The 72089-nt window shown below is 36.1% G+C and overlaps 2 protein-coding genes and 1 pseudogene across 4 annotated transcripts; all 3 read left to right on the top strand.

The window, feature by feature from the left end:
• Positions 1-21823: 21823 nt before the first annotated feature.
• On the top strand, positions 21824-27952 carry LOC143622309 (uncharacterized). 2 transcript variants are annotated; one of them, XM_077093507.1, is made up of 10 exons: positions 21824-22037; positions 22635-22678; positions 23313-23430; positions 23517-23637; positions 23720-24297; positions 24376-24664; positions 24840-25122; positions 25224-25385; positions 25906-26364; positions 27356-27952. In XM_077093507.1, exons 1-10 carry the CDS (start codon positions 21860-21862, stop codon positions 27677-27679), a joined length of 2556 nt encoding a protein of 851 aa, XP_076949622.1. In that variant the 5' UTR covers positions 21824-21859; the 3' UTR covers positions 27680-27952. The 2 variants fall into 2 exon arrangements, with proteins under 2 accessions (XP_076949622.1, XP_076949614.1); XM_077093499.1 differs by having other exon boundaries at positions 25221-25385; positions 27356-27951.
• A 5307-nt stretch (positions 27953-33259) lies between these two features.
• LOC143622299 (large ribosomal subunit protein eL20z-like) lies at positions 33260-35223 on the top strand (annotated as a pseudogene). Its single transcript, XR_013151676.1, has 4 exons — positions 33260-33551; positions 33791-33872; positions 33947-34062; positions 35047-35223. The product of XR_013151676.1 is annotated as a large ribosomal subunit protein eL20z-like (transcript).
• Positions 35224-37334: 2111 nt separating this feature from the next.
• LOC143622288 (large ribosomal subunit protein eL20y-like) lies at positions 37335-39414 on the top strand. Its single transcript, XM_077093480.1, has 4 exons — positions 37335-37374; positions 37464-37579; positions 37990-38053; positions 38964-39414. Exons 1-4 carry the CDS (start codon positions 37363-37365, stop codon positions 39303-39305), a joined length of 534 nt encoding a protein of 177 aa, XP_076949595.1. The 5' UTR covers positions 37335-37362; the 3' UTR covers positions 39306-39414.
• Positions 39415-72089: the final 32675 nt, after the last annotated feature.

Genomic DNA, 72089 nt, shown 5'->3' with positions numbered 1-72089 from the left:
CCATTCATTACAAATATTCATAACTTGTCTTTTTAAAACATAAATAAAACATAGTATTTCAAATATCATGACCTAGATGTCAGCCTCTATAATCTTGCCATGTGTCCTGCTCAAACCAGTTGTCTCAATCTGTTAACATGCATGCATACTAAAAGTCAGCTACGCTGAGTGAGTTCTAGTTAATCATACAACATACAATACATTCATAACTACGTACTTCCATACGTAATTCATACTTTCATAATTCGTTCATAATATACATACTTACCCTCATACTTTATTCTAAACTCTACTTTACATTATTCTATTCTGCCTCAGATATTATTAGGGTCTCGTCCCTTTTTCTGCCTCAGATATTATTAGGGTTCGGTCCCTTTTCTGCCTTGAGTATTATTAGGGCTCAGTCTCTTTATGCCTCGAGATTTATAAAGGGCTCGGTCCCTTTTCTACCTCGGATATTATTAGGGTCTGGTCCCTTTCTACCTTGAGTATTATTAGGGCTTAGTCCTTTTCTTCTGTACCTGTTATCTCTTACATTCATTCATAACATACATACATATCATTTGTACATTATACATAACATTATAACTTGATAGTACGTGCAATATCCGAAGATCTTTCACGTACCGACAAGCAATCATTCGTACTCTATATACATATCATTCATATCTTCAATCTATCACCAGAAGATACATGCAATATCTGACGATCGTTCACGCATCTTCAACATTCATTTATACATAATCATGCAAGGCATACACTTACCACTTAAGGTAAGTGTATTAACTAATCACATCAAGTATGCACACATCCCCGAACACATAACAAGGAATGGGGCTAGAAACTCACCTGAACTCGATTACGTTCACCTTTTATGGTTATTCCTTTCTTGAGCTGTGCACGACTAACTACATAACAATTACACGTATCAATTTAACTATCACTACCCATATCGTGTTTATAGTTTAATTATTACCCTCAACGAATGGGGGTCCGGGGGCAGCGCCCCTGGCAGCAGGGTTCTAGGGGCGGCAGAGCCCCTAGCTGGGGTTAAGCTGCCATGTCAGCTTGGAAAAATTTTATTTTTATTAACTGTCTTGACATATTTTCCATTAGGATTTCTTAATAATATTTTATTGTTAACCTCTCAATCCTTTAATGTATCTTCTATAAATTAATAAATTTCAAGGGCTATTTTCTAATTAGTTCATTCTTCCCTAAGTCCAGGGACCATTCTGTCATTTTATTAAACTTCTAGTTCGTTACCCAGTTCTTAACGAATTGGGTTCATAACGAACTGATTATTATAACGAATTTGTCTTCGTGACGAATTGGCTACAGTAATGAATTGGACCTTATAACGAATTTGAACTTATTCGTTTGGTCTGGTTAACGAATTGAACTTAATAGCGAATTGAACCCTTATAACGAACCATTCCTCATAACGAATTAGACCTTATAACGAACTGGTTATCATACGAATTGGACTTAACGAACTGTGGCTAGTTCGTCATTCTTTCTTTAACGAACTAACTCACGAATTAAAGCTAGTTCGTTGTCCTTCCCTAACGAATCAACATGACGAATTACCGCTAGTTCGTTAACTCTCCGCTAACGAATTAGAGATAGGTCAGAGAATGTTAGAAACATTCTCCGAACCTCGTACCCACTTTCCGGTGCTGCCTTCGCCGGAAAACCGGGATCTCTCTGGAAAAGCGAGATCTCGCTTGTTTTCCACTGTTTTTCGTCCCGTTCATTCCAGATCTGAGCTAGGGTGACCCCTAAGCTCATATTTTGATCGGTTTATACCTGATTCCATCCGGATCTCATGATTTTAACGGTTTAGGGTATCGGCTCGTCGTTTCACGACTAGATCTAGCGGGTTTGGATCTATACAATATCATACTATCATTACCTCGGGTTGATGATCGGTTTCTTTTGGTGATTTCGGCTAGAGAGAGAAAGCAAGATGAAAGAGAGCTAAGTGTGTGTTTTTGATGGTGTATGGGGTTAGTGGAAATGAATGGATTAATGCATAAATATGGTTTATATACTATGGGTCATAGGCTCAAGCCCATGGTCTTTACTTCCTTTCTTTTTAATCCAAGTACATAACCCATATCTATTTAACCCAACACTAGTCCGACTCATAATAATTCATATTTTTATTTTATTAACCGAAACGAGAAAACGGGATGTTACAACTGTTTTTATCAATAAAACCATAACAATGAAAAATGAAGTTTTCTGACGACTGTTTAGATTTTCCGACGACTGTAGCGATGGTTTCCGGGACAGAGAGCTGATGGGTTCATAGATCGTGGTGAGACGGTTCTGTCGCCGCTTGAATCACTCAATTCCAAGTTCGTTTGATATAGTTTTGGGCTATTCGAGTTATTTCGAACATAAACCTTAGAGGTCTGTTTTATTTATAAGGCTTACTCTTCGTGTAAGGAATTTCATGAAACTTGGTAGGATGATAGATTGGGTCACGATTATTCATAAAGTAATGAACTTGTTAGTAAATGGTTTAGTTGGTTCGGTTCGGGTAAATCGACTATGTTCGGTTTATGAAAAGGTTGAGTGTTTGAGGTCGGTTTACCATGAAACTGAGTAGGATAGTAAATTGGACCATAAGATGCAAGGAAAATATAAAATTTATGGTATACCAGTTAGTTGGTGCGAACAGGGACGAACATGTGGCAATCGGACCGAGTAAAGCAAGAAAATGAAGTTGTTAAGACCTATAACTCGTTGTATTGGTAAAACGAGTCGTAAGGGGATGAAAAAAATGATTAAAACATAAAGTGCATGAAAAAGAAATTTCTAGGAATTTGATTCGTTTGGAAGAAAGTCGATTCGATTCGTTTGAATAGTCGATTCGATTCGTTTGGCATATTTGATTCGATTCGATTTGTTTTGCCTATTATTTCAATTTGTTTGGCCTTAGGCTAGAGTAGCTTGATGACCTGAGTAATAAGACTTGGATAGAAAGTAGTTAATTAGCACCTATATGTGTTAAATCGTTAGTCATGCCCAGCTGAAGAGAGGATTTACGGTCAATTATGAAAGAAACAGGACCCATGTGAGTTTCTAGCCCCTTTCTCTGTTATGTTTTTCGGGGCTGTGTTCATACTCCTATGTGTTAGTTAATACACTTACCTTAAGTGGTAAGTGTATGTTATATGAATCTCTTATGAAAGATATATGAATGATATTGAATGATGAAAGAATGTAAAAAATGTCACGCCCCAACCTATGGCGGAAATGCCGGGGCGTGAACTGATTGTCCACAACTCTCAAGATACTATTATACAATATTATAAGTTTCAATATCTATTAAATAAATTTCAAATGAAACAAATATTCATACAATATCCAAACAAAACAAAAATTCATCACCAATCAAAATTCATAAATAATATTTCTCGTTAATTTTTCTTCTAGCATAAATCCTTAAGTGATCTTGTACTTCAGTTACTTCACATCAAACGATAACCTGCATATGCGTTGAAAATAAAGTAGTTTTGTCAACACAGGGTTGAGTGAGCAACACACCAGTTTAAGTGTACATATAGTTTATAAAAAATAAGTAATTGCAACAAGTCATATGAGAATAACAAATTAACCAAATGAGCAATTATAACTGAGATGTCGAGAAGCACAAAGCTATAACGACTGGCGTATGATCATATTATTCTGAGATAATGTTGGACCTCTCCGAATGCGGTTTACGTAAATCAAATAAGCACATAACAAATATGGTATAAAATTCGTTAGCACATAAGACAATAGTTGCAATTTTGTGTATAAGTATATATGAAAAATATAATTTACGCATATGTCCCCCAAACGTGGAAAAACGAGTAAAAAGAAGGGAATGTGGTACTCACCTGATCGGATGAACAAAATATACGTGATGAGAAAAGTAAACCCTTCGGGATATACCGTCAAGGATTCCTAGTTAAATAATGTAACAATATAAATTAATTATAAATGACATAACACGATTTAAAGAGTTAAGATTTCAATGAGACTTGAGTTATGATTTGGGATTATAATGGTTATTGATTGATTGAACTCTACGGTTATTGTTGTTGCGAAAACAATATTATTGTTTTATCATTTAATTATAATAGTCATTACTTTTATACTTTATAAATCACCTTTATACTAAACATAACATATAATCGAATTTATAAATAATCAGTTTAAATAAATAAATATGAGTTAAGCTATACTATATTAATAATCGTTTAAATATATAAAAATATATTTTGTAATATTTAACGAAAATCTAATTATTTAAATATAGCTAATACGTTTAACATGATTATTATATCTTTCGTTTAAAAAAGTAAGATATTAAAAAAATAATGCATTCTACATATATATATATATATATAAGAGATATTTGTAAAGACGATTAACGACGAGAAACGTCTATAGTGATGTTCGGGTTTTAATAAGGTTTATATAAAACAATATCTACTTATAATGCATATAAGATATATGAAAAGGGTTAAAATAAAAATACATACTTTTTTAGGAAGAGTAAGAATGACACAAAATTTAGAGTTAGGAAACTATATAGCATAAATCCTTAATCCTAGGAAACTATTTGGTATTTTTAAAACTACTAATCTCAACTACTACATCATAGATCCAATGGTCTAGATTTATTCTTACTCTTCCTAGAAACTATTTCTTTTTATTATAACTCACCCCTAAGATATATATATATATATATATATATATATATCAAAAAAATCTATAATGAGATTATTTGTCAAAAAAGTAAAACTTAATGGTGTCAGTTAAATAAAATATTGTTTATTTATTAATAATATTAGTTATTTATTTAAACTAATAAAAACAACTAAAAAAATATATATTCAAGAATAAATGGAGCCGCCCAGGACTCGAACCTGCGTGGTCGGCTGGTTCATAAGGTTTAAACACAAACACGCAACCAACTGTGCTACCAAGCCAGTTGTTCTAAAATTGGAAACAATATATTAAATGTTAAACCAATTTACCTCAATATTCAAGAACAAACCCTAGATGTTCAAATCGATCCACCTGTGAAGTGTTTGATAAATTAAACTTAGGGTTAAGTTAAAACAGATTATGGTGATTATGTTGCATGCTTTAATTACCAGATATGGTTGCGAATTGATGGTGAACGAGATCCACACAACCGTCACAGAAACAAGGATGAACGAGTTATTTTCAGGTTGAGATAATCAAATTAAGCTTAAGGGTTGTGACGGTGCTGCTCTACAGAGAATGTGGCCGCTTTTAGTTGAAATATGATCATCGATATAGTGTATAACCAAAAACGGGTTGGAAAGGTTTATACGAATCATAAATTCGTATCACGTTTGATTGCATTTTCCCAATTAGGTTGACGGTTAAGCCGCATTAGGTAATATTAACACAAATATAGATTCAATTTTGATGTTTACTACGAAAATTGTGGCTCACGACAACACAGTGGGTCATCGGGTACGGGTAAAATGGTCGGATACGGGTTAACGGGTCCAGGGGATAAAAGTTATAATAATATATTAGCATATTTGCATTTAGGGTTAAAATTGAATATATTTCAAAGTTATATTTATATATAATATAATTCTGTCTGTTATATATATTGCTTCTGAATTATTAAGAGAATAAAATAATATTTAATAGTATTTACCCGATAAACGCGATAATTTTAATGATAAAAATTCCCGGACATGAAACGGGTCGGGTATATGATGTTAGTAAAGTAAATGAAAACCCGAGTGGTTACAGAAAAGGTTAGGAGTATATAAGTAGATTTTTATGAATATATGAATATATATATATATATATCTAATGTATTTATGGCAAAGAATGTATGGTTGTATGGAAAGAATGACACCGGACCCTAATACTATCCGAGGTATGCGATAGTATGGTACGAGAAGAAGGGTACCGAACCCTAATAATACCCGAGGATGAAGGCACCGGATCCTAATAATATACGAGATATGTAGGGCGAAATGCTATTTAAAACATAGAGATAATTATGTATGTATTAATAGACCACAACAAGAAAGTATGAAAGTATGAAGGAATGTAAGTATGAATATATAATGCATGAATATATGTATGAATGAAGTATATGCATGTTAAGTAATTAATATGTGTATTCATATACATATACGTATGTATATGAACTAGAAGGTTTACACGTGCGTTCCTGCGTCGTCTGGTTAATGTATTTAGCGAAACGTTTAACAAATGTCTAAAAATCGCACTTTAAAATTTCAAGAGAAAAATTCTTAAATAGTTATAGAAATAACTTAATAATTAGATTAAATAATGACGAGTTTTGTTATTTTATAGATATTTGTACTATGATATGGTGTGATTTAAATTTTATACAAAAGTTATCTTGAAGTAATCGTAATTTAGTCACTTTTTTCAACTTCCTACCATCATTTGATACATCTTTAACTATAGAATTAAAAATGTGACCAACATTGTAATAATGTTTAATAATATGTAATGGTTATAATTCTTTTAATTGAAATATAATTTAAAAGGGGATAGGATGTGAACTTGTGGGGACAAAGTGGATAAGTTTATGGTAAGGCCAAGGAAAAATAAATAAATATGAATATATAAAAGGATTAGGAAATCGGCAATTAGAAATTAATTTGGTGACGTCACCATAAATCCACCCCTCTTCTTCGTTACGCCACAACCGTTGTCACACCCCGACCAAAGGCGGAGGAACATGCCGAGGTGCGACAATATTTACTTAACTTGTTTATTTCATTCAATAATCACAAATACAACTTGTTCACAATAAAATACAATAATTACGTCCACACAACATTCGTTGTCACACCCCGACTTTGGGCCTAGGCGTGTGACCTATAGCTCGTACCTGTTTTGTAAATATAATAAAATATTCATTTATAAAATGTTGGATTAAAATATCCATTTAATTTTTACAAAGCATATTTGAGAACATAAGTTCTTTTCAGTGGAAGTCTTAAGTATAATGTTATTATTATAATTGAAAGCTCGGGTTTAAATACTCGCTCGATATTTCAAATACCTTTCATTAGAAAACATGATTTTTTATAATATTTTAATATAAAACATCTGAGCCATCAAATAACATATAATGACTAATTCTCCAATCTTCTATGTTGTCTTGCTTGTCTGACCTAACCTTTCTGTTTTCCTGTAAAATGGTTAGAAAATACGTCAGCACACAGCTGGTGAATGACGCTTACTCTTTGTAAAAGTATTTTCAATACCTTTGTAAAATCAACAATAATACCTTTGTGACTACTCATTAGGCACCCAACTACATTGGGATCAAATTACCCTAAGTACCTTGTACAATTAATTATATACACAATATCATTTCTCTGAACAGCCCCGTAGACTTTCAGAGGCATGTTGATGATATGCATGGCCTCGGGGAACTCCGAGTCACCCTGTATGAATGGATCCAGACACATGTATACTCTAATCGGAGTGTCTGTTTCTTATTATTGTAACACAAAGTTTTAAGGATTCGTAAATACTATGTAAACATTCTGACTCTAAAAGAGTTTATAAAAGTTTAGGGTGTATTCACCTTTTCTGTTTATAATCAATTTCTGATACATAATCCTGTTTTCTGATTTCTGCTTCTTGTTTTGATACCTCAAACCTATAGTACGAGAATAACCTTTGTATAAATAACTAGATCATCGATCTAGTTTTAGACCTTTAGTCTATTTTGTATAGCTTTAAGCTTGATAAAATCATTTGTTTATATAAAACATTTAGACCTTTAGTCCCTTTCTTTATTTACCAATTATATGTTCATTTATTCTTCAGAAAGAAACATTTATATTGAGTTTTTTCTTCAAGAAGAAACATTAATTTCTCAACTATAATCTCTTGTATAAATATTATATTTCTTAGTCATAAAGAAATACTATTTTGACTATAACCTTGGTTAAGAAACGTTATATTATGCTTAATTGTAATCAAGGTTTGGGCTATACCCCCGACTATGGTCTAAGCCATTTATAATAATAAAATTGTAACTTAGACAAAACTCCTACCTCACACGGGTATTTGGAGTTAGATATTTATCACCTATCGGGCAGCATTTCTACTCTATATCGTGCATCGGGACTTAAACCGTCAGAACCTCGGAGTATGGCACGTAATACGAGATTGGCACGCAAAACGATATGCGCCGTCTTCGTGACTTGTCTGCATGTACTTTGAGAGAACGTCGGGTATTGGCGCGGATTACGAGGTGACGATTGTCTGGTCGATGGCACACAAAACGGTGTAGAGAGAGAAAGTATTCTAGAGAGAGAGTGGGAGGTGTGAGGGAGAATGGCCGTGAGCCTCCCCTTTTATAGCCAATTTTACATTCCATCGCGATACGCGATGGCGTTCTTCATGTGGTCGTCACGTATCGCGACGCCGCAATTCTACATGTTTACCACGTGTTAGACACATGGTCTACCACGTGGTGGACACGCGTCCTCTATTTTCAGACCACGTCATCGCGTATCGCGATGACGTTGTGGCTTGGGGAATCGCGTATCGCGACACCGCCCAAACTATGGGTTATGTGAGGCTCCATCGCGTTACGTGATGGTTCTTTGGTCTTGCCCGTCGCGTATCGCGATGGGTTAAGTTACCAGATTTTTCAGTTTTAGTCCTTTGTCTTTAATAGCTTGTCACATCTGGGTCTAACTCTCGTTGTCCAAAAATACAAAGGTGGCTCTCAAGCGGCTCGCGACGATGCGAGCGTGGAAGTGCGCCATTAAAGCGCAACATTGCGCCCAACGCCCTTCGACGTCGCCTTCGCCATCGTCCTCGCCCGAGCCCATGCGCGTGTGCGTCGGGTGCTCCGCACCCTCTGCTAGGACCACTAGGTGCATGCTTAGCATAACAGAATATAACTATGGAAACTCTACTCTTTTTAAAGAGTTTCCATTTCTTTACCACTTTCCATGTGGGATGGGTTCCATTTTCCTTGTTTATACCTAAGTGGAATGCTTTCACTTTCTTACAACCTTCCATGTGGGATGGAGTTTTGTAACATCCCAAAATTTCTAAAATAATGTTTAATATATTATTCTCGTCGGGTGAAATAAACGAGTTAGTGGAACGATAATAATAATAATAATAATAATAATAATAATATGAAAGAGTAAGTAGGAAAATTAGAAGAGATTAGTTATGGACTAATTAAGATGGATTAAGGGAAATGGGCCTTAGGTCTATGGGCTTTAAGGGATATAAATATCCCCTAAACCATCCTAAAACCCTAAATCCTCACACTTTCCATCTTATTCTCTTCACATTCAAAACATACACATACACCTACACATAAACATTCGGCCGAGAGTGGAAGGTGAGATCCAAGCCAAACAAGCATCGATTCTTGATATATTCTCGTGATACAAGATAGATTCGAGATCTAGAGCCCTTAAGCAAGCTAACTGAGACCGAAGAACGTATCGAGGTAAGCCGTTTGCCTTTAAAGTTTACGTTTTTATAAACGATTAGTCTTGAAACTTGAGTCTAGAATAGATCGGATATAAGCGAAATGTAAAGTTGTAACTTGATGCTGAAACAAACCTAATGAACCCGCAAACATAAACGGTTCGTTTAAGATAAACCGTAGATCTTGTATTGAACGTTTCGAACTTAAAGGTCCAAACTTTGTACGTTTTTCGGGCCTAATAATATCCAAAGCGACCATGAGAATGATCGCGGGTATGGTTAGATGGCATACCCAAGGATTTCACGTTGAGCGATGATGATTATGGGGTTTGGGGACGAACAGTAGGCTGCAGCTGGATAACTTCGCCTAAGGCTAAGTTCGCTGCCAAGGTTAACCTCGCCTAAGGCCAAGTTCGCCAAAGCTTAACTTCGCCAAGCCTAACTTCGCCTGGCTTAAGTTCGCCACCAGCTAAGTTCGCCCTATATGTTCACTTCCTAGTTAACTTCGCTGGATACATAAGTTCGCTAGTTATATAAGTACGCTGCTATATAACTTCGCCGTATCTAAGTTTGCTTAGCCAGTAAGTTCGCTTAACACTAAGTTAGGATAATCTGATACAATTAGACGAGTATTGATACGTGTAACCTATATACAGTTAGCAGAGCACAGTTAAAGAAAGGAATCACGATAAACGGAGAAAGGAATCACATTCAGGTGAGTTTCTAGCCCCATTTCCTTGTTATGTTTTCGGGGCTGTGTGCATACTCGATGTGAAGTGTGAATACACTTACCTTAAGTGGTAAGTGTATGCTATAGATGATATACCAAGTAGCTAGTATATAATGCTTGCCGGTGCGTGAACGATCTTCGGATATTGCACATATCGCCAAGGATAGTGACTGTCAAGTGGTTATTAGTGTGTATGATTGTTGATGTGACTTGCTTATTATGTAAATGATGAAATGATAGGAAGTGTGTTGTAGACAAGTAGATGATAGTGTGATAGAAGTGGTAAGGGGTCTATTAAGAGTGTTAGTGGCATGACGATAGTACGTGGTAGGGTAAGCCTATACGTGCCTTCGTTATTTAAGTGGCATAACGTGAGTGCGTGGTAGGGTAAGCCTATACGTGTCCTCGTTATTAAGTGGCATAACGTGTGCGTGGTAGGGTAAGCCTATACGCTTCCTCGTTATTAAGTGGCATAACGGGAGTGCGTGGGAGGGCAAGCCTCAATGTGCTTCCGTAAACAAGTGGCTAAGTGGTTAGGGGCAGATAAGTGGTTAAGTGGTAAGGTGAACAGGTTAGACAGTGGATTATGTGTCTTCGGATACATATATGATGTATGAAGTGGTTGTATGATGAGTTGCTTGATTAACTAGAACTCACTCAGCGTAGCTGACTTTTAGTATGCACGCAGGTGATTTGATTAAATAGTTGGCATGAGGTTGGCACATGGAATGGATTGAACGGCTGACATCTGAAGATATAAAGAAAAGAGGTTTAAATATAATGTTTTGGGTTATGGTATCAAAGAAAAGGATTGAATGTTTTGTAACGAATGGATGATGTTTTATATTCCGCGAAAAGTTTTAATGAACTCTGATTTGTAAGAACTGTGTTTATGAGTAAATCCGACGTTAAAGTGAGGCACCGGGAATGGGGCCTTACAAATTGGTATCAGAGCAGTTCCAGAGATTTAAGCATCCTACATGCTTAGACTCGAACAGAAAATGTAATTTAAATAAGAAGAGAAAGAAGATGCCAGTTCAAGATAGCCATGTGTCACTCAAGCAAGCTCAGTAACGGTAAAGTATGTTAATTAATGTATAAAGATTTTCGCTTAATTGTTAAAGGAAGGATATATGCAGGTTAGGGATATGATTTCTTGATTGTTTGATTGATTAACTGTTTAAAAGTAGAAATTAGCACAAGTGAAATCACGAAGGGAAGAATGTAGAACATGAGGAGTAATGCAAATAGTTAATTACACTTGATCAATGTCATTAGCTACTTACCTTACGAATCACGTGCTAAATAATTCCTTGAGTGATGACGTTTGTGCTTTCCCTTTTAGAATACGAATGGCTGGAGCTAGAGAAATTGCTGGAGCTGGAGGTCGCACTGGACGTCGTGGCAGGCCTCGTCTTGTCCGACAACCTTCGGTAGAAGCCGCTACCAACACCGGAGACGAAGGAAGCGCAGCTGGAGGAAACCCGAGCAACAACGAAGGGGTTCAACTTGACCCTACGGTTCAAGCAGCCATTGTTCAAACTGTAGCCGCTGCTATGAAGAACCAGAATCCCGAAAGATCTACTGGAAGTCATGGGAGAACTGCTGAAGGATCAGGAGAGAATGGTAAGAAAGATGGTGAGGGAGTGAAGGGTGACTCAAGTGAAGCTGGGTCTGTGAAAGCTGACGATGGAAAGAAAGGCCGAGGTGGGTGTAACTACAAGTCCTTCAAGGGCTGTGACCCACTGAAGCTGACTGGACTAGGAGACATAAATCTTCACAAGCAATCAAATAGTAAACTTGTAGCATGCATAAAATAGATTTGATCAACACGAATGTTGGTGAGCAATAAACTAGTTTTGATGTATGTATATACTGAGGAAAAAATCACAATACATACGTGTAAATAGAATAATGCAACAACCATTGTAAATGTAAAGCAAATAACTCTGGATCCTTTCTACTTGGTAATAACCAAAATACTCGGAGAATGAGGATCCTTTCTAATGGGTAGCAACCGACATACTCGGATAATGAGGTCCTATTTTATCCGCACTTAAGGTAGGATAGTTAGCATATTGATCATAGTTATTGCGTTCCAACAACAACATAAAAATAAACACTCATACACATAATCAAATTGAGGCATAAACAAAGATCGAGCAAGTATTTGTACAAACACATAATGTTGAATTTTGGATTTGATAATGAGATCATAAAACAAGTAAGTTTGAATATGGTATGCATGCCACCCCCAAAAGTATAAAAGCGTAAAAAGGGGGAGTGTGATTACTCACATGAAACAAATAACTCGAAGGGTTGTTTGTGATACACCAGGATAATAAGTTCAACGAGTGAGGTCTAGGTTAAAAGGGTTTCGGTTTATAAGATGGTCTTAAAAGACTTTAGAGTAAAATAAAATTACAAGTTAAATAATTAATCAAAGTTTGAGGTTTAAAAGTAAATACTTGAGAAACTAAAGTAACGGTTTTTGAAAAGTAAGTTTACTCAAAATCGAGTCTCGGTATTCAATTCATTAGATTTACTTAACCTATGTTAAGTAACTATGTGGGTATAAATGCAATATTGCAAGACCCTTTGTTATATAGATACCAAAACGGGATTTACGAGCGTTCGGATTAGTCGGTTCGGGTCTTGAATAATAAGTCAAGTCCGAAGCCGACACTCCAAAGTGATAAATGTTATGAGATAACTCAATAAAATCAAAAGTAAACTTAACCAAGTTTGTAGTTCTATTAAGAAGAACCTTAACGTCCGTTAAGCGAGTGTTCGGTTTTATCGATCCAAACTTGTTATAAAATCAAGTTGGAGCCGACATGCCAAGTATTTTGAGAAAACAATTAACATTAGTTTTATAATATAGTTTTAAAGAAAAATGAGATTCAGTGGCCCAAAACACATCTAGTGTGTCTTAAGCGGATGAACCCGGTTTAGTTTGGTCTTGGTTCGGTCCTTGACTCGGTATAAGACTGAGGATGGTTGCCACATACCCAAATACCATTGAACTATTTAAAATGATTTGGAAACTAAAATGGTTAGGAACTAAACAATAATAATAAGCTTAAACATAATTTAAAGTGTTAACAAAGACATAATAAAGTGTTTAAACAAGAGTTCGGTTTTGGTTCGGTCCTTGACTCGGAATGAAACCCAGGATGGTTGCCACATACCCAATACCATAGAACTCATTAAATAAGCTAAGAAATGATAATGTTCAAGTTTTGCAAATAATAAGTCAATAATAAAGCATTTAAACGAAAGTTCGGTTTTTGTTCGGTTATCAACTCGGGACGAAACCGAGGCAAGCCACCATATACCCAATACCATGGAACTTACAAAAATGAGTTTACAAACTTAAATAAACATAAACTAAATAAGATTAGTAAACATTCAACAAGTTAGAAAGTTAGTCAATGATTGCAATCATCCTCTATGTAGTCCTGCCTTATAAGCATTTCACCTCAACCGACCATGACCAGAGAAGTGAAAGCCGAAGGAAACAAGGGGTAAATATTATATATATGTTGTAATAACAAATTTTAATTATATGGAGTTAGTTAGAATCAAAAAAATATTCTTGTTTAACCCTTAGAAATCAAACAAGAAGAACTTGAAAGATGGAATTTGGAGCTTAGATAGAGAGAGTGTGTTGGAGGTGAAAGAGCAACCAAAGAAGGGTGTAGTGATCTTGATTATATAGGGAAAAAGTAAGGGTTTGTGTATAATGTTGCTTTTAAGGTTTACATGCCAATGGATAGGTTTAAAAGGGTCAAACAAGATATAAACAACCAAAAACGAGTTGGAAAAGCTGCAGATGCACCACTAGGCGCTGCGCGACCCCCTGTTCCTTGGTGTAGCGTGGCACGACGCCCCTAGGGGTGGGGTTGGTCTCCAAATTTGATTGTTTGGCAGATTTGGTCCATGCAGTTCGTTTCGAGGTGTTTGAGCGTTATAGGGGCATTTTTAAGAGCTGTAAAAGGTGTTTTCGCGATCCGACAAGCATGAGATGATTGTGAAACATAAAATCTATCATTTTAATAATATCAAAGTGTTCGGGATACGAATCAGATCGGTTTACAATACGAAGGCAAAAACGAATCACAATCGAAAAATGACGAATGTCACAACCGCCTCTTTGATTTTCCTGTCATTGTTTAATTAAAAGATCTTCAGCTGAATGTTGAAGAATTAGAACATACGGCAAATCAACTGATTGATTAGTGTTTCAAATTGCAACACAGCCATTTCGAAGAAGAACAGGTTTGAAACATTGATGGCAAAGGCGACAACGGTTATGCCGGTTAATGAACATAAATATCTAGGATTCCATGTACGATTTTTCATTCCGTTTCGGTGACGGCGGTGGCGGTTCTACAAATGTATATTCGGTTGTTGCACAATGTGTTAATGCTTCGCGTCTACCCGTGGTGGTTCGATTTATCGATCGTTCTTCAAATTTTTCGTTGGCGGGCGGTGGTTTTCAACATAATCGTGAAAGATAATGTGTTCACACACACACACACATATATATAGGGATATAGGGACTGTTTGTAAAGGACGCAACGGTTGTATGAGGCGGCTATTTTTTTATTTTACGCCGGTTTAATTCAATGGTGTTAATATAAGTGGGGAGGATAAAAATATAACACGTGTTTTGTAACCATGTTTTGCAACCAATTCTAAATATAGTTATTAGAATGTAATGTATGTTGCCTGATGTAACACCCCTGGTAAAGCGGAAACGCCTGAGTGTGACGTACAGATTGCTCAAAACACATGTGATACTATTAAGTGACAATATTATCATTAATTCATTCCAAAGCATCAAGTACACAAGTTATTTCAAATGAACAAACACAAAGAAGAAGGAACAAAACAAATGTCTTCTTGTTTATTATTTAAATAACCTAACTTCTAGTATCTTCACCAATTCATCCTTTAACTAAAGTACCTGTAGCATATATATAAAATAAAGTCAACTAAATGAATAGTTGGTGAGTTCACACAGTTGAAAATAATATATAAAAACCATACAATTCCATGAAAACTTGTGAATATCACATAAGGGTTCTTTACACTAGAAACAATGGTCCATGAGTGTAAAGAATAAATGAAGGTCTTTTCCAGTTGGGATTGTGCACCAACGTACTCAGATCGGAGTCCCTTTTCCACTATAAACAAATGGTCCATGGGTGCAAAGGGGGGCGTATGATCATACTTATCGAAGAAATCCATGCACGTAATAATTGAGCAAGTAACAAGTAAACACACAAGTCCATGACGCAAATTGTAGTTTGTAGATAATAAATAAATAAATTGATTTTTGATAGGATATATATGCTACCCCCAAAATAGTTAAAAAGAGTAAAAATGGGGTGTGAGAAACTCGCCTTTGATATTGGAGACAACTTGAAATAATAACCAAAAGCGAGTTAACAAACGAAGCAATTGAATCTCACGAAACTATAAATAATAACGAAGATACAAAAATCAAGGACTAGCTACCGGAATTATAAAGTTAATTAACTTATGGTAAATTGTGACTTGGGGATTTTTAATGAGTTTAACAAAAATGAATAACATTAATATAAATCATTTTGTGCTTATTAGTTGAAGAATGATTTGTAAATAAATAATTATAACTTATTAATATAAGATTAAATAACAATGTTTATAACAATTTATGATTAAACAATTTATGTTTCTTGTAGTAACATAATTAATTAATTAACTTAATTATTTTGCATGAAATTCTTTTAAAGAAGTTATAAATATTAGTTTATGTTGAAATAAAATAAACAATAATTAATTTACTAGATTATTAATTTAAAGATATGAAGTATGCTATATCTATTGTAAAATAAAAGAAATTTTTATAAATCATTATATTTAAAAGAAAGTATATAAGTTTATGATGATCAACATATCAAAAGATTTAGATAAATATATATTCATGCTTGTTCTTGCACAATAACTAGGTTTGATCCAAGATTTAGAAAAATCAAAGTGTTTATTTTGGATATCCATGATCATAATGATTCTTAAGACCAAAATATAAAATTTTTATGATAAAAGTAACATGATCATGAAGAACAAATTATGAACATTCAACATTAAATCAAAACAAAACTATAAAATTTATGGAATCATAAAACTTACTTGTTAGTGCTTTCAATCTTAAGAAAATAGTGGATTGAGGTGTGAAAATAATGGAGGATTTGTCCTCCTTTTATAGTGAAGATATGAAGTAGTTATGTCTTATGGGATTTATGAAAATTAATCATATTTAATATAATTAAAAACAAAAATTAAAATGGTTTAAAAGGTTTTCAAAGTGTTTTAACTCTTTTAGTAAATTTTATTTAATTAAAACATTAATTGCTTTATTTTTATTAGTTAATAAAAAAATAACATATGAAAAAATATGGTAATAATAATAATTCAAGATTTATTCTAATGATTTGCATAGGAAAAGTTCATGAATAAATAATCTTTAAATGAGTATGCAATACTACAAGGATGGTAAAAAGTATATTTGCATAGAAATGATCACATAAAATACATATAACGAAAATTGAGATTAATTAATAATATTATTAAAGTATATGAATTTAAATAGAAACAAAACCGAAAATTTAAAATGGGTTAGGTTTTCGGGTTTGAAAAGTAACGAATGTTACAAGACTTACAACTTTTAGAAATTTTGTCTGTAAATTAAAATAAAAAAATAATTAAAAGAAAACAACTAATAAACGGAGTTGTTGGAAATTTTAGCAATTTTATAAATGCATAATTAAAATAAAATAGTGTAGATCTTTGAATGACCCAAAAGAATGCCACAAATAGAAAATATGACAATGACACTTATATATAGGAAGTACCAGCGGCGTATCCAACATGCCCTTATCATATTGTATTTGCCCCGTTCTCCAAAAATCATTCCAAGTTCCGAGTTATTTCACACAACCGGACTTATTATATTTTCCATGCGAGGACTTTGTTAATTACGTGTCGACCCATAATTACCTTTATCGTCGGATGGTCCATATAACTTGCTATATTGTGTGGTTTTAAGACATGGACTTTATAATTACATAAAATTCTCATATAGAACGTTGAAAATAAAAAAAAATAATGAATTTAAAAGGTAAGCATTACTAAAACATATTGATAGACCATTCAGATCAAGGACGACGCGAACCACTAAGTCAAGTAAATAAAATCATCGAGTCTAAACCAAGTAAACGATTTGAAAAACGAAATAAACGAGGTAATGAAGTTAAAGAATGAAGGATTTAGAATTATGAACATCGTAACATGTGATTGAAATAATGGGGTCGAGAATAACGTGGTAAGTAAACGTGGCATTTAACCAACGAAATATAAATATGTAACTTGTAACGCATTAGGTTCGAGAATAGCTTAAATAAACGAAACTTTTAAGTATCAAAATATCATGATGTTTAACAAATGAAAATCTCCAATAAAACATAGACATGACCAATGGCAACGTCGAGATGAATAAACAATTATATCTTATAAACATGTAAATTGGAAATAACTCGAAATGAAATGGATAAACGAAATTTTAATATTAAAATATTGAAATCGAATAAGTTTGTGAAAAGAAAAATTTTCCATTAGTAACTTTGTGCTTATCAAGTATATAATTAGAACTTCAAAATTAAAATAAAGTATTTGTCTTAGATTGATGAAATCAAGAACAATGTATTGGTTCAAATAAAACATTGAGATGAAATAAAGTGAACATTACAATATATAAATTAATAATTTGAAATAAAATAGATAAACAATATTCTATTATCACAATATGGAAATCCATTAAGTTTGTAAAAGAAAAGTTCCAATAGTAACCTTGAGTTTATCAAAGTAAACAATTGAAATTTCGAAATCAGAATAAAGCATTTGTTCCAAATTGATGAAATCAAGAACCACAAAATGGTTTAAATAAAACATCGAGTGAAAGAGAAGTACACGAATATACAAAACAATTTGTGTAAAAATATAACGTAACATAAACTCGGCATGTACATGGGACACAGTTCGGGGTTCTAAGTAACGAATTCATTTGGGGAGAACCGGTCACCGATAGTAAAATGTAGAAATAAAAATGAAAATACGGTTTCTACTAGGTAACCATGTACACATACATGTTCATAGTCCCAATTTCCACTTAACGATTACATTGGTGGGAAATTGGTCATAGATTCCGAGGTAACAAACGTAAACCGATTCACAAAATGCGACTAAGGATGATGTACGAATTTGCGTTTCGTAAAATACAAACGAATATGGATTAAAGATCAACGAACAATCGAAATAACTTCGTAAACAATATTCTAAAGAAGTGGATATAAAAATCACTTTGGGTAAGTTCGAAACATACGTGAAGAAGAAAATAAATAAAAGTAAATGTAGCTTTCGACGTTTGTCTTCTCAAGTGTCGGTTTGTTTTGGGGTATGAAAGTTGACGTGAGAGATGGTGCCATGATTTCTTAGTTGACTTTAGTTGGGGTATGAAAGTTTTCGGGTTTGAAAAGTAACGAATGTTACACCTGATATACTAGAAATCACTCATCGTAGCTGACTTTAGTATGCACACAAGCAAATAGGTAAAGCAGCTGGCTTGAGGGAGACAAATGGCATGAACTGAAGATGCTGACATCTGAAGAAGATTTGTCATGATGTTTTAATAAGATGTTTTATGTTATGTTTAAAGACAAGATTCGAATATTTTGTATTAAATTGTTTAAGTTTTTTATTCCGTGAAAAATTTTTAATTAACTATGATATTTAGAATTGTGTTTATGAGTAAATACAACATCCAATGTAGGGCACCGAGATCGTGGCCATACACAAGCTAATAATTGATGATTCAAATGTCGTTCCAAGCACAAAATAATTTAATGCCATCGGTAAAGTAAATTAATTAACACAATGAAAGAGATAATTACCACTCTCATTAGCAAACCCAACATAATTTTGTCCCACTATTTTAATTAAAAAATAAAAATAAAAAAGAAAGAATATATGACAAACAGTAGTTTGCAATTTTGGGTTTGTCACATATCAGCACCAGCACCTGAATGGATATGTTTTTAGTTTCTTTCCCCTTTTCTTTTCACACTAATTAGTTTTAGCTCTAATTTTGTTTTTCTAATATAACTTTTAATGATTAAGTTTTTTAAAACAAATCCAAAAACATAGTCATGTTCAAATTTTTTTTTGAACACACCAACGTCAATTTTTTAAAAAACTGAGTTTGTTTAAAAAACATACTTTTTAATATAAATAGATATTAATTATTACCGATTTTTTTATTTTTTAAAAATAATGTCAATTAAATATATATTGTTTATTTCAATTAAATAGTCACTTTTAATTAAAAAAACAATTATAAATTTTATTCACTTAATAAAATGTATTGAAGGTTCAGTTGTTAATGAGTGTAAAAAGTTTGGTTTGGTTTGGTTTGGTTTGGTTTGGTTGGGTTGGGTAGATGAAAGATAGAGAAATTAGTTTTATAATAAAGATTGGATTAAGTTGGTTTGTGATTGATGATGTCTTGTAGATGAGAGATAGAAAGAAGCCGAAATTATTAAAAGATTATAGGACTCTTTAGTTATTTTTATGTTTGAATCATCATCGTCATCGTACTCAGTATATCCCACCAATAGCAAAGCTATGGTAGGGTCTGAGGAGGGTAAGATGTAGGCAGCCTTACCTCTACCCCATAGGGATAGAGAGGCTGCTTCCGGTGAGACCCCCGGCTCGATAGTAGTTTTGCATCAAGCCTTGGACATAAGGCACATAGCACTCAATCATCGGGACACCAGCTGATCGGTGCATGTACCCTTATCTTTCAGCTATCAACGCCACTACATGATGCCTGATTAACCGTCCGTCACTTTTAACGTTATTTTCACGAGATTAGTAAAATAACGTCAAAATTAGTGCAATTTCACTTTTCCCCCGGCTCGATAGTAGTTTTGCATCAAGCCTTGGACATAAGGCACATAGCACTCAATCATCGGGACACCAGCTGATCGGTGCATGTACCCTTATCTTTCAGCTATCAACGCCACTACATGATGCCTGATTAACCGTCCGTCACTTTTAACGTTATTTTCACGAGATTAGTAAAATAACGTCAAAATTAGTGCAATTTCACTTTTGCCCACCCGAGGGTTCACACATATATACATTATATGTGCGCACCGCAAGCAGGGCTATTATTTTTATGTTTGAATGACGTGGTTAAATCGGGATCACATATTTGGTTATCAAGTTTTTACAACTGGGATGGAAGGCTCATCAAGCCCAATTACAAAATGGATGAAATTCCGCAATGCTGAGATTTTCGTAAACTAGATATGCAACTCATTAATTTAAGATAAATTGAGTATCTTAAAATGATTTTGATTGTGATACGGAAGAAATAGAAAATACAATTATTATATCAATTGTTATATTGTGCTTAATAATCGTTATAGGTTTTTATGAATCACCCATATAGTCAGTGTTGTAAAAATCACTAGTCGCTAGTCGGACGGTGGGGTGGGGAGTAGCGATTAATCGAATCAGATTTTAATGTATAATTCAATTTCATATATACACGCACACATTTTTATATGTAATTTTTACTTTATATACGCCAATAATATTCGATTAATCCTGATTTTGGACCGAATTAACCATTGACCGATTAATTGGCCGACTAGCCTAAAATTAATCAGTGAAGTGGTAACTAGCGATTAATCGGGGACTAATCGACGCCTAGTCGAGATTTTTGAAACATTGCGTATAGTACTTGAATCTCAAAACTTCTTATTAATAAGGTATACATTTTTCATCATACTTACAAAAGTAAACACTTAATAAATCACAAATTGTAAAAACTTCTTTATGCATAACGTCTTATGTTGAATGGATCAGTCTACAAATCAAATCGATTAGACGCGGGCAAATAAACCGGTTAATCAAACCGACCAGAAAATCTAATCGAAACCGACCGGTTTGAAACCGATTTGGAACCGATTGAAACCTTAAGTTTGGAACCGGTTTGTAATTTTCTTCACCAAAACGAAACCGACCAAAACCAGACAAAAACCAGTCAAAACCCGAACCAAAACCGATTGTAACATGGTAAGAAACCGGTTTCAACCCGAATCAAAACTGATAATAAACTTTTTTTTTTTACTTTTATTGACAAAACCGGTTTTATATTTTAAACTGGTTTATGCACCTCTACTTATGATATTAATTGGCATAACTTCTGGAAACTTCTATAAAAAAATATATAAGATTTACAAATTTAAGAATTCCAAAAATAGTTATGTTTATCATGTAAATAAATTTCAAAATTAAAAAAAAAAAAAGAAAATAGTTTGTTTATATAAATAGAGGAGGAGAGGAGGGTTTTCAATTAATACTATTTAATAATAATATTATTATCTCTGGTTGTTTTGTTGTGATATACGCGGTTCATTCATTCATTCATCAAATCCCCCCAATCAGTCTTCTTAATATTATTGTTCTTTCACCAATCGGCGGTGGTGGTTGAGTGAGTTTATAGATCCGATGGCCAGCGGCAGAGGTAATAACAATAATAATATACCGGCGGCATGTAGGAAGATGGTAGAGAGTCTTAAGGAGATTGTAAACGGTGGTGGTGGTCTATCGGATGCTGAGATCTATGCTGCTCTTAAAGACTCTAATATGGACCCTAATGAAGCTGTTAATCGTCTTCTTTCTCAAGGTTAGGTTAACTATTATTATTATTACTAACTAGTTTTTCTTCTTTTGCCCTAATTTAAATAATAATAGTTTAACCTAATTTATATATAAAAAAAAGGTTATTGATTGTGTGGGATTTATTTAGGGTTAATTAATTGAAAGAAACTGCAGTTGTTGTTTTGATAAGATTTAATTAGTTATAATCTTATGTCTTTTTGTATATGTTTACACTCTGATCTTGTTTTTGAGTACATGTCACTGATTCACATGGGACTTGTTTTTTAAAAAAAAATCTTTTTTTTTGGATGAGTTGATTATAATTAGTTGTATCTGAAAGCATAACTGTTGTGTTAAGATTTAGAACTCAAGGAGAAAGTCACAACTTATCTCAATATCTCATTGTTTTAATTTGATGGCGTGTGAACACCACGTTTTAACTTTTATGTTTTAACTTCATGAAACAAACACCTATTCTAGCATTGCTTTCTGTTGTTGTTGGGGCTTTTAAGTATTCTAAACTTATGGTAAAGTTTTAGCATATTATGATAAATATATATGTGTGTACTTATTTAAACTTTGGTTCTAACATAAAGTTTTTGTTTTTGGTTTTGTTTTGTAGATCCTTTCCACGAGGTGAAGAGCAAGCGAGAAAAGAAAAAAGAGGTGCGTGGGTTTGAGTAGAGGTGTTAAATGGTTTGTGTTCACAGGTTGAACTTGAACACAACACTCGTGTTCAAGGGTTGACACCAACACAAACTGTATAACCTGAAACAGGAATTTAGTTTCGTGTTTTTGCATATTAACTAAACACGTTTACAATAAAAAAAACATGAATGACATAAAATAGTTATGTAACTTACGTTTAAACAATAAAACTTAACACCCATTTCTCTTTTAACTTTTCAAGTTTGGCATAAATTACTTACACTCAGCCGGACTCGTTTAGACTAAACCTAAACCCACAGATTTCGTGTTAGGTTTGTTTTATGCCAGAAATTCACACCCTTAGGTTTGAAGGAGGCATAAAAAATATGTTGTTTGTTTCACCATTTCCCAAAACGTATTTTTTACAGCCTTACTTTTTTTGCATTTATATTGTTTTTTTCTGATCTGTCCTGTTTGTGTGAATCTTTCTTTCACTCATGGTTCATTGAATTTCTTGTATACAATGAATTTCATATTTTTCAATCTATTGATAGCTGGGGACTGTCTTGTTTACTATGTTTAGCTGTTCAAAGTCTTCACATTACATCAATCCCCGATATAAATAGTTTTGGTTTATCTTTATTTGCATCAGTTTAAGGATACAACAGAATCTAGGCCTCGTGGTGGCGGTAACACTTCAAACCGTGGTTCCAGAAGTGGTACAGACCGTTATGCTGGACGTGGTGGTTCATCTCAGTTTAGCTCATCTGGTATATGGGTGTTTTCTTTTTGTAAAGAATTCAATAATCTGTAATTAACAATTCTATATTAATTCTCATTTAACACATTTTTATAGAATATGGTGGCTTACATGGAAAGTCCAAAAGGGAAAACGGGACAAGTTCCTACACAAGTTCTTTTGCACCATCTTATGGAGCTGCACCAACTAATACAAATCGAACACCTCCAGCTTACAGGTACTGAAAATTTGTTGGACCTTTTTCATGTTTTTTAGTTGTTCCCACATGTTTGTTTATTAATAGTTTCTTGCTACTGCAGTGGTTCTGTTGGCTATGATAATAAAGCATTGACTTTCAGTGTAACTGACAGTACTGCAACCGTTTCTCAACAACCACCCCCTGTCTTTCAATCTTCTTGGGGTGCACCTGGTCAAAAGTCAATGGTTGACATTGTAAAAATGGGCAGACCACAAAACAAGGCTTACAGCACCCAGGTTCCACCCCAGCCTCCATCAACACACTACGATGACTATGCTTCAAAAGCTCCAATCACGCATGGAGAACAACATGACAATTATCATGCTTCTAATGATGATGACTGGCCTGTTGAGCAGCCACAAATCGTTAGTGTGCAATCTGTAGTGGGGCCTGAGCCACACGTGGAGTCTGAGAATGTGGATTATGAAAGAAGCAATCAATATGTTGATTCTCAGACTGAAGAGGGTCATGCAGAAGATGAAAGCGTGGATCATGTTTATGAAGATCATACTGCACAACATGTTTCAAGTAGAAATATACAAGAAGATGCAGATGCGAGTGCACCTAATTATGATAATGATGTGTATAAAAACATGGATTCCTTTCATCCTGAGGATCTTGCTTATGAGCACCGGGAAGGTATGTTCTTGGTACCAAACTGACATGTACTCTTTTATAATACCTGGTAGTGTTTTAAAATGAACTTTGTTTGTTTAGTTGAACAAGATGATGCGTTGGCATCTGCAGTGAGTGCAAACATGCAGCAACTTAATATCCAAGACGAAAGACATTTCGATGAACCAGAAGATGATGTTCCTTCTGTAGTAATTCCAAATCATCTTCAAGTTCAAACTGCTGATTGCTCACATTTGAGTTTTGGGAGCTTTGGTTCTACTACAATGAATTCCGGGTTTTCTGAATCTTTTGCATCTAGACAGTTAAGAAACAAAGTAGAAGACACGCCTGCTGAGGTGGATCTTTCATCTTCCGGGCCTTCTGAAACCAGGTATAAATCTTCTTTCAATATTACAGGTGGCATTAAATGAACAAAATAAACGAACTTCTTGTCAAATGGTTAACCGAACGTTTGTTTTTTTCAAGGCCTAGATAAAACATAACCCAACTGGATATGTTAATGTATTTTCTTTTGGATTTAATTGGTTTTCAATACTCTTTTGCAGAAAATCTGAGTATTTTGGCGACGAGTCTATAATAACACCAGAAAACAATCCAGTTCTTCAAACGGGACCAAGTTCTGGGAATTATGATTTACCTTCTGGTTCACAAAGAGACGGTTTGAAGCAAGAAAATACTGAGGTGGCACATGGGAATCAATTTGGCTTTCCTTCATCTACACCTGGATCTGGTTATTCATTTGATAGTACCCAGCTTTTGAACCCGGGTTTCCCTCAATCTCAAACATCTGAACAGATGCCAGACACAACTCCCTTTTCAAACGTGATGGTACGGTTATATAACTACCGCTCTTTTATTTCTTTTACTAAAGTGACAATAAATTTTTCAAGTTTTGATTTTTTAATTATTTTTGGTGAATTTTGCAGCAGGCTGCATATACAAACTCGTTGCCGAATCCGTTGGCAGCAAATGGTCATTCAGTTAGAGAATCAGATCTTTCATACTCACCGTTTCCTGTTAGTCAATCAATGGCAGCTAAATATGCCAACTCAGCGCCTTCTATCAGTGGGTCAACTATTTCTATGGCAGAGGTATTGTGATGAATTTAAGATGCCTTCGTTCTTCTAGGCTTGTAAACAAACCGAACATACACAAATTGTTTGTCTTAACTTTAATTGAAAAACAGGGTTTTATTGTCCGTTTATGCTCGTTTGTTAACAATACAAACCTAATTATAAGTAAATGTGAAGAACAGTGTGTCATACCTAAAAAGTTAGTAAAACTAGACTAAGCTGTAAGGGGCTTATAATTTTTAAAAATGAATACGTTAATGAATGTAAATAGACGAGAACTTAAAACAAACATAAGCTAACGAACATGAATGGACATAAACAAATGAACATAGACGAATTTAAATTAAGGATTGTAAATGAATGTTTACCAACAAAAGGGAATGAACCAAACGGTCCACTGAACATTCTTTTTGTTTACAAGCTTATGTTCATCTTATAGAATCTGATGTATTAAATCTCCGTATCTAAGCTTCTGTATATGAAGAATATTGTTTTATTTTTTCCATATAGTGGCTAAATTCCTGTGTTGCTCATGCAGGCTTTAAAGACTGGTGTTTTTTCATCATCTCAACCGACACAACAGACACCACCTGGCAACACCATTCCTACTGGGCCCGCTCTTCCACACCACCTTTTGCACCCATACTCTCAACACACACTACCATTGGGCCCGTTTGCAAACATGATTGGCTACCCATTTTTACCACAAAGTTATACATACATGCCATCTGGATTTCAACAAGCGTTTGCTGGTCATAGCAATTATCATCAACAGCTGGCAGCCATTCTTCCTCAATATAAAAACAGTGTTTCTGTTAGTAGTTTGCCTCAGTCTGCAGCTGTTCCTTCGGGTTATGGGTCGTTTGGTAATTCTACAGCACTTCCTGGAAACTATCAAGTTAATCAACCCGCAGGTCCTGCTGGGTCCAATTTAAGTTACGATGATGTGTTGAATGCTCACTATAAAGAGAACAGTCAGTTGCTCTCTCTTCAACAGGTATTATTTTCTTTTACATTTTGTTAACTACTTCTGAAAAATATGATAAGTGTGTTGAAAGTCACCATAGTATGTGTTATTGAAACATAAAACCCAAGTCATTTTAAATAAATCTGGATTGTTATTAAATACGCATTATATTTGCAATCAGTTTAACACTAATTCATTATGATTTTGGGTTGCAAGTCGCCAAAAAGTATCTGAAGAATATAAAACATAAGTCATTTTGCTATTGCATTAATATAATATTTGTAATCGTTTTATAATCTTTATACAAAAAAGCAAATGAGTGCCAAAAGTTTGTTAATACTATAAAACATGTCACTTTATTCAAATATTGATTTTATATTATATTATTAATCATAATAACCCTAGTATTAATAATCTTGGATTAGGAGTTGCCAAAAAGCATGATATTAATACTTTGAATTTTGAAAACATAAGTCTTTTTGTTATTGAATTAATAATATGCTTTTATAATAATCTTGGACAAAAGGTTAAATGAGTGCCATGCTACGTTATTAGTACTATAAAATATAAACCATTTTTTTTTAAATCTAGATTGTTATTGAAGTAATATTGTATTTCTAATTAGAATATAATCCAATATTATTATAATCTTGGGTTGGGAGTTGTGTAAAAACATGTTATTAATAAGATAACAGCCCGCCATTTTGTTATTGAATTAATAGGTATACATGTAATCATTGTAACACTAATTTATTATAATAATGGGCAAAATGGTAAACATGATGTAACTTGCTAAAAGTGTGTTATCGATACCATAAAACATAAGCCATTTAATTCGAGTCTAGATTTTTCATTTTTATTGAAATTATTATTGTAATCATATGGACAGAATGTGTTAACCTGTACCGAAAATTTACTGTTTTGACATGTTACCTAATTTACCCTGCCCAATAGTCTGCCTTTAATGTTATATAATATTTTTTTAATGATCTGTCACTTGTATTCTTGGAATGGTTTTCAGAACGAGAACCCAGCAACGTGGGTTCATGGAGCCGGTTCAAGAACAATGTCGGCTGTACCAGGAAGCACGTATTACGGTTTCCAGGGTCAAAACCAGCAGCCAAGTGGGTTCAGGCAAGGTCAACAACCGCAGCAACAGCAGCTGCCCTCACAGAGTTTTGGTGGGGCCACTCTTAACTACCCAAACTACTATCATTCTCAGACGGGAATCTCCCAGGAGCATCAACTACAACAAAACCCTAGGGACGGGTCCCTTGTTGGTGGGTCCCAGGGTCAACCAAAACCTCAGCAGCAGTCACAACAGCTATGGCAAAACAGCTACTAATCGGTTTCATACGTGACTCGAGTTTTTCAGGGTCTTGTAGCTGCTGCTGCTGCTCTGTGCCTTGAGAGGTTGTATTTTACTGCTACTACTACTAGTGGTTTATGGTTATGGTTCTCTGTTAGTTTGTAGGAACGTTCACGCGTGCTAATTTTTTTTGTTAGTTTTTGACTTTTTTTATTTATTGTTCCTCGCTGTTTTTGGTTTTTGTTGCTTTATATTTATGGGCGTTAATTTCTCTTCTGTCTCTAAGTAATTTATAGGTTTAATGATGAAGTGTGTGTAAATGTCCTGTTCTGGGTTAAACGGGCTCTATCAAAAGGGATCAGAGTGCGAGTTTATGCTATATTTGTTTGCATGGCAGATAATGCTACAAAACTCGGTTTTTGACAATAATTAGGTTTTGCTATGGCTCAAAACTAGAATTAGACTTATTAATCAAAGCTTGAAACTACATTGTTGAATCGAATCATAATGAACCAGTACTATGTCTTTAAAACTGTTATACTCTGTTTTAGTCCTGTCTGGCCTGACATGTACACCTTTAGGTCAGTTAGAACTACGGCAGACACGCTGCGGCATCATCATTGCCTGCATTCTCTCGACTTGAGGAGTTCCTGAAGGGATCTTAGCCATTTATTCAATCAACGCCAATATTATGCGCTAATCATCGTTATACTGTATTTTAAAATTTCGTTCCTGTTATGTACTAGTTCTAACAGTCACAGCAATGGCTTTTAAGTTAATCACCACACAGGTGTTATTTTAAATCACATCATTTGAATAACTAAATTACAAAATCATTTTTTTAACAATGCGGCGCGTCAAACCTTAAGTTACATTAAAATAAATAAATAAGGGGCCAATATATAAAAAAAGCAAACTCCAAGGATTAAATTGAAAAACATTAATTTTTACCAGTAAAGCGCAAGCGTTGTCGGTCATTGGCGTTGAGTCGGTAAGTCGACGCGAACTCCGTTGATTTTGGTTACGTGTGTTATGATATCAGAAATAAAACCAAAAATAAAACAAAAAACATATATAATTAAGGTGAGTCAATGGGGTGGCGTAAGTCAGTAAACCTCTGGGTTGGTAAAACCCGAGTGTTGAGGCAGTAAGTCTATACAAATCTAGTTGGTCCGCGTCACATTTGTTACGGTCCCGAAACTAAAAAAAAGAAACAAATTTGGCATTCGTCGGTTTTCGTTACGATACCGGAACTAAGACAAAATGTGTGAGTCTACGTGAATTCGGTTGGTTACATCATATTTGTTACGGTACCAGAAGTAAAACAAAAAAAGAAAAACAAAACAAAACTAATATTCGGTTGTTTATGTTATGTTCGTTACGTTACTAAAACTAAAAAGAAAAAATACCGTCGACCACTAAGGTGCCGTGAAGTGGTGCGACACCAAAGTGGTCTTTTATTCTATTTAGTAATTCGCTCTAGAAAAGTCATTCGTTTTGCTTATTTAAGTAATATGTTGTTTGTGATAATCAAACCGTTTGTGAGATAAATATAAAACGTTATTTTTATTTTGTTGAGTATACTAGTTTTAAATTGGGTTTGACTATTTTGGCAAGGTTATATCAATTATTTTGGTTCCAGGTCGATTATATAAGAGTCAAAATACATTTATTGATTATTCATGAATAAACACCATGTCACATTTGTCACATTCATCAACACATCCGGCAAGCATCTCAACGAGTTTGTTAACTGCTAACCGCGCTTCTCTAAAGGCAAATCCAGGTAAATCAATGGGTAGTGCTGTTAAGCCTTGACTGAATAAATAATAATCCGATTTGAATTGGGATTTCAATTCGTTATTTCTCAAATACGGTCCAACGAACACGTTCTGGCTCGTTTCGATGTTCATATCACGCAGAGCGGTTGGAGAGTAATCGATTCGGATTCGGGCCATGATTTCATGTGGTTGAGGATAATGTGTTGTTGAAGCTGAATGTAAGTTGATAGAGCTTTAGGAGTAAAGTTAGGAGCAATACGACGTCGTAAGTCCTTGTGTTGTTGTCCCGTTAGGTAAAGTATATTCTGCTCGCCAAATAGGGTTTTACCGAACGGATAAACGACGAGATGGAAGGCGTCTGGACGGACGTTAGTGAAGACTTTACGCGAAAGGTCGGTGGATTGGATGAAGACGATGAAGTTGCCGATGATGTAGTTAACGGAGTATCCGGTGTGGGAGGATTTAGCCATCGCGGACTGACGGTCCCAGAACGACGTCGGGTTGCGGATAAGGGAGACCGCGTTGCCGAGGAACGGGAACACGAGATTCGGACCGGGTGCGAAGCGTTTCTTGTTTAAGTAACTGATTTGCGCTAACAGAATTATGAATGAAATTATGGTTATGAAAATGGCGGGAAGTGATTCCATTGGAAGTTGGTTGGTTTAGAGATGATGGTGGTATTTGGAATGGAAAGTTGTGGGGTTTAAATAGACTTGGATTTAAGTGATTAGGCAACTAAATTGTTATTGTTTAGTTAGATATCAGATAATTGGTTATAATTGGTTTTCTTTAATCATTGGTTTTTATTAAGTTTTGTGATGTATATTACAATAAGCAGATCCTAGTTGCTTTTCTTAACTAAATAGGTTTTGTTAGATATGCATGTGAGTGATATTGGTCATATTACATTTAGGTTTTGTTTTTGGTTGGTACTAAAGGTGTGGCTTACGATTAGTTTTATTTGTTAAAGATGTTATATACATTGTTTAAGAACATGAATATATCATTATTATGTTTATGTGTTTCTAAGTACCAACAATCTCTGTGCTTAAACTACAGGTATTATTATTATTATTATTGTATTCAACTGTGCTTCATTTTAATTTGAGCTAAATTTTGATGATGAATTGATGATTGACAGCCGTTTGGATCTCTTCCGGTGATTCAAGATGGAGATTACACTCTTTTTGGTAACATTTTATTGCTTATTATTTTAGGGGAAATATATATATATATGGCTGCATGCATTAACTGTCTGTACGGTACAAGTGACTACTCCTTTAATAGGCTGTAAACGAATCGAACAAGAGTAAGTTCATGATCGTTCATTAAACTTTAAACACTTAATCAAACAAATACATGTTCGTTTGTTTAGAAAATGAGCATGTCCGTGTTCATTATATGTTCGTTTATTTAAAATCTAAACGAACAGTTCACAGACATAATTGAAAAAAAGATAATTGAATATATACGAATATACTAAAATGAACACAAGGTAACATAAATGAACATATTTGAACAAACATATACAAAAGTTCACGAACATAAATGAACGAATGAAACATGTGTCCATGTTCGTTCATTTAATTAAACGAACACAAACTTTTTGTTCATGTTCATTCGTTTATTAAATAAACGAACACAAACGAGCTTCCCGCCGAACGGTTTACAAACAGTTCGCCAAGCGTTCGATCAGTTCTTTTACAGGCCTAATTTTGAGTGTGCTTAGAAATAGATTTTTGCTATTTGAAGGCATAAGTTTGAATGTTGATAAACTAATTTTGGTTTTAAAATAGATGATTTATGGTTTAAATAAACTTGACTTGTTTAACCATTTTTAAGTTCATTTGAGATTTTTATCACAAATTTAACAAGATGTCTCGTTTCTTTTAAAATAATGTTTATGTGGTCATTTGGTTTACTAGTTCCTCAAAATAATCATATTTGTAATAGCATTGATACGTTTGATACAAAAACAATTTTAAGTAGAGAGACGCAAGAGATGTAAGATAATCACATGTAATAAGAGAGATAAAAGATAGTAAGAGAGATCGTTTTAAAGGCCATTTTCTAGAACAATACGAATGTTTTAGATTATGCAATTCTCTACTTGTATCTGGTTTAATATTAAAGACTACTTATTGTATATAATTATTTTTGTTTTCGAAAGAATCAAGAGCCATCATTCGTTACTAAGCGGAAAAGTACAAGTCTCAGGGAACCGACTTACTAGGAAGTATCGTACGTTGCTTATAGTGCATGAGTGTTTATGAATCATGTCTCTCTTTTCAGGTCAACTCTTAAACCACTTTACTTGTATTAGCCTCATAACCGCTTTACTTGTATCATCGCTCTCTTAACCGCTTTACTTGTATTAGCCTCTTAACCGCTTTACTTGTACTAGCCTCTTAACCCCTTTACCTGTATTAGTGCTTTGCTTGCAAATATGCACGGAAGTGGTCCAAGTACATTCTCACCCCTTGATATTTTTGTATAATGAGTTCTGTTATGTATAAAAATTAAAAAGTAGAACTTAGTAAGGTATTATGTTTTATTGTCAAGTATAAATGAGAGAAAAGTTTATATGCGTGCGATCAGTGTGATATCACAGGTTATTTTTGTACATCATATGACTTAATTTTTATATGGCCGGTCTTTAGGTTTTCTTAAAAAGTAAATGAAAAATACATTTAACATAAAGGTTAAAAATTACAAAGGGAGTAAAAAATGAGAAGTTTGAAAGGATTTGTGGCCTAAAAAAACCTCTAAAAAATTTAAGAAAAGTAATAAAAAATCATAATTTAATATATAAATAAAAAACGAAAAAAGTAAAAAAAAAATGTTTCTCATGTTTTTTTTTTAAAAAGACACAATGTCAAGGAAAAAAGAGACAGTGGCAAAAGTAAACAAAACACAAAATGATAAATAAAAAGGAACACAATAGATCGTAAAACATAACACAACGCCGGACAGAAAAGTAAAAAACTAAAATGTTTCTCACGTCTACACTCCTCTGTTTTGAAAATGTATTATAGCATACTGTCTGTTGGTGATTTTGGCAATTTAGAAAAAACTTGCATTTGCAGCTCCAAAGCAAAATCATGGTCAGGGTAGGCGACTAGATGTATTCAGTGTATTCGAAACAATACCAACAAGAGTTTCTCTAACATATTATTATCATTTTCCAAAGTCATGATGAACAAAATCGAAAAGATTCGATTGACTATGTATCACCAAGATCTGAGCTTCGACTATTATTTCACAACCCCTAACAACGTGGGGGTCGAAATACTAGTTTAATTGAAGAAGTAAAGGTAACTTGAGTTAATTATTATTCTTATCGAATACTTAATGTAATTTTGTGAGTGATTTTAAGGGTTGTTAAATTCAAACGTATTAAAGTGTCAAACAAGTAAACTTAAAAAAATAAATAAAAAATATTGTTGCTTTCTAGACTAGATATAAAACAACATTAAAATCTCAAAGCTAATATTATGATTTTGCTATGTTTATTGCTAAAACACTAACCATGGTTTAAAAAAAAAGTTGTTTAGATAATTCGTTAAGGCCTTTTCTTTCAACTCATGATAGTTGAACGTTACATAAATCGAATTTGTTTACTTCGAACTAGAGGTGGGCAGATAAATCGGTTAACTAAACCAACACGGAAACAAACTGGAACCGAACCGTTTTAAAACCGATTATGTATAAATCCATTTGGAACCAATTAAAAGCGTACGTTCGGAACGGGTTTGCAATTTCACCACCGAAACTAGTTCAAAACCGGACTTAAACCGATCAAAACCCAAACCTCCATGTAATGTTGTAACTTAAACGCTAAGTAATCTATCCCAAACACCCCTAATCACGTATACCCAACCCAAACATCATCTTTCCGGCGACGACTTTGCTCCAATTCCGATTCCGATCAGAAAATATGAGTTCAGACGGGAAGACTAGCAGAGGCGTCGTTTACCCCGTCGAACAGCCTGTTAATTATTACGGTACGTTTCAAGGAGTCGCAAATCATCCTCCGCCACCTGTCGCTGCCGTTGGTCTTCCGCAACCTACTCCTCCTCCACACATCGTCAACATCAATTACGCTCATGGCTATCAAACCGTTCCAGGTACTTTACTACTTATCAATTACTTTGATTTGACCTAATAATTTCATATGCTTATCATCTCTTCTGTTAACCTAATTTTGCTGATTACTATCCCAAAACATAAGATAATTGCCAATAATATACACTTAGACGTATCTACACTGTTATTGTTATATATTATTATTATCAACATCAGTTTTCTGATTACTTGCTGCTTAATGATTAGTATCAATGTTTGACTACTTGAAACACTTCTTCAGGTATTGTGATTGCTCCTGGGACACCTGTCGTGATTGACCGCCGCCCCCTTCCTTGCTGCGGTTGTGGCGTTGGATGGTTCTTGTAAGTGTAAAACAACAGTTTAAATTGTATTTCATTGAAACTAAACTGATATTAATGAGTTGGCTCTCATGCAGGTTTTTGGTTGGTTTCTTCTTTGGGGCCATTCCCTGGTATGTCGGGGCTTTCATACTACTTTTTGTGCGGGTGGATCACAGAGAAAAGCCGGGGACTTGTTGCCTGCACCATAGCGGTGAGTTGCTTTGTTTTTTTTTTAGTGGCAGAAGAAGATTAAATTGATGATGTGTTTTAGAAGTTTTAATGAGAATACAGATTACAGTTACAAAATGCCAACACATGAGCTATTCTGTGGTTACCATAATGTAAAGTTAGTCCTAACCCTTGGAATACAATCAAAGCTAAAATAGCAACTTGTAACCTAAACATGCAAATCAGTGTTTATAATTATAAACTTGTGTTTGATTGTGTGATTTAACTGCAAAGGACACAAAACGACACTTGAACCTTCTAAATGACTTAACTTCTTCATAAGCACTTTTGCACGTGTATTAGTACATCCATATGAGACACACACACACACACAAATGCATACATATAATTGTATATATGGGTTTTGATCTCTTCAAAACTTTAAAAGATTTAAGGACTTTTAAGAACTTCTAACAACTAATTGTTTTTATATATTTATTTATTTTTATATATTTAATATGTAATTCTGTGATTGCATGTATGTCAGTACAAGTTTACATACGTGTAATAACCAAGTTACATATACGTAATAACCAATTTACATATAAGTAATTACAACATTACATATTTTAAATAACCAAGTTACACATGAGCTATTCTGTGATTACCATAATGTAAAGTTAACCCTAACCCTTGAAATACAATCAAAGCTAACATAACAACCTGTACCTAAACATGGAAATCACTGAGTCAGTGTGTATAGTTATAGACTTGCGTTAGATTGTGTGATTTAACTGCGAAGGACACAAAACGACACTTGAATCTAAATGACTTAGCTTCTTCATAAGCACTTATAGCTTCTTCGTACATCCATATGAGACACACACATGTATTCATTCATGCCCCTTTCTCTACTCTCTTTGTGTTTATAATCCGAGCTGGGCTACATGATTGGGTTGGGCCAATTGCGTTCGTAACACTCTGTGTGTTTGGGTTGTTAAATCATGTTGGAATTGGTTGTGTGCAGGCAATTTTGGCTCTGATTGCTATTGGTCTTGGTGTTCAGGGTGTCAAATATGGGTGGTAAGTTTTTTTTATCAGAGTTTTGCATATTTGTGTAGTCAAGAATTTGTGAGAAAAATACATGGATTGATTGTTGCAAAACTACTTTGAAGGTAATTATGTTTATTTTTTTGGGTTGTAATTTTGCTATCAATGTTATGCGTAAGTTTGGAATTTCTTAACTTAAAAAACATTGTCGCCAACTAATTATCAAATCGTAGCCATACACTCGTAAATGATTCATAGAACAATGAGTATCTATTTCTTTGGTTTTAAAATGGACGGTTTCGGTTAATACCCTTTTCATAACCGGTTAAATCAGGGTTGGATTGGATCACCAATAGTATTGGAGGGGTTTTCCAACCACATAGGTGACACCAAGGGGGTTTCATGTTATATTTGGTCAAGAATAGCCCTTTACATTAGGCAGGGTGTATATAAACAGTTGAAATGAGCTCACAGATATGAATATATATCATATTTTTTTTATTATTTTAAATCTTTTAATACATACATAACAATTAAAAGAAAAGTTTCATTTCAGACTGTCAAAATGGAACCGTAAAACAACTGAAACTGTTAGGTTCTACCAACCCATCCAATCCGGGCGTTATTATATGGTTTGTCGGTTTCAAAAAGCCGTAAAAGGGTTGGACTGGGATCTTGTTAAAACTGGTCATGTTCATCGGACACCCCTAAATATGTCACTTGTGCCGCAATCTTACAAGTCGTTAAGACTGAGGTGTATCGGGTAATGAAAACCTGACCCTTCTAATCTAACTCGTATGGATCCATTTACATCTGCACCGAAGATTAGGATAAAGTGGTGTCATGCTTAAGAATAATGAGAGGTTCTTAATGTTGTTTGCCACCTTTTATCACACTAGTTTATGAAATTTATCCCAGGTATTTCATTTAGAAATATATTATGCCTGTCAATCAATACATAACTCCTAAATAAATCGCAAATTTGAAATAAAGTCACATTAAACTGTAGTGTTAGATTACAAAAAGAAAGCAATTAGTTTTCAGAAATAGTATATCAGTTGTTTGTAAAGTATTCAAGAACAATTCATTAAAATTTGAATTAGAGCTTAAGTTAATTGAGCTTGTTCATGTTTAAATGGCAATTCATCTAATAAACGCTTGCCTTCAAGTTGGAACTTGATATATAAAATTGGTTGAACTTGTTTGTAAGAAGGCACTTGTATAGTTGTCTACATATAGCACATAGCGAATCAATATGATAATCCTTTTAAGTTAAACTCAAAATGATAAATATTTTTAGTTCAATAAGCTCAAGTTTTATGTATAATGCTTGAAACGAATCAATCTGGTAATCTTTTAAATTAAATTCGACACCAATTATTTAACTACTAAATAAAGGTATATTGGTTTTAAATATTCCAAAACATCATCTTTTGGTTTTTGCCGGTCCCAATTAACGAAATGATATGTGACAATCCCATCTTTTAACACGTTTACTTCCAACGATCCACGACTAACAAAGTCGTAACTCCGTTAGTCTATGGCCGCATGAAAACTCTTTCTTTGTCGGAAAACCACCACCGCCGTTGTCCAACAACCACCGCATGAACATCACTATCACCACCCCACCATCGCTAGGAATGAGCTCGGTAACGGTACCGATCCCAAAAATCACAAATTCTTGGTACCGGCATTGAAGGTAATAATTCGGGAAATACCGACCGGTACCAAACTGTACCGATCCCGAAACTCAAAACTTTGGTACTAACTCTGTACCGGTACCGAACTTGCTCATCCCTAACCACCGCTGACCACCACTATCTGAACACCTCCACCGACAGTTTCCAACTGAAAATGGTGTTTTCTCGCCGAAAAAGTTTTTCCGGCGACCTCAATAATTGGGGACTTTACTTAAAAAGGTTTCTAGAGGTTTGATTTAAGGTTTCAAAGAGGTTTGTGACTTGCAGTAGAAAAACGTTTTTCTAATGACCGGAGACTAACGGAGTTATGCTTTCATTAGCCGTGGATTGTTGGAAGCAAACATGTTAAAAGATAAGATTATCACCAGCCATTTCGTTAATGAAGATCAGCAGCGACCAAAATGTGGTAAAACCAATATACCCCTGAAAAATTAACATAGAAATCAATATTAAAATTAGCTAAGACATTTGGGCTGTATTTCTGTGTGGCCCGTTTGATTGGATCCAACCCAAAAACTAGGGTTGTTAACCACTGACATATATACCAATCGATGCCCTAATTCTCCTTCTTCGAAGACTGATCCAGAGGAAAAATGAGCTACAAGGTTCGCATATATCTCAATTCCTTTACAATAATCAAATGTTGAGCTGAAATGGTGAGTTAATTGTGGTGTTATTGTTGTATATGTTGCAGTTTCATCAGTTTCAGGTGGTGGGAAGAGGTCTACCTACCGAGTCAGATGAGAATCCCAAGATCTACAGGATGAAGCTTTGGGCTACCAATGAAGTCCGTGCTAAGAGCAAGTTCTGGTCAGTTTATTTATTTATTTATTGCCTGTTTCTTTTTTATACAAAAATATCCGATATCGGTAATTATAATATTATGTGAAATTCATATATATATATATATATATATATAGCAATGTAACACTAATAATTCATTTCAGTAACAAATTAGCCTTTTGCAACTTGCAAAACACTAGCAATCCTAGCAAGTAGGGACTCATTATTAAGACTGAAAACGCTAACGTTGAACATTAAAAATTGATAATTAAGTTTTATAATGGGAATATAGGTCAATAACGCCGATATTATCGGTACCGATAGTCTGATCGATAGTGACGGATAACCAATATATCACCGATATTTTGGTCATATCGACTGCATAGATTGCAGATGAAGTGTTGGTGATGGGTGTATGTTTTGTTGTTGGAAATTAGGTACTATTTGAGGAAGCTGAAGAAGGTGAAGAAGAGTAATGGTCAGATGCTTGCTATTAATGAGGTTTGTTTCACACTTTATTTTTTTCTTGATGTGGCATTGTTGATCTAAACTCATTACTGTTTGTATCTTTATATGGTTTTTTTTTACTTTGATAATTTTCTTTGCTGCAAGATCATCTACATGCTCTTTGTTTCTGTATTTGCAATGATTTTGGTTTTAATATGAATTTATGTATTTTGGAAACTAAAACTGTTACACGTAACATAACAGATAGGGTTTAAGGTCTTGGAAGCAAGGAACTTGATACTGATTGTTTTAATGTAACCCCTATTTGCTTTATTTTTATATATATATCATTCTACTTTCTGGTAGTTGAATGCATTTAGATCAATTTTGTCTTGCTTTGAGTTTGAGCTTGATCATTTCATAGTCAGCATGCAGATGTTGGAGCTACCAATTTTGTATTGTGATGTCAACCCACTATTTGCACAGTTTGAAAGGCGATCATGATCGGTTTTGATCAGCTTCATTCATGTTTCCTATGAATTATGCTCTTTTGGTTCTTATGTTTGCATCATGTTTGAAGTCCGCTTAACTGCTTTTTTAAATGGTGCGTGTGCAAATCAATCTCAATACCTTTCTAATTAATCGTCTGTTGATGCAATTATGTATGCTTCAAATGATTTATATAGATTCTGTTGTGTGATGATTGATGCTATTTGTTTTCTGGATTTGAGTGTTAAAATCATTTATTTGACTATATGGATAAACGTATCTTGATTTATGGTTATTTGATTTCTTTAAAACTTTTGTCATCACATCCCTGTAAGGTTTTTTCATGCATAATTTAGTCAAATATTAACATGAAGGTTTAGACTTTATTTTTTTAGCTTTTGATTTTTTATTCCAATCTATTCAAAATTTACTGTTTTTATTTTGTTAACTAATTTTGCTTCATTGTTAATTTCAGATTTTTGAGAAAAACCCCACTACCATCAAGAACTACGGCATTTGGTTGAGGTACCAGTCGAGGACCGGGTACCATAACATGTACAAGGAGTACAGGGATACCACCCTGAACGGTTCAATCGAGCAAATGTACACCGAGATGGCTTCTCGTCACAGGGTCCGCCACCACTGCATCCAAGTCATCAAGACCGCCACTATCCCTGCCAAGCTCTGCAAGAGGGAGTCCACCAAGCAGTTCCATAACTCCAAAATCAAGTTCCCATTGGTCTTCAAGAAGGTTAGACCTCCAACTAGAAAGCTCAAGACCACCTACAAGGCTTCAAGGCCCAATCTGTTTGTTTAAGTGGGCTTGTTTTAAAGTTTGTTGCTGTTATAATGGTTGAATTTACTTGAATTTTGATTTTTGTTTTGAGACATGGCTGCTATTTATTGTTAATCTCGGATCTTGAATATTTTGCTGGTTTTAGAATTCTTGGATTTTTGAGATTTTAATGCTGTTGATCAGTCTGTATTATTGCATTTTTGATTCATGTGTGGGATAATAGGGCAGGACGTGTGGGGTTCAAGGCGGGTCAATTGGTCGTTCTTGTTTGGATCAATTCAAGTTTTGACCAAAATAAGTACCGACTCATAACAGGTTCTAAAAAAAGTAAAAAGCATACAAATTACGCCAAGGTTCAGCGACCAAGAACTGATTAATAGTTAATGGACTCATAACTGACATAACAAATCCAAACATAGCAGAGTGGTTTCTTGTCCGAAAGTTTTTTTGTTTTTTTAGTTTTTATTTGGTTCCATTCCAATCCAATCACTTAACTGTGTTAGTCGCTGTTAACTTATTCCGAAGTTCAAGTCACATGTTTGGTATTTTAAGTCGGCAGTTTATCGAGGCTGGTACAAGATAAGATATTTAATCCATTAGTATCAAAGTAGAACAGGAGTCTTGATAGATTGTCAATTCAAAATTCCTAACATGTACCTGGTTCATAACAGCTGGGACTAACCTAAGGTTAATTGACTGGGCGTATGGAACCAAAATGAAACTAAATAACTAAAAATGCTAAAAGAAATGGACTAAACGCGGGAGTTTGTGCAAACCTCACGGACTAGAACCGTGCTTAACTTTTAATTACATATATTCAATCAAAGCTATTATGTGTAAAAGAACCAAATTTGGCTTTATTAGTTTTTGGAAAGCGTAGCTCGCTTAGCTTAACATGTTTTAAATTCGACTCATTTCAAAATACAATTAGCTTAATATTTTCTCAAGCTACCAGATTACTTTATTTGTAAACGGAGACTTCTCATGCATTTGGCTCGAATTCACGGTATGAGTCTCACCAAACCAGATAACCCTTAAACGGGTTATAACATTTCATTAAATTATAAATTAATATCACCAAATATTTAATATGAAAATATTATAAAATATGAAAATCCTATAAAATAGGGATGTACTAAAAATAATGTAACATCCCCAAAATTTCGATTCAAATTTGAAAACTTAGGAAATTTGAGTGATCAAAAATAATATATAAACAAGTCATGAGAAAATATTAAACAAGGAACTATAAGAAAAATAAGGAAATAAAAATATTTCCTAACTTAAGTTCTCTCACATAAAGAAAATACTAAAAGGAAACTCCATCCCACATGGAATGATGCAAGAAAGGGTAAGCATTCCACATGGGTATAAATAAGAAATATGAAAACCATCCCACATGGAAAGTGGTAAAGAAATTGAAGCTCTTTATAAGAGATAGAATTTCCATAATTATATTCTTTTATGCGTATTGCGATGGGACTCAAATTCAGCTATAAAAGGGGAGCCTCACGGCTCATTTCCCTCACACACTCCCACTCTCTCTCTAAGTTACTTTCTCTCTCTACACCCTTTTGCGTGCCACTGACCCGACAATCATCACTTCGTAATCCGTGCCAAATACCCGGTTTTTTCTCGAAGTGCGTACCACCTAGAAGTAACCCGACATTCGGTCTCGAAGTACGTGCACGACCCAGCGACGATTACACATTGCCTCGATTTGCGTGCCAAGAAAGGTGGATCAAGAACGCCTTGATAAACGTGCATATAGAGCAGAAGTGCTGCCCGTATAAACTTAGGAATATCTAACTCCGAATACCCGTGCTAGGTAAGGGTTCTGCCTAAGTTATTATTTTATTATTATAAATGGCTTAGACCATAGTCAGAGGTATAGCCGAAACTTGATTACAATTAAGTAATATATAACTTTTCTTAAGCAAAGGTTATAGTCAAAATATTGTTTCTTCTTGATTAAGAAACGTAAGCAAGTATATACAAAGAATATAATTAAAATAGTATTTCTTTATTATTAAGAAATATAATATTCAAAGAGTATAGTTAAATTAATATTTCTTCTTGAAGAAGAAACTCAGTATAGACGTTTCTTCCTGAAGAAGAAACGTAGCATATAATTGGTAAATAAAGAAAGGGACTAAAGGTCCAAATGTTTTATACAAACAAATGTTTTTATCAAGGTTAAAGCTATACAAAACAAGAATAAAGGTCTAAAGCTAGATCGATGATCTAGTTATTTATACAAAAGGTTATTCTCGTACTATAGGTCCGAGGTAACAAGTCAAGAAGCAGAAAACAGAAAACAGGAATCAGTATCAGAAACTGATTATAAACAGAAAAGGTGAATATGCTCCAAACCTTTTACAAACTCTTTTAGAGTCAGAATGTTTGCATAGGATTTACGAATCCTTAAAACTTTGTGTTACAATAATAAGAAACGGACACTTTGATTAAGAGTATACATGTGTCTGGATCCATTCATACATGGTGACTCGGCATTTTCCCGAGGCCATGCAAATCATCAACATGTCTCCGGAAGCTTGATGAGAAATGATTTGTGTATATAATTAATTGTACAAGGTACTTAGGGTAATTTGATCCCAATATAGTTGGGTGCCTAATGAGTAGTCACAAAGGTATTATTGTTGGTTTCACAAAGGTATTGAAAAGATTTTTTACAAAGAGTCATCGTCATTCACCAGCTGTGTGCTGACGTATTTTATAACCATTTTACAGGAAAACAAGAAAGGTTAGAACAGTTAAGCAAGAAGGATTAGAAGATTGGAGTTATAGTCATTAGATGCTATCTGGTGGCTCAGATATTTTATTATTATAAAGAGTTATGTTTTCTAAAGAAATGTATTTGAAATATTAAACGGGTATTTAAACCCGAGTTTCTAATATAATAATATTTTATTCAAAGACTTCCGCTAAAATAAAACCCGCAACTCTGATGTATTTACAAAACAGGTACCAACTATTAGTCACACGCCTAGGCCCTAACTCGGGGTGTGACAGGTTGGTATCAGAGCCATTAATCTTAGCGAATTAGGTATTTAATTATACCTAGGCTTTGATTAAGGATAAGTTTTAGAAAACTTATATTACAAATATCGATTCAAACAAACTGGATACTTAGTTGAAAAGTATCAAGAAATCATTCAAAAATGATACGGATAAGAAATAAATAATACAAATAAGATAGGAGCGTCTTCCTATCCCTAAAATCTAACCTCGCGCAAATGTCCGATTGTCAATCTAGCCAAGGATCATGTCAGCCTCGATCTGGTAAAGGTAAAGGATTTATGAGAACGTCTTTTCTCCCAATTCCTATATCTAGCGATGAAAGTACATGCCAAACAAAAATGGAGGAAGATTTAGATTCATTCGATTCTAACATTCCGCTAGCTCAGATTATTCCAAATCAGAATACGTATGGAGACGTAACAAGTAGATCTAAGAAACCAATGATGTCAAGGGAAAAAGAAGTAATGACTTATCCGGAAGAATATCCTCACAGACAGGAATATTTTAATTTCCGGCAACTCAAGATCCTTACTTTGCTCACACTCAAAATTAAGAAACAATGAAGGAAATGGAAGTAGAAGAAAAGAAATGGAGGCTAGCAAAAACATCAAGAAAGATAGCAAGATTAAGAAATTTTTCATTCGTTGGAAGAAATAAAACCTTAGTAATTGTAGAGAGTATAATTGTAACAAATAATATGCACTCTTAATAAGATGAATAAAAGATATGTTTTGAATTCTTCGAATATTGGACTTATCTTTTACAAATTTTATTGTAGTATGTCAAGAGAGGAAAATGCAAACTCTCACAACAGTCCTCCTAAGAAAACTGTGAATGAAGAAAACTTTGAAAATAAAGATAATGAAATTCCCGCCCAATATATGGAAGGAATTCAAAAGATGATTAAGGAAGCTATCAAAGACATTTCTATAAATCAAAGTCAACCAAAATCCAACAAGCGAAGTAAAAGTAAATCTGTACATTCAAGAAAGGAAGAGGCTCATGTAGCTCTACATCTGATAATAATTAAAGGAATAAGAAACAAAAGAAACGTAAGATCCAAAAAGGATGCAACTTTAAGAACTTTAAAGTTTACAATCCTAAAGAATTTCATGGAGACTCAGATGGTATAGCCGCTATGAGATGGCTAGAAGAACAAGAATCAATCGTCACCATAAGCAAAAGCACTGGTGAGGAAGCTATCCAGTATTCTTCACAAATGTTCAAGTGAGAAGCTCTTGAATGGTGGAATACCCTGATTCAAAACAAGGGTCGAGAAACAATGTATAATTTATGTTGGGGAAACATTTAAAGGTCTAATGTTAAAGAAATTTTACCCAACTCATGAAATGGATCGAATTCAAACTGAGTTATGGAATCACAAGGTTGTTGGCACAAAGCTTAGGGAATATAACACTAAATTCCTAGAATATTGCCGATTGGTTCCACATCTAGTAACTCCGGAATATAATAAAGTAGCTCGTTACATATATGGACTACCAAGAGAAATGAGAGATATGGTACGATCCAATATGCCAAAAACAGTTGATTCGGCTATGGAATTGGCCGGATACCTAATCAACAATATGATAAGAAATCAAGAGGAGGAAAAGATGAAAGAGATTCTATGTTCAGGTTATAACAACAAAAATCAGATTAGATAGAATTTAATCAACAATTGAAAAGTAAGAACCATTCATACTTAAGACAACGAATCTCGAGGACGAGATTCATTTCAAGGTGGGGAGGATGTAACATCCCCAAAATTTCGATCCAAATTTGACAACTTAGGAAAGTTGAGGGATCAAAAATAATATATAAACAAGCCATGAGAAAATATTAAATAAGGAAATATAAGAAAAATAAGGAAATAAAATATTTCCTAACTTAAGTTCTTTCACATAAAGAAAATACTAAAAGGAAACTCCATCCCACATGGAAGGATGCAAGAAAGGGGAAGCATTCCACATGTGTATAAATAAGAAATATGGAATCCATCCCACATGGAAAGTGGTAAATAAATGGAAGCTCTTTATAAGAGATAGAATTTTCATAATTATATTCTTTTATGCTTAGCATGCACCAAATGGTCCTAGCGGAGGGTGCGAAGCACCCGACGCGCACGCGCTCGGGCGAGGACGAGGACGATGGCGATGGCGAAGGGCGTTGGGCGCAATGTGGCGCTTTGATGGCGCACTTCGCACGCTCGCATCACTGCGAGCCGCTTGAGAGCCGCCTTAGTATTTTTAGACAACGAGAGTTAGACCCAGAAGTGACAAGCTATCAAAGACAAGTACCAAAATTTAAAAGTAATATCAGGGACTCATCGCGATACGCGATGAGTCCAAGAACACGGCCATCGCGTATCGCGAAGGATCGTGATGAATCAGAGACACGTGTCACACTCTGGTGACACGTGGCAGCAGGGCAGGACACGTGGCAGGCTACGTGTCAACACGTGGCGTTCATGCAGAAATGGCGGCATTGTGATACGCGACATAGTTAAAAAAGGAGCCCATCGCGTATCTGATGGTCGGTTAATTTGTATATGTTTTAGTTCGTTTATTATTTAGTTTTAATTGTTTATTCTAGAACTATCGATACTTCATACGTGTTTTATTAGATTTCAGGTCATAGGCGTTAAAGTACTCAATATGGACCTGTCATGACACGGAATGAAGACCCGGGATGTCCAGCACGCAAAACGATGAAATGGTTAAAGTTTGCTGTAACAGGGTCCCATCGCGGTACGCGATGGGCTTGCTGAGGTCCCCATCGCGTACCGCGATGGGTTATAAAATAACTTTGACTTTCGGTCAATCGTGCTACGCAATCGACCCTTAAGAAGGCCCCGTACCGCGACGGTGTGCAGACGGGATTTTGAGTTTATAACTTCTTTGTCATCAAGAAAAAAACCCTAACTCCGTCTTTGAAGAATAGAGGCGATTTCCAGCAGTTCCGATAGGCGATTTCACCATCCTAGCTCGTGTCAAGACCATATCTATGATCCATATCATCCGTATTGAAGATTCGATGATGCCGCGGCTCGGCTAATCTCCTAGAATCGCACTCGGGATGTATAGTTTGTAACCTTTTACAGTTTTTCTCATGTGGTTAAGAATACTCATGTTTTGTTATTGATGATTAATATATGATTATAGATGTTTGGTATTTCTGAGTGTTCGGTCGGTTTAGGTTTACGTTGGTCTGAATGATCTGTTACCAGTTGCTAGATAATTAGTCATATAACTGTTTGGTTAGATTGAATACGATAAAACATACAATTACCCTTAACTGAGTCAAACTGGCAAGGACCATGATAACCAGTGCCGTGTGTAAAGTAATTGTTGATGTCTAAGGTTTTGTCTGAGTGATCAGTTTTCAGTTAATCGTTAATAATTAATCTGTTAGGTTGCATGAGATACTGTTGGTTGCTTACTTGAATTCCCGGGTGTTATTTGCTTTGTTAACTGTTTGAAATTCGTTTACTTGTTTATTGCTTAGTTCTCTGAATTTACTAAAAATTGCTTGTGTGATTAGCACTAAAAATTAGTCACTTCATAATATTAAATCTGTTACACGAATACATTGACCACATACTCCTTGTGATACGATACCCTACTTGCTCTAACTATTTAGAATAATTAGGTTGTTGATTGACTCAAACGACGGTCATCAAAATGACGCCGTTGCCGGGGAGTTAGTGTGCTTAGTGTTTTCGTGTTATTTGATTTTTGTGTTTAATTTTAATTTTAGTTTTAGTTTTAATTTTGTTTTCAATTTTTAGTTTAAATTTTATTTTTCTGTATTTTACGCGGGTTGTGTTAGTTGTGCAGATTACAGGTTTATGCACACCCGCCATTCGGGCCGACAGTCTCCGTTAATTTACGAGCCCGAAATAGAGAGGTTAGCTCGGAAGAACCGAGTACAAAACAGAAATTCAGAAATGGCATACCAGAACCAGAACCAAAACCAACACGAAAACCAGAACCAGAACAATAACCAAAACCAAGACCCACTCCCACAAAATAACGCATTTCACCCAGACAACATACCTGACCCACTAAATTTCAATAACCAAAATGACCCAAATCACTTAGCTCGTGCTTCCAGAACCCGAAACCAAAACCCAAGACGAAACCTAAACCTCAACTTTGACCGAGCCGGACCATCCGCTCCAAATAATAACCCCAACTGCCGAGTTCGGATAAATATCGATGATGTTCAACCGAGTGTTCCGACAGAAGATGAAGACGAAGGGGAAAATAATAATCGAAACGAAGGTTTGGAGATCGATAATGAGGTAGACAGATGGGTTAGAAATAATCGGGCATATGAGCTCGAAAATGAAGGTTTTGAGCAGGAAGATGTGGGTTATGGTAATCGGGATGAAGAGGTAGAAGAGCCGGTTAATCGAAGACGGGCTGAACCAGTTGACAGAAACTAAAGGGGTCGAGAAAGGGTGAATCGGGCGGAACGGCCCGAAAGAGTTCGTGGTATTCCGGTTAACAGGGGCGGTATGGGAAACCCTGGGGGGCTTAGGAGAAATTACATAGCCCTGGCTCATGGTGTTAACAGTCGGTTCAGACCGGCTATCTCAGATGGAGCATCCCCGTTGGTTCCACAGGAACGAGTGCAGGGACAACAAACTTTCAAGTCTCGGCCATTCTACATCAACATCAATCCTCACTTCAACGGGATGGCTTCGGAAGACTCGTATTCACACTTAACGGATTTTTCGGCTATCTGCGGGTCTATCGGTGATGGTACGTTTGATCAAGATGAAGTCCGGTTGCGATTATTCCAATTTTCCCTAAAAGACAAAGCGAAACTTTGGTTTAACTCGCTACCGATGCACAGTATCAGAAACTGGGCCGAGATGCAACAAGTTTTTCTAAACGAGTTTTATTCACACTCGAAGACTACCGAGGCCCGTTCCGACATTCGTCACTTTTCATAGTTACCTGGTGAGTTATTTCACGAAGCCTTTACCAGATATAAAGACATGATCAGGAAATGCCCACATCACCAAATCGAACTGTGGGAACTGGTAAGGTGCTTTGTTGATGGTTGACATACGAGGACCGAAAGCATCTTAAGGCCTCGTGTAATGGTCTGTTGCTGAATCAGCCTGAGGAAGATGATTGGGATTTTTTGGAATTTATGTGTGAAGATTCCAGGGCAGAAGCAGCAGCTGAAAGACGAAGACGTGGTAATTCCTCCAGGTCAGTTAAGTCAGTCATGAGTGAATCTGGAATAATTACTGAGTTGGAACGTGAACTGGCTGAGTTGAAAAAGGGTAAGAAAAAAGAGGTCGGGAAAGTTGGTGTTAAATTCCCGGTTTGTGAAGATTGTGGTGAAATCGGGCATAAGGCAGAAAATTGCCCCGAGTATTATGATGATGTGGATGATGACACCGAGGAAGTTAATTATGCTTATGGGGATTCCAAAGGCCAAGGGTTAAATTCGAACACATATCACCTGGGCCTGAGGAATCACCCGAACTTTCATTACGGGAACGCGTCTTCTTAGTTGAACCCGAACTTTCAGGGATTGAGCCAGAACAGATCGCAGGGTAATTACCGCCAGAGCGGTTATCAGCAGGGTTCGAGTAATCAGAATCGGGGGTATAACAGAGACGGTAACCGGGGTGGAAATTCTTCGGGTAATCAGGATAAACAGAAAGGGCCCTCGGGAAATTCTGATGAGTCGGTGCGTTCGAAGTTGGATGCGTTGTTGAAAGTCATGACCGATCACAAAACCGAAATGAAGCAACAGTTTGAGTTACTGGATAAGTCGTCAGAGGCAATGATGAAGCAGATCGGCCAGCTCGCTTCAGATGTGGCAAAGTTACAGAAAAACACTAGCCAACTCCCGAGCGACACCACAGTAAACCCGAACCACTACAGTTCCAGTTCGAAAAAGCACGTCAATCAGGTAAGTATTTTATGTAGTGGTAAGAAATATGATAATAAGGTTGGAGGTCCACCACCATTGATTGATGGGGTGGTGGAAGAGATTGATGAAAATCTCGTCAGTGATAACGAGCCGGAACCAATTAAATTAAATGAATCTAACAAAAATGAAACTAAAAATAATAAATCGGTTCCGAAGGATGACACCAACAACTCTAAGGATAAGGAAAAGATGAAAACCGTTCCATATCCCGATGCTTTGTTGGCGCCATCGAAGGCGAAGATGGCATCAAAACGAGGCCCGCAACAAGAAGAAATGTGGGAAACTTTTAAACAAGTTAAAATTAACATTCCTCTTTTAGATGCCATTAAACAAATTCCCGCCTATGCTAAGTATTTAAAAGAATTGTGCACACAGAAAAGGAGTCATAAGATTCCTAAACATATTGATTTTACCGATAATGTGAGTGCAATTCTTTCAGGTGATCTTCCACCCAAGCTACAAGATCCGGGAACGCCCATTATACCCATTCAAGTGGGTGATTTTAAAATGACTCGGGCGCTTCTAGATCTTGGAGCTAGCATCAGTATTCTCCCGGGAAGTCTATATGATCGGTATGACTTTGGCCCGCTTCGCGCGGCTGCCACCACGGTTGTCCTGGCTGACCAGACATCGAAACTGCCCCGAGGAATATTGACTGACGTTATCGTCAAGGTGGAAGAATTTTACTTTCCAGCTGACTTTTTGGTCCTCGATTATGTTTCGGGTGAAAGGACCAAACAGCCTACGATTATCCTCGGTAGACCATTTTTAGCTACCGCAAATGCCAACATTAATTGTAGAAATGGTACTGTTGACATGGCATTCGGTAACCGTAAGCTGAGAATTAATGTTTTCACACGTGGAAATAATTCTCCGGTCGATGACGAGTGCTTCATGGCTGATGTCATTGACGAGTGAATCCCGCTATACGATTCTGTCGTCAGTTCGGATGGCACAGCGGAGACGTGTTTTTTGTTTGATAGGTTACAGGTGGAAACAGACAGGTTGCTGGAAGAGGAAGAAAAACAAATGGAGATCGCAGCTGTGCGAGGAGACCGTCCACCATGGTCAGTTCAGGTGGAACCGCTTCCCGAGAAGATTAATACTGGGTTAAAACCGTCAATGTTGGAAGCACCGAAAGTCGAGCTGAATGAGCTCCCAAAGCATTTAAAATATGCTTTTCTTGGTAAGAATAATACGTTGCCTGTTATTATAGCTTCTAACTTGTCTTTGGAATAGGAAAATGCTTTGATGAAGGTGCTGGTTGCGAATAAAGAAGCAATCGGGTGGACGATAGCGGATCTGAAGGGAATCAGTCCCTCCATTGTGATGCACAAAATTTTAACAAATCCGGCTGTCAAACCTGCACACGATGCTCAGCGGAGGTTGAACCCGAACATGAGGGAAGTGGTGAAGAAGGAAGTGCTAAAGTGGCTAGATGCTGGCATTATCTTTGCTATATCAGACAGCACGTGGGTGAGCCCGACACAGACGGTACCGAAAAAGGCGGGCATCTAAGTCGTCAAGGACGACTCAGGTAAAGAGGTCACCACCCGGCCGGTAACCGTGTGGCGCATTTGTATTGATTATCGTAAACTGAACGCGACAACATCAAAAGATCACTTTTCGCTTCCGTTTATCGATCAAATTATCGAAAATGTGTCTGGTCAAAAATTTTATTGCTTTTTAGATGGGTATTCCGGGTATAACCAGATATTTATTCATCCTGAAGATCAGGAAAAGACTACGTTTACGTGCCCGTACGGCACATTCGCGTTTAGGCGAATGTCATTCGGGTTATGTAACGCCCCCGCCACCTTTCATAGGGGCATGATGAGTATCTTTTCAGATATGGTAGGGGAGTCTTTAGAAATTTTCATGGATGATTTTTCGATTTTCGGCACATCTTTCGAGTCATGTTTAAACCAACTCAAAAGAGTTTTGAAAAGATGTGTCGAAACGAACTTGGTTCTTAGTTGGGAAAAGAGCCATTTTATGGTCCAAGTGGGAATTGTTTTGGGCCATGTTGTTTCGAGTCGTGGGATCGAGGTGGATCGGGCTAAGGTCCAAGTCATTTCTACTCTACCTCATCCCACCAATGTCAAAGGCATTAGATCGTTTCTAGGGCATGCCAGGTTTTATAGACGGTTTATTAAGGGTTTTAGTGACATTACCAAACCCTTATGTAATTTATTGCTTAAGGATGCCCCGTTTGACTTTAATGATGAATGTGCTAAGGCTTTTGACATTTTGTAATTGAAATTAGTTGAAGCCCCAATCTTGCAATCACCCGATTAGAGTTTACCTTTAGTAATAATGTGTGATGCAAGTGATTACGCGGTCGGGGCTGTTTTGGGTCAATGGGTCGACAAGAAACCCGTTGCTATATACTATGCGAGTAAAACCCTCTCGGATGCTCAATTAAATTATACCACAACCGAGAAGGAGTTACTAGTAGTAGTATATGCTCTAGATAAATTCCGGTCTTATATTTGGGGTAGTAAAGTTATTATATATTCTGACCATTCTGCTGTCAGGTACCTCATGGACAAAAAGGATGCAAAACCGAGGCTTATCAGATGGGTTTTGTTGTTGTAGGAATTTGATCTAGAGATTCGGAACAAGAAAGGGAGTGAAAATGTCGTTGCAGATCACTTGTCCCGAATTATGGTGAAAAATGAGGACATAGATGGGCCCATTAACGAGTCCTTCCCGGATGAGCATATTCTGGCAATTTCACAAAATCCCTGGTTTGCTCATATTGTTAATTTTAAAGTTGCAGGTGATTTACCAGAGCATTGGCCAAGGAGAAAGAAGAAATAGTTGATGTCCCAAGCCAAACAGTACATTTGGGACGATCTAGATTTGTTTAAAATTGGCGCAGATAAGATGATCAGACGATGCATACCCGAGGAGGATGTCAGAGCGGTGTTGGAACACGCACATTCGTCTGCGCGTGGTGGTCATTTTAGTGGCCAGAAAACTGCTCGAAAAGTTTTAACGAGTGGTTTCTTTTGGCCATCCTTGTTTAAGGATGCTCAAGAGTTTGCGACACACTGTTTAAAGTGTCAACAACTCGAGAGTATTTCAAAGAGGGACGAGATGCCCTTGAACCCAATCCTTGTTGTTGATATTTTTGACGTTTGGGGGATCGATTTCATGGCCCGTTTCCTAATTCGCATGGTAATCTGTATATCCTAGTGGCCGTTGATTATGTGTCTAAATGGGTCGAGGCAATAGCCACTAGGACAAATGATCATACAGTCGTTTGCAATTTCGTTCAAAGTAATATTTTTTCGAGATTTGGAGTCCCCCGAACTATCATAAGTGACGGGGGATCTCATTTTAAGAATTTTAAATTCGGGAAATTGCTTAAACGATACGGTGTTGATCACAGAATAGCAACTCCTTACCATCCACAAACGAGTGGACAAGTGGAGGTTTCTAATAGGCAAATTAAACAAATTTTGCAGAAAACCGTTCAGGCGGACTGAAAAGATTGGTCAACTAAGTTGACTGATGCTCTATGGGCCTACCGAACTGCTTATAAAACGCCAATTGGAACCACCCCTTATAGACTTGTATATGGAAAGGATTGCCATTTACCAGTTGAAATTGCACAAAGAGCGTTTTGGGCTACTAAACAGGTTAATATGGATTATGATGATGCAGGTAAAGCGAGGAAATTGGCTTTGTGCGAGATCGAGGAGTTGAGAGATGAGGCATACGATTGCGCGTCCGCTTACAAGGCAAAGATGAAGAAAGTTCATGATGCTAATATCCGGTTGAAGAATTTTGAAGTTGGTCAACGAGTGTGGTTGTACAACACGAGAATGAAACTCTTCCCGGGCAAGCTATGAAGTAAGTGGACGGGCCCGAACTCGATTGTAAGAGTTGGGAATCATGGTCAGTTGAGATTGAAGATTTTGATGATCATTTGAGACAAGTGGTAAATGGCTATAGACTGAAGCCATATTTGGAGATGAAGGACATACACGAGCTGGATGAGGAATCGGTGAATTTTATTGTAACTTCACCGGTTTATTTGAGTTTGAAGCTTTGTCGAGCTGTAGACTTTAAATTCAGCGCTTATGGGAGGCAACCCGGGGTTTGTAAGTGTCTGTCCAGTTTTGTTTTTATTTTATTAAGTTTTGTACTTAGTGTCGTCTCGAGTTTTATGCAGTAAACGCCAAGTCGGGTGAAGCTTGTTGAAGGATGGGAAATTAGAGAAGTTCGGTAAGCATTGGTGTAGTACACGTCACTCCAGGTATGTAAAGGTATTTTCAGTTTTGAACGTGTCCAGGGTGATGTCGGGATGCCAAAACAGGTGTGTTTTCGAAAAATTTCAAATCTGATTTCTGAACCCATCGTGGCACGCGATGGGCATGGCATAACACCCCATCGCGGTACGCGATGGGGTTAAAAACCCTAATTGACTAAATTGGGCGGCGGTACGCTCCCAATCTGATTTTTGACCCATCGCGTACCGCGATGGGCCTTGGAGCTCCGCCAACCCGGGTTCTTTATATCCGTCTTCTTCTTCTTTCTTTCTTTATTCTCTCCTTCTTCTTCTCTCTCCTTCCCGTCTTTCCTCCGATCAATATCCACCACCGTCCAACCTCCTTCCTCCTCCACCACTGTTATCACCCACCACACCTCACCCATCCAACCGCACCGCCGTCGTCCCCAATCATCACCACCATCACTCCGCTTTCACCAAACCCTGTCACCATCACCATCCATTCACCACCACCACTAATCCATACCCCCCTCCCGTCACCACCAAACCCCCTGCCATCCCACTGACCACCCCCACAACTGCCGACCACAGACAACACACGACTACAGTCCCTTTTGTTTAATCGATTCACTTTCGTTGGTCGACTTTGAGGTACGTTATTTTTATTTTATTACATCGATGTGCGGTTTGCGGGATTAGTGGGTTTTATTGGGGTCACTGTGGTTGTCGGGGTATTGTTGAATTATTATTGGGTTGTTTTGGATTTGTCGGGGCGATTGGGTTTGTTGGGACATTGGTTCGGGTATCTATTTGTTACTTGGAATTTTTGGTTGTCGGGTTAGTCGGGTTGGTTATTCGGTTGGCTAATCAAGATTGTTCAATGTGTCGGGTCGGGTTTTGATATTCACCTCCAAAAATCATTATTTTACAATAAAATAAATCATAGTGTTTGTTCTTTATTAAACGATTTATGTGAACGTATTTTTAAAATATTTTATTAATACTTCAAAACCCGAATCGACATATCAGTTGTTGCTGTGCACATTTTTCGAGACAGTTAGTTTGTATGTTAGCTAGTTAGAGTCGTTGGTTTGTTTTGTGTTGTCGTGTCTTTTTGAGTATGTTGGTTTTTAGATTCGGTTTGTCGTGTTGTGTCGGGTCACGTTTGATTGTGTTTTGGTTAATCGAGTCTCGGGGAAATTTTGTTAGTTTGAAACTGAAAAGTTTGAAATTTTAAGGGATTACTCGCCGTTACTCAATCTCCATTCGGGCGGGTTAATCTGGTTTTTAGAAATACGCACAGGGTGTCCCCGAATTTTTCGTCTTTATTTATTTTATTTTTAATATTTTATTAATATTTTAATATTATTTTATTATATGGGACGACCGCGACCGAAATGCTATACGGTCGTCGCCATAGTAACATATCTAATTTGCATGTTTGATTTTGCAGATATGTCTGATGCACTAGAGTCCTCGCGCACCCGGCGCAAGAGGCAGCAGACTGATCCTCGTGTCATCCGCTACAGTAGTGATGATGTGCAGATTGTAGAGGGCATCGAGCCAGCAGATATTATGGGTGATGGACGTATTCCTCATCAGGTTCTTCGATTCTATTTCACATCAGAGGAGTATACGAGACTCTAGCGGATACGACAGATGCAGCTACTTCACCATCGTTCATTCGATTGGACATTGTTGCGTCAGTTGGAGATTCACGACCAGGTACGTGAGTTATTGAAAGGTCCGTGGGCGGATGTGCTTGCATGTGAGTCGACTCCGTATGTCGAGCCCATACTTGAGTTTTATTCGACTGTTGACTTCACGCCCACGGATTTTAGTGAGCCACGCGCGGTATCATTCTCACTGGGACGACAGCTGTACGAGATGTCAGTCCCAGATTTTGCCGTGGCCACTGAATTTTATACGACCGAGCAGGTTCAGGCGCCTGCCTTCCTCCAGAGTATACGTGGTTACACGACACATACTCAGGACCCTCGTGAGTACTGGCTCACGGAGGCTAGCTCGGTCAGTATTGGGCAGAGATCGCCGATGGGGCCCACTCCAGTGCTGTTGTGGAGTCGTCTATTCGGGACCCCATCCATCGCTACATTCACAGGATCGTTGCCTGTACTCTCATCGGCCGACATTCGGGCCACGAGAAGTGCAGCAACTTAGATCTGCTGTGTTTATATTCTATCCTTGGCCAGCGACCGGCCAATGTGGCGATGCTCCTACTCACGTCATTCGCTCGGGGTAGCAGACTACAGGGATCCTCGGCACGTTTACCCTTAGGGCCTTACATCACGAGGATCGCCGAGGCTTGGGGTTTTTAAGCGTTATCCTACTAGATATTTTACGCGGGGGCCACCTATAGGCGTTTTTGGGATATTGGAGGCCCGTCGGGCCGGGATCGTTGAGGAGCATGATCCAGTAGCTTTAGTACCAGTTCGACAGGGTCCACAGGCACCACCACCAGAGGGGTCGGAGGCTGCAGTTTCTCTACAGAGAGGTATTCCGACATGCCGTCAGTGTGGTCCGACTCCACATATCATGCTACCTCAGCAGCAGCATTCACTCCGAGAGAGATCAGCATCTTCCTTACGCCTGCCGCAACAACCCGTCACATTGGCTATGATATATCAGCGACAGTCGGAGATCCTGGAGGAGGCTCGGGCCCATCGACAGGAGGTTCGGGCCGATATGGAGGAGGCCCGAGAACATAGGCTGGAGACGCGGTCCCATCTGGCCCGCCATGATGATTATTTTCGTTTGTTATTTGTCTCTTCGCAGGTACCGCTCCCGCAGTCATTGATTATCACAGCGGAGCAGCCTGTGGATCTGCAGGACGAGGCAGCTGATGATCCGCCAACACAGTAGCTTTTTGGTTACCTTTTTCACTTTATTTTGTTTTTATTAGTATCATGGTTTGTATTATATTATATTATATTTTGCGGATTCATGTATGGGTAACTGGTTGGGTTGTTATGTTTATATATCTTTTGATTGCTGCTGTGTATGATTTATTTGTATATTTTGTTGTAATCGAACTTTGTGGGTGTTGTTCGCCATAAACCCTCACGAGACCCCACTCGTCCTCCCGGGCTACCGGGGGGTTTACAGGGCTTGTTGCATACGCTAAATGCAATCGTGATTCCTACGAAAGTGAGTTAGGTCTTTTAACGTTTTTAACTAACTTAGCAGAATTTCTTATGAAACGACTTAATTTGGCTCGGTAATTGTTTTAATAACTTTAACGAATATTCATTTTCATAACTCTTAAAAGACCTATGTATTACACTTGTGAGAAGCTTGCTTCTACACGTCTCGAGATTTTGCAGGTTCGATTGTCAGTTTGGTAATTGGATGAGACGAGAGTATACGAGTGTTATGAGAGTTCACAAGCCGACTGGTCCTTCTCCAGTCACGTTGATATCAGGTGATTTCAGTTTCATAATTTATTTTTGTTTTTATTGCTTTAAACGTTAAAAGTGTAATTGTATACTTGTTAGTAGAACCGCCACAGATAAGCCCCAAAATTTTAAAATTGCTTAATAGACAAAAAGTCAATTTCAACCCCGTCCCTCAAATGTTCATTAATTGTTTTATCATTTTTAACTTTGAGGACAAGGTTAAGTGTTCTTACATTGAGGACAATGTAAACCTCAAGTGTGGGGATGGGGGAAATTTGAAAAATTCTAGCCCGATAGTACCTCGAAGAGTGTTCAGAAACCAAAGTTAACTGTTAATTTTTGCCATTAATGCCAAGTTATAGGTTTCTGGTCATGGTTGGTTTGTCAGTTTCTCAAGTCTTACTCACAAATTTTTTTATAACGAGAAGTTGAAAATGGGGTCGTTTAGGCGGGGATAACGAGTCAAGGGGACGGGTATACATGTTTCATATCGGCAACCCATTATTTCAAACATATTGTGAGATGGCCCCATATACTTAATACACATACTATATAATAGATATAAAACATGTCTTACACCATTGATTGAGGGAAACCAGTATGTTTTACAGAGTTAGAACTTGCTTGTCACATGCTTATCGAGATCTTAATACCACCACCTGTATGGAGATTAGGATTTTAGAAAACCTTTACATACACTTTTCCTCTACTAAATAAATTTCCTTACCCGACATTGTCCCCCTAGGAGCCCATTTGGACCTCATTCCTGCTTATTTGCTAAACCAGACATTACACACCATTTCAGCCTTGGCCTTCATTATATTTTAACCCTGTGTGATGAAATCCAGTTCGTTATCGACTTGTATATAGTCAGTTGCTGAGCATAGTACACAATGTGTGTATGTCTTGGTTGAGTTGTAAATATGTGTTTGTCAGAGTTGTATAATTATTTGCTTCAGGGTATTGTCTATCAGTTGGTAAAAAAAAAATAAAAATAAAAAATAAATAAAATAAAAAATTCAGCAAAACGCCAAAAAGAAAGTCACTTCTTATTCAGTTATGTAATTAGCAGTCTGTTTTTTTTAGTTGTCTGTGTATTTATTTAACTGGGTTTCATCCACCTTAGTCACTAAATATGCCTATTCCGCACCCAACTTAAGCCTCAACAAAACCCTAGTCCGAGTCTTTATGCAACCGGCGGGTAATGGGTGGAGATAAGACTGACCTGCAAGCTTATTAAGTTGTGACTCATATTTGGTATTTGCAGGCAGAGACATATACTGGCACATCTTTTGCTAGTCCAGATATTAAACCGAGAGGAGTGTTGATAGTGTGAGGGGTATGAACATGTATGCTTTAACCGGAAACAAAGTACACTTGTCTGGGCGGCTCTATTGTTTTTATTATAGCATTTAACCGTATTTGTGAGATGTTAATCTAAAAACAGTGTCAGTCTGGGAAACTGGGTATGACCTTAAACCTTACTAGTATTAATGGAGATAATCTACATACCTATGATGGAGGTCGATGTTTGCTTTAGAGTCTTGCTTGGGGGCAAGCAAAAGATAAGTGTGGGGATGTGATGGTCGGTTAATTTGTATATGTTTTAGTTCGTTTATTATTTAGTTTTAACTGTTTATTCTAGAACTATCGATACTTCATACGTGTTTTATTGGATTTCAGGTCATAGGCGTTAAAGTACTCAATATGGACCTGTCGTGACACGGAATGAAGACCCGGGATGTCCAGCACGTAAAACGATGAAATGGTTAAAGTTTGCTGTAACAGGGTCCCATCGCGGTACGCGATGGGCTTGCTGAGGTCCCCATCGCGTACCGCGATGGGTTATAAAATAACTTTGACTTTCGGTCAATCGCGCTACGCGATCGACCCTTAAAGAAGGCCCCGTCGCGTACCGCGACGGGTGTGCAGACGGGATTTTGAGTTTATAACTTCTTTGTCATCAAGAAAAAAACCCTAACTCCGTTTTTGAAGAATAGAGGCGATTTCCAGCAGTTACGATATGCGATTTCACCATCCTAGCTCGTTTCAAGACCATATCTATGATCCATATCATCCGTATTGAAGATTCGATGATGTCGCGGCTCGGCTAATCTCTTAGAATTGCACCCGGTATGTATAGTTTGTAACCTTTTACAGTTTTTCTCATGTGGTTAAGAATACTTATGTTTTGTTATTGATGATTAATATATGATTATTGATGTTTGGTATTTCTGAGTGTTCGGTCGGTTTAGGTTTACGTTGGTCTGAACGATCTGTTACCAGTTGCTAGATAATTAGTCATATAACTGTTTGGTTAGATTGAAAGCGATAAAACATACAATTACCCTTAACTGAGTCACACTGGCAATGACTGTTTGATAACCAGTGCCGTGTGTAAAGTAATTGTTGATGTCTAAGGTTTTGTCTGAGTGATCAGTTTTCAGTTAATCGTTAATAATTAATCTGTTAGTTTGCATGAGATACTGTTGGTTGCTTACTTGAATTCCCGGGTGTTATTTGCTTTGTTAACTGTTTGAAATTCGTTTACTTGTTCATTGCTTAGTTATCTGAATTTACTAAAATTGCTTGTGTGATCAGCACTAAAAATTAGTCACTTCATAATATTAAATCTGTTACACGAATACATTGACCACATACTCCTTGTGATACGATACCCTACTTGTTCTAACTATTTAGAATAATTAGGTTTTTGATTGACTCAAACGACGGTCATCAGTATCGCGATGGGACTCAAATTCAGCTATAAAAGGGGAGCCTCACGACTCATTTCCCTCACACACTCCCACTCTCTCGCTAAGTTACTTTCTCTCTCTACACCGTTTTGCGTGCCACCGACCCAAAAATCATCACCTCGTAATCCGTGCCAAATACCCGGTATTTTTTCTCGAAGTGTGTACTGCCAAGAAGTAACCCGAAATACGGTCTCGAAGTACGTGCACGACCCAACGACGACTACACATTGACTCGATTTGCGTGCCAAGAAAGGTGGATCAAAACGCCTTGATAAACGTGCATATAGAGTAGAAGTGCTGCCCGTATAAACTTAGGAATATCTAACTCCGAATACCCGTGCAAGGTAAGGGTTCTGCCTAAGTTATTATTTTATTATTATAAATGGCTTAGACCATAGTCGGAGGTATAGCCGAACCTTGATTACAATTAAGTAATATATAACTTTTCTTAAGCAAAGGTTATAGTCAAAATATTGTTTCTTCTTGATTAAGAAACGTAAGCAAGTATATACAAAGAATATAATTAAAATAGTATTTTTTTATTATTAAGAAATATAATATTCAAAGAGTATATTTAAATTAATATTTCTTTTTGAAGAAGAAACTCAGTATAGACGTTTCTTCCTGAAGAAGAAACGTAGCATATAATTGGTAAATAAAGAAAGAAACTAAAGGTCCAAATGTTTTATACAAACAAATGTTTTTATCAAGCTTAAAGCTATACAAAACAAGACTAAAGGTCTAAAGCTAGATCGATGATCTAGTTATTTATTCAAAAGGTTATTCTCGAACTATAGGTCCGAGGTAACAAGTAAAGAAGCAGAAAACAGGAATCAGTATCAGAAACTGATTATAAACAGAGAAGGTGAATACGCCCCAAACCTTTTACAAACTCTTTTAGAGTCAGAATGTTTGCATAGGATTTACGAATCCTTAAAACTTTGTGTTACAATAATAAGAAACGGACACTTTGATTAAGAGTATACATGTGTCTGGATCCATTCATACATGGTGACTCGGCATTTTCCCGAGGCCATGCTGTCACACCCCGACCAAAGGCGGCGGAACATGCCGAGGTGTAACAATTGCCCATAAGCACGTACCACTATTAAAGCGACAATATTTAATAAACTCATTTCATTTCACATCATCGAAAATGTCACATAACCAAATATTCATAAGTCAAATACAACAAAATATAGCAAATCAAATATTGTTCATTTTTGATAATAACTTGAAGGTCTTGACATTCGTTTTCTCCACAAGCACCAAATCAACCGATATGCAAACCTGTAACATTTCATAAAATAAAGTTTGTCAACACAAAGGTTGGTGAGCAATTCATAAGTATAAGCATATAAGTATATAGTAATAAGAAAGATCCACAAAACTAGTATACGAAACAATAAATAAAAGCCACAACTTGGATAAATAGACAATCGCTAATTGAATTACGTTAGCGCCACCTAGCTACAAGGGGTTGCCAAGTAGTCTAGGATTTAATAGATGTTCGTTAATTGCATTACGTTAACGACACCTTGTTACAAGGGGATGCCAAGTAGTCTAGGATTTATAGATTCAACCAACCGAAAGCGATAAACACATAGGCATATAAGCATAGAGCACCAAATCGAGCAAGTATTTAAGTAAAGTATACAACAACGTTTGTGGTTTAAGACCCAAGTATAAAACATTTAGTTTTGATAAGATGAAATGTCACCCTAAAACAAAAGATAGAAAACGGGGTATGAAGTTACTCACGTTCAAGTAATAAACTTGAAAAATTGATTATTTGGAGATTTGCCGGAACGACGAGTTTAACGTATGAAGCCTAAATAAAAGAAAGTCTTGGATTTAGAAAGGTTGTCTTGAAGATCTTTAAATAAAATAATTGTTGCAAAAATTAAACAATTAAAGTTCAAGGTTTAAAATGTAACTATTTAAGAATTTTATAACAATAAGCCTTTAAAAATGTAAGTTTGCTCGAAACCAGGTTAAAGTATCTAACCTTAATATTTACTTAACCAATGTTAAGTAATAAGGTGGGAAAAATGCTAAAATGCAAGTTCCATTGGGCTAGAGATGCTAAAACGGGTCTTTAACGAGTGTTCGGGTTGTTGGTTCGGGTCTTGACGAATGGTCAAACCCAAAGTCAACTTTCCAAAATGTTAATCGTTATGAGATAACTCACAAAACTTTTATAATACTTAACCAAGTATGTAGATCTATTGTATAGAACTAACAACGTACGTTAAGCGAGTTGTTCGGTTTTGTCGGTCCAAACTTAGTTATGAGATCAAGTTGGGTCCAACTTTTCCAAGTACTTAAGAAAATAATAAAAATCAGTTTGTAAACTATTTTTAAAGAAATATACAAGTCTTGATAGCTAAAAACACACTTGTGTGTCTTAAGCGAGTAAAAATCGGATCGGTTCGGTTTCCATCTCACAACAAGTTCATAGATGGATCCACATACCCATATATCATAGATCTTGTATTATAATGTACAAATGAAAATATTTAAGTTCTACAACTAAAAAGTCAACAAGTCTTTTTTAACAAAAGTTCGGTTTGGTTCGGTTTTCATCTCCCAATAAGTTCATAGATGGTTTCCACATACCCAAGACTTGTAAATGTGACTAACAAACTAATATGAGCAGAAGTTAGGCATAAATGATATGTATAAAAAAGTTATGTGTGTGTATATAGATAATTAAGAACACGAAGTCCTCCATGAAGCCTTGCCTTATGACATTCGAAACCTAACCAATCGGAGTCGGTGAAGTAACTAATAAAGGAAACAAGGGGTGTGTATTATATATATGTTGTACCATCATATTCAAGAGTTAGTAATGTTAGATGAACAACTTAGAATTAAAGATAAATCTCAGTTTGAATTTTAGAAGTCAAACCTTCAAGAACACAATGAAAATAACCTTGAAGTCTTTGAATTTGAGAGAGAATTTGGAGTTGTGGCAGAGATTAATGGATGGAAAGGGTGGTGTATATATAGGGTAAGTTGAAATGGTCAAGCATAAAGGGTCTTGCATGAAAATGGGGTGTTTTGGTCACATGTATGCATAAAAATAAGCAAAAACGGGCTGATGTGCAGGTGTACCTTCGCTCTACGCGACCGGGTAGGGTGTCCCCCGTCGCGCCCCGCGAAGGGGTTATTTTCCCGAATTTCAAAAAGGGCAGTTTTGGCCCCCGAAGTTCGTTTTAAGTGATTTTTAAGCGTTTTAAAGACCGAAATGAATGTTTTCAAGACCCAACGAGTGTAAAACAATATTGTAACATAAAATACATCATTTTTATTATATCAAAGGTTTTGGTTTACAAAACGGGTTGTTTTACATCAATAAAGTTTACAAAACGAATACTATTCGGACCCGAAATTGACGAATGTCACAGTATCTACTACTTTAGGAAATTTTGTCCCGAAATTAAGATGAAGATGACAATGCAAACAAATGTGGATACTTCTCTTTCATTGCGTCTTCTCGTTCCCAAGTAAACTCCGCGCCACGCCGTGATTCCCAACGAACTTTTACTAACCGAATACGACTACGCTTGGTTTTCTTCTTGTTGCGATCCATAATCTCAACGGGTCGTTCAACCATAAGCATAGACTCATCAACATGAACTTCGTCGAGAGGTATATGAAGATTTCCCTCTGCTAGGCACTTTTTGAGATTTGAAACATGAATTGTCGGATGAACACCGACAAGTTCTGGCGGTAGTTCGAGTCGATACGCTACTTTCCCAACACGTTCAAGAATTTTGAAAGGACCAACGAAACGAGGAGCTAGTTTACCCTTCTTTCCAAAACGGACTACCCCCTTCCAAGGAGATACTTTTAGAAGGACAAGATCGTCAACATTAAATTCGATCGGTTTTCGCTATTTGTCGGCGTAACTCTTTTGACGATTTCTAGCGGGTAGGAGATTCTTACGGATTTGATTAATGACATCGGTAGCTTCTTGAACCATTTCGGGTCCCGTGATTTGAGCTTCACCGATTTCGTTCCAACTAATCGGGGAACGACATTTACGACCGTAAAGAGCTTGAAACGGAGCCACGTCAATGCTAGAATGGTAGCTATTGTTGTAGGAGAACTCGATGAACGGAAGATGAGAATCCCAATTCCCACCGAAATCAAGAACACATGCTCGTAGAATATCCTCGAGTGTTTGGATTGTACGTTCGGATTGACCGTCTGTTTGAGGATGATAAGCGGTGCTAAGATCGAGACGTGTTCCCAAAGCTTCTTGAAGAGATCGCCAAAAATGAGAGGTAAAATGGGCATCACGATCGGAAATGATAGAAAATGGTAAACCGTGTCGGCACATGATTTCCCAAACATAGATTTGAGCAAGCTGCTCGACAGAATACTTCTCGCGGATCGGAATGAAATGCGCAGATTTGGTCAAACGATCGATGATCACCCAAATGCTATCGTTGCCTTTTTGAGTGTTGGGTAATTTGGTGATAAAGTCCATTGCAATGTCTTCCCATTTCCAAACAGGAATCGGTGGTTGCTTGAGTAGACCGAAAGGTCTTTGATGTTCGGCTTTGACTTTTGAGAAAGTAAGACATTTAGATACAAACTACGTCCTTTTTCATACCCGGCCACCAAAAGGTAACACGAAGATCTAAATACATCTTATCCGCACCGGGATGAACGGAATATCGCGAATTGTGAGCTTCGTCGAGTATACAAGTACGAAGGTCATTGCGATCGGGAATCCACAAACGATTGAGAAAGTACAAAAGACCATCGGGTTTGGTTTCGAGTTGAAGTTCGGCTCCACATGACATTTCGTCGTACATGTTACCTTCTTCAACGGAGGTACGTTGAGCTTGAATGATACGAATTTGAAGATCGGTTTGAACAATGCCGCTTAAAAGCAAAACAGATTTAATATTAACCTTTCGACTTAGGGCGTCGGCGACAACATTCGCTTTACCGAGGTGGTAGCAAATCTCGCAGTCGTAATCACTAAGTAATTCGGCCCATCGTCGTTGTCTCATGTGTTAGTGCACGGTTTTGCGTCTTGAGTCTTTGTAATTATCGTTAACGTAATTGGTTTATGTTTAATGTAATAAACTATTAAGTTATTCTCTAGTTCTCTAATGTAATGTCTAGTTTGCTAGGGGATGTTAGCGAACTAAAACTTAAGGTTATTCCCTCTGATTTGTTAGGGGATGTTAACGAATCAGAGGATGATTCGTTAAGATATTTTGTTTTATTTATGTATGTAACGAAGTAGCGTCTGGTTCGCTAGGGGATGTTAGCGAACCAGACCTATCTTCTATATATAGTGAACACTGTTCACGTTTAATTTAAGTTTTGAGAGTTAATTAACGAAACCCTGTCCAAATCCTCTCTCGATCTTCATACTAATATTATAACATTACTAATACATATACACATATAATACATATACATATACAACACTTAATCTAAGGTAATTATGAGCTAGATCTATAGTTAAGGTATTAATCTGTTATATACAGATCTGAGATCTGTTATTGGTATTGGATTGATACACCGCGGGTTCCAACAAGTGGTATGAAAGCTTTCGGGGCTAAATTACACTTGATTTGGTGTTTATTTGGAGTATTAGTTAGTTAGTGTTCTGTTTTTTAGTGAATTTGGATTAATTTAGAGGTTAATGGATTGATTTATGGTTAGTTTGGATTGGATTTGAGTTGTTAAAGGTATTGGTAAGGAATTGTGAGTTTGGAATTGAGATTTGGATTGGTTTTGAGTGGATTTGGTATCGGTTTTGGTTTAAGGCCGAAACAGAGGTGAATTTTGGTTTAATTTAGTTGGATATTGGTGATAATCGGTTACGAGATTTGGTATATTGGATTCGCGATCGAGTTACGAGTGTTTTGATAGGTTATTTGTGTGATTTGGTTTAGAATCGAGATAGTATTACAGTTTTTAAGTTTTTGAGTTTCTGGGTTGGTGTTCATCATTTCCAGATTTCTGGAAATCTTTTGTTGAAGATTTGAATATTCAAAGATGAACATGATTCGTTATCATCTTTATGGTGATTCGCTATCTTGTTTCCTTTGATTTGTTATCTAGGTGAGTTGATTCGTTATTAATTACAAGTGATTCGCTAGCCAGTTCGCATCAATAGCTGATTCGTGTTATCTAATTCATTGATTGGGTTAACTGATTCGTGTGACACGTGTCTACTTTAGGATTTGTGTCATAACAAACTTTGCCACGTGGCAAAGGCATCAGAGTTTGTTACAAACCGTTGTAACAACCTGATTCGCTGCAAGTGTGATTCGCTACTAACTGTAGCTGGTTCGTTATCTATTTCGCTAAGTCTTCCTTAGTGATTCGTTACTGATTCTCATTCTGATTCGTTAAGATTACACCTTGCAATTCGCTAGCCAATTCGTTTGTTTGACTTTTTGTTAAATCTGATTCGTTGACTTTCTGATTCATTAGATTGATTCGTTAAACTCAATCTTGATTCGCTATCTGATCAATCTTAGCTTCGTTAAGATTTGATTCACTAATCTACTGTTCACTGTTCGCTACAACTGTTTACAGTTCATTAATCTTATTCGCTTGTTGATTCGTTACATCCTTGAATTTTTGAAATTTGTCAAAAATGGCTGGTATGTATGCATTAGCTTCTCAAAACATGTTGATGCAACAAATGTTGCAACTTGATACCGAGATAGGTTCACATTCAAAATGTCCAAGATTGATGAAGTTTAGTGATTTTGCCAAGTGGGAACCTCGGTTTCGTGCTCATTTGGGGTCTGTTCATCCTGATTGCTCATATTGTCTCGATGAAGTTTATATGGCACCAATGAATTGTGATGATACTATTGGATATACTCCTAAAGTTGTTTCTCAATACTCACAAGAAGAGAAGAAAGCTTTAGAAATCGAGATAAAGGCCTATTCCACTCTTACTATGGCATTGCCAGAAAATATCTTTCATCAAGTGGGTAGTATCAAGAGATGTGCATCTTTATTTCAACATCTGTGTATGAGAAGTTTGGGGAACACAGCTGAGAGTAAGAAAGTGATGCTCAAGTTTCAGTTTCGAAACTTTAATATATTGAAGGGAAAAACAGTTGAAGAGATGATTACATGGTTTAATCATTTAATTGCTGAAATGGACAAGATGAAATTGGAAATTTCTGAAACGGATAAAATTGACACTATTAAGAGTGTGCTTCCAAGTTCTTACTCGACATTTCTAATGGTTTTGAAAGAGAATGACTATTTCTTGAATTAAGACTTGACTGCACTTGAATTTTTACAAAAGATCGAAGCTAGAGAATATGATCTTAAGTGTCAAAAATCCTCCAAGGAAAGTCAAGATCCAGCTTTCTATGGTGGAAGTATGCCTCTTAGTTCAACGATCTCTCCAATAAATGCTTTTCTTACTCAAGCTGCAAGTGAAAAAGAATCAACTATGTTTAATGATCCAAAAGTATGTTTCTAATCTGCTGGTAATTCTGGATTGTCTGGTGGTTCTAGAAGTTCAACTACTACGAATCCATTTGCTTCACCACCTAGTGTTAATATGAAAGAAGTTGAGCAAAACTTTGCTTTTCTGACAGCTTTCATGTCTTCATATGAAAACTTGGTAAATAGTAAGATTGCCACAAGTGATTTAACTGATGAGGACTATGATCAGATAGATCCTGATGAATTAGAAATCATGGATTTAAAGTGGAACATGGCTATGATCGTCCGTAAAGTTAAAAGATTCATGCAAAGAACTGGAAAAGATCTTCCGGCTTTAAACAAGAAATTGGGTTTGACAAGTTGAAAGTAAAATGCTATAATTGTCAAGAATTTGGGCATTTTGCAAAGGAGTGTGACAAACCAAAGAAATAATACACTGGTTCTCGTGGTCAACATCAAAATTCTTCTACACCACGAGGTAGTGATGCTGAAAAGAAACCATCTTCTTCTATAACACAAGCAATGTTGGCAGATGGAAATGATTGGTCACAACGATTACTATGTAATGATGCTCAAGAAAATTTGGCTATGTTTGGTTTACATAAAGATTGTCAAGATGCGAGTGGAAGTGAGATGTCTTCTGATAATGATTCTGGATCTGATTCTGACGACTCTTGCGACAAGCCTCCAACAGTATTTGCTTGCATGGCCAAGATCAATGAGGTTAGTCATTCTATCTCTGTTACTTCATCTGTTAAAGTATCATGTGTTGATTGTGAGTCTAACAAACCTAAGTTAGAAGCTTTGAAAAATCAAAATGATAATCTTGTAAAAGAAATTGCTTCTCTGAATGATACTTATCGACAATCTCTTGAATCTCAAATGAGATCTCGAGAAAAGATTGAAGCATTGTCGACAAGTAACCACGATCTCAAAGCTGAGTTATCTGTAAAAATGACAATTAGTGACCAAAAGTTTCAAGAAATTCTGAAACATCGTTCAAAGATAACTGAACTTGAGAATGAGGTTCTTGAGTTGAAGAATAAACTGGGAAAGTTTAGAAATTCATTTTTTCTGTTGAATGAAATTATCGAAGTATCTGGTAAACAAAAGGATTCAAAGAAAGGAATCGGTTTTGTTGAAATTCCGCCACCTTTTCACAATGATTACAAAATTAATCCTTTTGCTAGAAAAGAAGAGGATTTGATTGAAAAAGAATCTGTGATTTCTGAAAAATCTAAACCAGTTAAAACTGAAAAAGAAACTGTTAAGCCCCAAGTTGTTCCTCAAAAACCTCATGTTCAAAGTAACAAAGTCTTTGTTGAGAATTTCGATAAAGTAATTATCGAGGATGTATTTGAACCTGAGATAATACACAAGAATAAGAATATCCCTAGTTCTAATCATATTCTTTGCGAACCTCAAGAATTTGATGAAGCTGTGTATGGTTCATTCAAGTCTCACATGAAAAAGGAAGAACCGGTGAAAACTAAACCAGTGAAAGCAAAGAAGTCAGATAAACCAAAGATGGACACGATGTTCACAGAAAAATATATTCCAATAAGTATCATTAAACTTGAACTTATTGAGAGTGTATTTATCAATGAAACATCACAAATTCAAGAACTTGAACGTGTGTATGCTCAAGCAAAAACATCAGTTCCATCTGATCCATTGACTAAAGCAAAGCAAGTCTTAAAACAAGCTAATAAAATTCAATTTGTGAAATCAACTGGGACAGATACGTTGAAAAGTTTCTCGAACTGTTCTAATTTAGATTTCTACTTGAAAAAGAAGTCTGAATTATCTGATGAGTTTTCTAAGAGCATGACCAAAAATGTGAGTCATCAGCAAACTTCTGCGTCATTCATTCCAACTACCTCTCAAGATCATCGTGTAGACATGCGAAGCTGTTTTCTTTGCGGTCAACATGGTCATGTAGTGAGGAATTGTAGTCAGAAGAACCATCAGAATCTTCATCCTTTTATCAAGGACCACTCTATGCTGGTTCCTTTGGTAAAAGAGATTCTGAAACGACCTGTGTCGTATGCTGATGACACTCATATTATGTTCTCTAATGTGAATCCTCGAAAGGTTATTCATGTTAATGAGACACATGGTCAGGTAAAACCAAAGTTTGTTCCATATGAGCCAATTTGTAGGAACACGAATTCAAACATTGTTCAAGCGGCTTATTTAAGACGAAAGTCTAGAAAGCCAGTAACTTATTCACAAGTGGCTGAACAACAGTTGAAGTTTGTTCAAGTTAATGATCAAAGAGAAAACCAAAAGGTGCCCAAGACTGAGGCCTGGGCTGCCTTTTTGAACTAATCATCTTTATTTTGTGTGTAGGGTACATCCAAAACTGTATCTGGTGAAAACTGGATAATGGATAGTGGATGTTCTCGTCATATCACTGGGAATCTCGACCTATTAACCAATGTGAGAAATATTCAAGGGGGTTATGTGGCTTTTGCTGGGAATTCTGGGGGCATGATCACACAAGAGGGTGAAGTTTCAAATGGTCATATTACCTTTGAGAAAGTAAATTATTGTGATAAAGTGGATCATAACTTATTATGTGTATCGCAGATTTGTGATAAAAAGTACACAACGATATTTACTGACAAAAAATGTCTTATCTTGAAACCGGGTTATGTTATTCCCGAGGACATGGTTGTCATGCGATCACCACGATCAAATGATATTATGTCTTAAACATGATCTCTAAGATATTCACATCGATCGAAACATGTTTTGTCTCGAAAGCAACCGAGAAAGACTCGATTCTATGGCATCGCAGAATGGGTCACATACATGTTAGAAAGATGAATTATTTGATGGCTAATGATTTAGTAGAAGGTGTCTCGTTGAAGAATTTTAAATTATTCGATCACTGCGTTGCATGCAAAAAGGGCAAGCAGAAGAAGAAGACACATCCTTCTAAACTATTGAATTCCATTAATACTCCTCTTGAACGACTCCATATGGATTTATTTGGTCCTGTGAATCGTGCGCGTATTTCCGGGGATTGGTATTGTCTTGTGGTGACTGATGATTATTCAAGATACTCATGGGTATTATTTATGAGTTCGAAAGATCAAACACCGGTTTTGATACAAAACCTTATCACCAAGATCGAATCACTTTACAAACAAAAGGTGAGGAGAATCCGAAGTGATAATGGTACTGGATTCAAAAACACTGTCTTGGATTTCTTTTGTGTTCACAAAGGAATTCATCGAGAATACAGTGCACCTTAGGTACCTCAACAAAATGGTGTTGCTGAACGAAAGAATCGAACCTTGATTGAAGCTGCACGTAAAATGCTCGCTGATTCTAAGCTTCCCGTCAAATTCTGGAATGATGCGGTGAATACAGCTTGCTATAATCTTAATCGGGTTCTAACCGTTAAAAGACTCAAAAAGACAAGTTATGAGTTATTGAATAATCGAAAACCTAATTTAAAGTACTTGGAACATTTTGGGTGTCCGTGTACTATTGTCACACCCCCAAATTTCCACTAACGGAGTTTTACCGTAAGGCGGGTGACAAACCAGGATCCGAACACATTAATCACACCAAACGACATCTATATGGTCTTAAAAGTTTTAACAAATCAAAATAAAATGTTCAGAGTACTTAAGTGCTAGTGCGGAAGCTAAACAAAGTGCGGGAGCCATCTCCCAAACAAGTTTAAATAATTCATGGCGCTACAAGCGCAAAACCAATATCAAATAAATGTTTTTAAACTTAAACCAATGCGAGTCCATGCATGCAATGTTATCCTAATCCAAGTGCTTGCTAGTGACCTGAGGAAAACATGCTAAAAAGAGTCAACACATATGGTTGGTGAGTTCACAGGTTTTCAAAGTAAGTTATGCTCTATCAGTTCATAAACATTTATAAGTAAAAGTGGCCCATGGTTAACTACACTTAGTTAACTCGTTGCCGCATAGTGTTATGTTTCCATCACGACCGAAGCTGACTAGTTATTGCCTCAAGTCAAGTATTGCCAAAACTTAACAATGTTTGGTCAAAGTTACACCCCGTTCGACCTCCAGTCGAGAATAATGCAGGGTGGGGTTTGTCAAACCCAATAGTACTATTTAAATTTACCACGCCAGTTAACCTTAGTTAACGGTCCGATGTTTGTGAGGACTTTCCATGGCAAAGAAACACTACGTTATAAGCAACCAAACGGTTGTGTAAAGATTTAGAGCAAGTAAAGTAAAACAGTTTTGCATGTTTCCTCCCCCAAAGGAAAGGTATAAAAGTGGGGCCGTAAACTCACCTTGTTGGTGCTTCGGGTATTACACAAATCCGACCGAAGTAAATGCGTCACGTGCTAAGACCCTAAAAATGCAAGTACGTAAGTAACTTGTGGGATGGTTCCTAGAACCACTAGTATCCAACAATCTCCCATTGTTTTTAAAAAGACTTTTGACCAAAGTTTGACTTTTGTTGACTTTGACTAAAGTTCACTTTGACTAAAGTTTTGACCTTTGACTAATATTGACCTTTGACTAAAATATTGACCTTTGACTAAAAGGTAGGACTTAGAATGTTACCTTATAATTCTAGTCACACTTAATCAATCATTAAGTATACACACTTAGCCATATTCCTTGCAGTTCTATGATCAATACACTTTCACAACATCACAAGCAAGACTAACTATTTAGTCAACTAGTTCTAAGTTGACTTAAAAAGTCAAAGTTCTAATTTACCACAACTAACATATCACAATTTGCAATTATCTCAATTCAACCAACACCTTTATCACCTTTAACAATTTATACCACCTAAACCGATTTTTCTCATCAATCAAAACTCACAATTAAATTACCAAATAAATCACACATGTACACATCAGTATTAGGTTCAACATATATTTTTATCACAATTTTTGGATTTACCAATTCGTCCAGAATATTCATATACTACAACAACATGATTTATATTTCTACAACAACATAGCAGTAATCAAAAATTTTTCAAAAATTCCATATTTGTCCAATTGATACAAGACCAATTGGACTAGATTCCTAATTCAATTTACAACATCCTAGAAGTATAATTATATCCATATCTATTTTTATCATCAAGTTATGAAATTTACAACTCAACTCAGAATTATTTTCTCTAATTTAGATTTGCATCCTGATTTTGTAAATTAATAAAAAGTATTCAAACAGTGTCCAAAAATTAAGATTTCGGACTTTCTGAAAACTAGATTGAAAGTTCATGTTCATAGAATCAAAAATAGATCAAAAACTCAAACATATCATCAATTTATTCACCATACAATCCGAAACATCAAGTCTGCCAGCAAACAGATTCAAACATAATCCACTACAAATCATAACTTTTACATCCTTATGATTCTAAATCATCAAGGATCATTCTTACTCAATCAAATTTCATGTCTTTATATTATCCATTTGATTTCATAAGAAAAGTAACAACCAATATATTTATAAAAGACTCAAAACACAAAACCAAGGCACATACAAAAATCCTTTTAACTTGTCAAACTTTGATCATCCCCTTTCATGATCCAATCATTTGGATACAAGGTTCATATGAATTAAAAGAAAAAGAAACATATAAACATAATAATCTACTCACTTTGCTTGATCAAATGCTTAAACCCTTGTTTACCAAAATCACCAACTCGTTTGTTTTGAAGATGATACTTGAAAGATAATGTTTACAAGAAAAAGTGAGAGTATGTGTGTGTGTGTGATCTACGGCCAAAGGGAGAGAGAAGGGAAAGAGAAAAGTCTTGTTAATCAATAGTTTGTAACCTATTTTCCTATTAACAACTCATTATTGTTGATTTAATGAAAGTAATACTTAGGTTATCTTTTATTAACTCATGTGTGACATGCTACGTATTTTAATAAACATTTCCTATGTAACATAACCTAAGGTTCCATTT

Source organism: Bidens hawaiensis, unplaced genomic scaffold (genome assembly GCF_021521415.1).
Source record: "Bidens hawaiensis isolate Kalapana, Puna unplaced genomic scaffold, B.hawaiensis_p1.1 tig00000326_1, whole genome shotgun sequence".
Taxonomy (NCBI): domain Eukaryota; kingdom Viridiplantae; phylum Streptophyta; class Magnoliopsida; order Asterales; family Asteraceae; genus Bidens; species Bidens hawaiensis.
Note: the sequence above shows the minus strand (reverse complement) of the source record. Positions and strands in the feature narration are given on the sequence as shown.

What these genes read in the sequence shown, in the direction of transcription:
- LOC143622309 (XM_077093499.1), top strand. Translation starts at nt 21,860, where the DNA reads ATGGCCAGCGGCAGAGGTAATAACAATAATAATATACCGGCGGCATGT. An exon ending in TAATCGTCTTCTTTCTCAAG is followed by an intron (nt 22,038 to 22,634) that starts GTTAGGTTAACT and finishes TTTGTTTTGTAG; the next exon opens with ATCCTTTCCACGAGGTGAAG. An exon ending in AGTTGCTCTCTCTTCAACAG is followed by an intron (nt 26,365 to 27,355) that starts GTATTATTTTCT and finishes AATGGTTTTCAG; the next exon opens with AACGAGAACCCAGCAACGTG.
- LOC143622288 (XM_077093480.1), top strand. An exon ending in CGTGCTAAGAGCAAGTTCTG is followed by an intron (nt 37,580 to 37,989) that starts GTCAGTTTATTT and finishes GTTGGAAATTAG; the next exon opens with GTACTATTTGAGGAAGCTGA. An exon ending in AGATGCTTGCTATTAATGAG is followed by an intron (nt 38,054 to 38,963) that starts GTTTGTTTCACA and finishes TGTTAATTTCAG; the next exon opens with ATTTTTGAGAAAAACCCCAC.